We start from the raw sequence: 72,089 nt of genomic DNA, 5'->3' as shown, positions 1-72,089 counted from the left end.
AATAAGCTATCAAACCATGAAAAAATATGTAGGAAACTTATATGTATATTGCTAAATTAAACAAGTCAATCTGAAAAGACTACCTTCTATAGAATTTTTAGGGAAGTAAAATTATGTTTTCTGATACTATTATGGTGAATACATCTCATAATAAATTTGTCCAAACCCACAGATTATAATAAATCAAGAATGAACTTAAATGTAAACTATGTGCTTTAGGTGACAATATGTCAACGTCAATTGAAACAAGTGGAGCATCTTGGTGAGGGATGTTGAAACTGATAAAGGGCAGGCTGTGCATGTGTTGGGGCAGGAGGTTTACTGGAAATTCCTGTACCTTCAGCTCAATTTTGCTGAGAACACAAGTTGCTCTAAAAGTTAAAATTTGTTTTTTTAAAAATAAGTAAATAAACAAATAAATAAATAATGGAAATCTTTAAAAAAAAATCCAGTGGCAGAACAGGATGTGTGGCTTCTTCTTGATAAAAAATTTATTTATTTACATTTATAGATTAAAAACTATAAATGTTTATACAAATGAACTGATAATAGTGGTTATCTTTGGGGTGCAAGACACTTTCAATTTATACATTATGTATTGGAAAGCAAGGAATGAATATCAAACTCCTAAGGCCAAAAATAGGTTCTAAAAGAACTTACAAAAGTTACTGCAGAACCTTTATCTGCAGTCCTTTTGAATTACTGAGAATAGTAGAAGTATTGAAAGACTTAATTGGGCAAATGCCTTAATATTTGAATCATAAATTTTTAAAATATTTTTAATATTTGTAATAGGATAGGAAGATGCTGAAAAATCACAGATAAGAAAGATTACCTACTAGAAAGATCTGGAAAGATTTATTGATACAAAATGGTTTTTGATTTTTAAAAGATGATCACTAAGATGAGTATAGGAGCAGCAGCAGTGGCATCTAGTTTACCCACCACCATCTTCACAGAGCTGTGCACACAGGCAGATTTTTGTTTATGGACCAAAGGGCTCGGAATATGCCACCCCAAAAGATGCTACTTTGGCATAAGGAGAATTTTGATCTAGAGGCAACTAATAATCAACAGAACAGAAACAAGCACTCTACCCTCCTCCTATTTACCTAAAAGCCAGGCGCAGATTACCCTTTGTGAAGTTGCTCCCCACCACCACTACCAGAAAAGGCAGAATGAGAGAGGGCTCCAGATTCAGCCCAGAACTAGCACTAAGAGGAATTTGTATAACAAAGTTTATTTTAAAGTAAACTTGTTCTTCTATTAGTCCCCCCCCACACACACACATATTTACCCTCCTATGATTTACTGTACTTAGAAGCTAAAAGTGCTTTTTCTTTGTCTTGTCACTTTTGCACAAATGTATCACCCTTTGTTAAAATGGTATATAAGCCTCTGGGTCTAACTGGCTCATTGGGGTTTTCCTTTCACTTCTATGAGGACTCCATATGCATATCAAATAAACCTTATTCTCTTATTTTTTTAAAAAAAGATAATCAGTAAGAACCAGAATGAATACCTTAAGAACAAAGCTCAGAATCAAATTAAATTTCCTTTCCTTATATGATCATTAAATTGGCAGTTGGCATTGTGTATCTTGAGTTCATCTGACAAGATAAATCATTATTCCTACACAGTTCAAAAAACTTGAATTGGATGAGAGCATATTTACAAGGATCTTTAGCTGGTCTAACAACTATACATTCAAAGAAATTAACAGAATAACATTTCCTGAGGGATGTCTACTGGCATTCTTAGAGAGTCGGAAGTAGCTCCATTACCTGCAACATTTTGATCAATGACTTAGAGGCAATAAGAGAATTTATATTTGATGGATGTCTATTATATGTGAACATCTTTATAGGTTTATTAAGTAACAAATACATTGCACTCAAAAGATTTCTATCTAATTTAATTCTTCCAACAATTTTATGTGGTAGGTATTTTTATTCTGGTTTACCCGTTGAGCAACTGAGGTTCAGAAAAGTAAGGAAAATAGTCCTACATTCCATAATTTACAAAGAATAATGCTCTGTGTTCATATGGCAGAAACACCAACAGATACCCTCCTGCTCACTGGTGAGGTAGAAGACATAGATCATCTGGGGAGAAGATTCAACCAGAAGATATGTAAAATTTTATGATTTAATAAAAACAAAATGTACAAAAAAAGTAAAATAGTGTGACAATTCCTTTTACCTAAGGACACACCATAGGATTTCTTTAATTCGCAAGCTCTCCTAGTACCATGAAGTTCTGATCTTAGTGCAATATTTAAAACACAATTTTTTTAGGAACACTCCTATTCTATTAGATAAGTTTTTTCTGTGAATTCTCCCCTTTTAAGTGTTGCCATTGATATATATATATATATATATATATATATATATATATATATATATATATGTATATATATGGATTGAACCCAAGAGTGCTTTAGCACTGACCTACATCCTCAGCCTTTTTATTTATTTATTTATTTTTATTTTAAAACAAGTTCTCACTAAGTTGATCGGGGCCTCACTAAATTGCTAAGGCTGGCCTCAAAATTGCAATCTTCCTTCCTCAGCCTCCTGAGTCACTAGGATTACAGACGTATGCTGCTATGCCCAGCTACCATTCCTATTTAAAGGCCTTACTATGGAAAGACTGTGAGACATACAAAAAAAGAGTCAGGAAACTGGTCTTACGTAAAATGATTTTTCTCATATCTCCTAAAGTCTAAACTCTTCCTAATGATTCAATGTGTGTCTACTGTAAATACACCACATAAGGATGCTTCAGTCAAGGATGGTATACAAAATGATGGTGGTCCCCTAAGATTCTTATGTCTACTAACATAGCTGTCTTGGTTTATGTAAGTATACCCTGTGATGTTTGCATAATAACATTTACTAGAGACTTATTTCTCAGACACATCCCTGTTTGTTAAGTGGTACAATTAACGACTGTAATTGATTACACAGAGAGAATTCAACAGAAGAAAATGCTTAATTAGAATGACTCCAGAGAAAAATATGCTGCATCATCTCTACTTAGTAAGCCAATTTTGATTAATAAGTTATTAATTAAATCAATTTTAAAATGTTACAGAATTTTACATTAAGAGAGATAACCAAAGGGTTATACACTTCTGGTTAATGATTAGAGAGAGATTTACGAAAGGTTTTCTTTCTTGAGCAATATCTTAAGATTCCCAGATTTATGGGGTAACAATAAAAAGATTGTTTCTTTCTTCACATTTTTAAGTTAGGACTGAAATTTCATCTTATAGAAAAATGTAAAATGGTAACTATGAAATAATAAAATAATTACTCCCAAAATCCTCCATCAAAGATACTCTGAGCATTTTTGAACTTCTAAAACAAAACAAAAAAATCTTTTTAGAATATCCAGAGACCAAAAAGGATGTGTAAATAATTAAATTAACACTATTTTCATATTTTCTCTTATCACAAAACTATTCCCCTTTCAATGTTAAAACTTGAATTCTTCTGAAGAAATAAATTGCAAAGAACATATATAAGTAATGAATGAACTCATTGAATTAGACATAAAGTCTGCCCCCAAAAGTTAATTACTGCAAGTTTATGTCTTTTTTTTTTAAAGAGCACATACTTTAAAAAATAACATAAGTGCTGGGGATGTAGTTCAGTGGTAGAGCATACTTGCCTAGCATGCCTGAGGCCCTGGGTTCAATTCCCTATATTGCAGAAGTAAAAAATGAAAATTATTAATGGTACAGAATCATATTCCTAATATATTCAAAGCCTTTAACTTTTGACAAACTAGTGACATACTATTCATTTTGGTTTTTTTTGGACAGCAGAATATCAACATAGAAAATAATAATTTAGTTCTTTATTTTGCATCATCCCATAAAATATATTCTTTATAGTCCAAAACACAACAGAAGAGAAAACTAGCTTAAAAGGATATGTACTAAGGGGAAAAACACTGACTCTGGGGGCAGGGGGAGGAGGGTGATATCAGAAAACACATAAATATATTCATATAATTTTCCAAAAAAACCCCCAAAATTAATAATAATGTAGCCAAATAGAAAATATATCTGACATGGGGCAATATATAAGTAGCAAATTTTCACATGGAAAAACATGTACCATTATTAGCAATTAAGTACAAGTAAATTATTTAAAAATTCTACAAGAAAAAACAATTTTTTTTAGATGTGATCTGGCCCAGGTGCCCTGGAACTCCCAGGGCTCAAGAAATCCTCCTTCCTTGTAAGTTGTTGGGACTACAGACATGTGCCATTATGCCCAGCAAGAAATTGTTCATAGTGATTGCTTTCAGGAGATCTAGAGAACTGAAGAAAATAAGGTTTCATATAAGAATCAAATAGTGTAGAATATTAGTCCCCCAAAAGCATCACAAAAATAACCTGTTGGTCAAAACAGTTTGTTGCTATGACAGTCTGTTTACCTTGTGGTAAGAAAAAGCAAGGCAAAGGCAGGAGGATCGAGAATTCAAAGCCAACCTCAGCAATTCAGCGAGCCTCAAGATAACTTATGAAAGGTTAATAAAATAGATACTTGTCACTCTGGTTTTTCTGTATGCTTAATAAAACACTGTTGAAATCCTAAGAGCTGTCTGCTAATCTTGTTCCCAGAATGTGCTGTCCCCAACTGCCAGACTGTTTGCTAATCTTGTTCCCAGAATGTGCTGTGCAAAATGTAATTTCCCTCCCTGCTCTCTCCAAGGAAAGTATATAAGCTCTGCTTAAGCTGTTCTCAGGGCTTTTTGCTCTATTCAAGTGAGATCTGAGCCCCAGCATGCTGGAACCCAAATAAACCCTTTGCTGTTGCATGAGACAGTCTCTTGGTGGTCTCTTCCTCCAACGCTCGCCTGACCTTTACATCTGGAGGCCCCAGTGAGATCCGGCAGCGGCAAAAGAAAGATCCCAACGGTCTCCTCTCAGGGTAAGTAAGGCGCCTCTTTCTGGTTTCTGCTTTCTGGTTTTTGTTTTCAGTTTTCTGGTTTCAGGTTTCAGTTTTCTGGTTTCAGGTTTCAGATTTCTGATTTCAGGTTTCAGGTTAGGGCTGGCAAAGTGGCTGTCAATGAAGAGCGTAAGTTCTCTCCGACGGTGGCTGACAGACGTGTCACAGAGCCACAGGCCACGTCCCTGGGGGACGCCCCAGAGGACTTGGGAAATCGAGGAACAATAGTCTCCTCGACTCAGTGATATTTTGTTTCGGATTCTGTATTGCCAGCCCATCGGGTTTTTGCCAGCTACTCAGTCCTGGTCTCAGTGTTGGATGTCCATTGCCTGTCTTTATTGTCTTGTCTTATCTGTGTCATGTGTTGTTGCTATCACTGTTTGTGTATCTTTCTTTTTTTTAATTTTTTTTATTGTTGGTTGTTCAAAACATTACATAGTTCTTGATATATCATATTTCACACTTTGATTCAAGTGGGTTATGAACTCCCATTTTTACCCCGTATACAGATTGCAGAATCACATCAGTTACACTTCCATTGATTTATATATTGCCATACTAGTGTCTGTTGTATTCTGCTGCCTTTCCTATCCTTTACTATCTCCCCTCCCCTCCCCTCTTCTCTCTCTACCCCCTCTACTGTAGTTCATATCTCCCCCTTGTATTATTTTTCCCTTTCCCCTCGCTTCCTCTTGTATGTAATTTTGTATAACCCTGAGGGTCTCCTTCCATTTCCATGCAATTTCCCTTCTCTCTCCCTTTCCCTCCCACCTCTCATCCCTGTTTAATGTTAATCTTCTTCTCATGCTCTTCGTCCCTACTCTGTTCTTAGTTACTCTCCTTATATCAAAGAAGACATTTGGCATTTGTTTTTTAGGGATTGGCTGGCTTCACTTAGCATAATCTGCTCTAATGCCATCCATTTCCCTCCAAATTCTATGATTTTGTCATTTTTTAATGCAGAGTAATACTCCATTGTGTATAAATGCCACATTTTTTTTTATCCATTCATCTATTGAAGGGCATCTAGGTTGGTTCACAGTCTTGCTATTGTGAATTGTGCTGCTATGAACATCGATGTAGCAGTGTCCCTGTAGCATGCTCTTTTTAGGTCTTTAGGGAATAGACCAAGAAGGGGAATAGCTGGGTCAAATGGTGGTTCCATTCCCAGCTTTTCAAGAAATCTCCATACTGCTTTCCAGATTGGCTGCACCAATTTGCAGTCCCACCAACAATGAACAAGTGTGCCCTTTTCCCCACATCCTCGCCAGCACTTGTTGTTGTTTGACTTCATAATGGCTGCCAATCTTACTGGAGTGAGATGGTATCTTAGGGAGGTTTTGATTTGCATTTCTCTGACTGCTAGAGATGGTGAGCATTTTTTCATGTACTTGTTGATTGATTGTATGTCTTCCTCTGAGAAGTGTCTGTTCAGGTCCTTGGCCCATTTGTTGATTGGGTTATTTGTTATCTTATTGTCTAATTTTTTGAGTTCTTTGTATACTCTGGATATTAGGGCTCTATCTGAAGTGTAAGGAGTAAAGATTTGTTCTCAGGATGTAGGCTCCCTATTTACCTCTCTTATTGTTTCTTTTGCTGAGAAAAAACTTTTTAGTTTGAGTAAGTCTCATTTGTTGATTCTAGTTATTAACTCTTGTGCTATGGGTGTCCTATTGAGGAATTTGGAGCCCGACCCCACAGTATGTAAATTGTAGCCAACTTTTTCTTCTATCAGAAGCCGTCTCTCTGATTTGATATCAAGCTCCTTGATCCATTTTGAGTTAACTTTTGTGCATGGTGAGAGAAAGGGATTCAGTTTCATTTTGTTGCATATGGATTTCCAGTTTTCCCAGCACCATTTGTTGAAGATGCTATCCTTCCTCCATTGCATGCTTTTAGCCCCTTTATCAAATATAAGATAATTGTAGTTTTGTGGATTGGTTTCTGTGTCCTCTATTCTGTACCATTGGTCCACCCGCCTGTTTTGGTACCAGTACCATGCTGTTTTTGTTACTATTGCTCTGTAGTATAGTTTGAAGTCTGGTATCGCTATACCGCCTGATTCACACTTCCTGCTTAGCATTGTTTTTGCTATTCTGGGTCTTTTATTTTTCCATATGAATTTCATGATTGCTTTCTCTTTTCTACAAGAAATGCCATTGGTATTTTGATTGGCATTGCATAAACCTATAGAGAACTTTTGGTAATATCGCCATTTTGATGATGTTAGTTCTGCCTATCCATGAACAGGGTATATTTTTCCATCTTCTAAGATCTTCTTCTATTTCTCTCTTTAGGGTTCTGTAGTTTTCATTGTATAAGTCTTTCACCTCTTTTGTTAGGTTGATTCCCAAGTATTTTATATTTTTTGAGGATATTGTGAATGGAGTGGTTGTCCTCATTTCCATTTCAGAGGATTTGTTGCTGATATACAGGAATGCCTTTGATTTATATGTGTTGATTTTATATCCTGCCACTTTGCTGAATTCATTTATTAGCTCTAATAGTTTCTTTGTAGACCCTTTTGGGTCTGCTAGGTATAGAATCATGTCATCTGCAAATAGTGATAATTTAAGTTCTTCTTTTCCTATTTTTATGCCTTTAATTTCTTTCGTCTAATTGCTCTGGCCAGTGTTTCGAGAACTCTGTTGAACAGAAGTGGTGAGAGAGGGCATCCCTGTCTTGTTCCAGATTTTAGAGGGAATGCCTTCAATTTTTCTCCATTCAGAATGATGCTAGCCTGAGGCTTAGCATAGATTGCTTTTACAATGTTGAGGTAAGTTCCTGTTATCCCTAGTTTTTCTAGAGTTTTGAACATAAAGGGATGCTGTACTTTGTCGAATGCTTTTTCTGCATCTATCGAGATGATCATATGGTTCTTATTTTTAAGTCTATTGATGTGGTGAATAACATTTATTGATTTCCGTATATTGAACCAGCCTTGCATCCCAGAGATGAATCCTACTTGATCATGGTGCACAATTTTTTTGATATGTTTTTGAATCCAATTCGCCAGAATTTTATTGAGGATTTTTGCATCTAGGTTCATTAGAGATATTGGTCTGTAGTTTTCTTTCTTTGAAGTGTCTTTGTCTGTTTTAGGAATCAGGGTGATGTTGGCCTCGTAGAATGAATTTGGAAGTTCTCCCTCTTTTTCTATTTCCTGAAATAGCTTGAAAAGTATTGGTATTAGTTCCTCTTTAAAGGTTTTGTAAAACTCTGCTGTATACCCATCCAGTCCTGGGCTTTTCTTAGTTGGTAGTCTTTTGATGGTTTCTTCTATTTCCTCAATTGATATTGGTCTGTTTAGGTTGTCTATATCCTCCTGACTCAATCTGGGCAGATCATATGAGTTAAGAAATTTATCGATGCCTTCACTATCTTCTATTTTATTGGAGTATAAGGATTCAAATAGTTTCTGATTATCTTCTGTATTTCTGAAGTGTCTATTGTGATATTGCCTTTTTCATCCCGTATGCTAGTAATTTGAGTTCTCTCTCTTCTTCTCTTCGTTAGCATGGCTAAGGGTCTGTCAGTTTTATTTATTTTTTCAAAGAACCAACTTTTAGTTTTGTCAATTTTTTCAATTGTTTCTTTTGTTTCGATTTCATTAATTTCAGCTCTGATTTTAATTATTTCTTGCCTTCTACTTCTTTGCTGTTGTTTTGCTCTTCTTTTTCTAGGATTTTGAGATGAAGTATGAGATCATTTATTTGTTGGTTTTTTCTTTTTTTAAGGAATGAACTCCAAGCAATGAATTTTCCTCTTAGAACTGCTTTCAATGTGTCCCAATGTGTCCCATTTTCCTCTTAGAACTGCTTTCAATGTGTTTCGATATATTGTGTCTGTGTTTTCATTTATCTCTAAGAATTTTTTAATTTCCTCCTTGATGTCTTCTATAACCCATTGATCATTCAGTAACCTATTGTTCATTCTCCAAGTGATGCATGATTTTTCCTTCCTTCTTTTATCATTGATTTTCAGTTTCATTCCATTATGATCAGATAAGATGCATGGTATTATCTCTACTCCTTTATATTGTCTAAGAGTTGCCCTGTGACATAATATATGATCTATTTTTGAGAAGGATCCATGTGCTGCTGAGAAAAAAGTGTAACTGCTTGATGTTGGGTGGTATATTCTATATATATCAATTAAGTCTAGGTTATTAATTGTGTTATTGAGTTCTATAGTTTCCTTATTCAACTTTTGTTTGGAAGATCTGTCCAGTGGTGAGAGAGGTGTGTTGAAGTCTCCCATGATTATTGTATGGTGGTCTATTAGACTCTTAAACTTGAGAAGAGTTTGCTTGATGAACATAGCTGCACCATTGTTTGGGGCATATATATTTATGATTGTTATGTCTTATTGGTGTATGGTTCCCTTGAGCAGTATGTAGTGTCCCTCTTTATCCCTTTTGATTAACTTTGGCTTGAAATCTATTTTATTTGATATGAATATGGACACTCCTGCTTGTTTCCAAAGTCCATATGAGTGATATGATTTTTCTCAACCTTTCACCTTCAGTCTATGTATGTGTTTTCCTATCAAATGCATCTCCTGTAGGCAGCATATTGTTGGGTCTTGTTTTGTGATCCATTCTACTAGCCTGTGTCTCTTGATTGGTGAGTTTAAGCCATTAACATTTAGGGTTATTATTGAGATATGGGTTGTTCTTCCAGCCATATTTGTTTATTTATGTTACTAAACATGGTTTGTTTTCATTTTTGATTATTTTTCCCCCCTTTACTGTCCTACCTCCCACTGTTGGTTTTCATTGTTATTTTCCATTTCCTCTTCCTGTAATGTTTTGCCGAGGATGTTTTGAAGACATGGTTTTCTAGCTGCAAATTCTTTTAACTTTTGTTTATCGTGGAAGGTTTTAATTTCATCTTCCATCCTGAAGCTTAATTTCTCTGGATACACAATTTTTGGTTGGAACCCATTTTCTTTCAGTGTTTGAAATATGTTATTCCAGGATCTTCTAGCTTTCAGAGTCTGTGTTGAAAGATCAGCTGTTATCCTGATTGGTTTACTCCTAAATGTAATCTGCTTCCTTTCTCTTGTAGCTTTTAAAATTCTCTCCTTATTCTGTATGTTGGGCATCTTCATTATAATGTGTCTAGGTGTGGATCTCTTATGATTTTGCACATTCGGCGTCCTGTAGGCTTCTAGGATTTGGGATTCTGTCTCATTCTTCAAGTCTGGGAAGTTTTCTCGTATTATTTCATTGAATAGATTGCTCATTCCTTTGGTTTGGACCTCTATACCTTCCTGTATCCCAATGACTCTTAAGTTTAAATGGTCTCTTTATATTATCCCATATTTCTTGGATGTTCTGCTCATGGTTTCTTAACAGTCTTGCTGAGCTGACTATGTTCTTTTCAAGTTGAAATACTTTGTCTTCATTGTCTGATGTTCTATCTTCTAAGTGTTCTACTCTGCTGGTAGTATTCTCAATTGAGTTTTTAAGTTGGTTTATTGCTTCCTGCATTTCTAGGATTTCTGTTTGTTTGTTTTTTATTACCTCTATCTCCCTGTATAGTTGATCTTTTGCTTTTTGGATTTGTTTATGTAATTCATTGTCGAAGTGGTCAAAGTGATCTTTCATTGTCTGATTTTGCTGTCTAATGTCTTCCTTGAGACTCCAGATCATCTGAAGCATGTATATCCTGAATTCTTTATCTGACATTCCATCTGCTGCAGCTATTACCTCTTCTAAAGTTGAGTTGACCTGCATTGCTTGTGGTCCTTTCTTTCCTTGTTTTTTCATATTGCTCGTGTTTCTTTCTGCTTGGTGAAACTGTTGTGTTTTTGAAATTTTCCCCCTATATATTTATATTGCTCTTGTATACTTGAAAAGTCTCCCTTGCAGGGGCGGGCGGCGGCTCTGCTCCTCCTCCAATTGGGGTGATCTGTCTACCACGCTGGCGGGCCGCTGGGACTGTTCTGCCAGTTGGTCGCAGGTCTGCCTACCTTGGAGGCACGGGCGGCGGCTCTGCTCTGCCCCTACTCCAATTGGGGTGACGTGACTACCATGCCTGCGGGTCGCTGGGCTTGTTCTGGGCGTGGGTGGCGGCTCTGCTCTGCCCCTTCTCCAATTGGGGTGACGTAACTACCACGCCGGCGGGCCTCTGGGCCTGTTCCGGGCGCGGGCAGTGGCTCTGCTCTGCCCCTACTCCAATTGGGGTGACATGTCTACCATGCCAGCAGGCCGCTGGGCCTGTTCCTCCGGTCGGTTGCAGGTCTGCCTACCTTGCGGGCACGGGCGGCGGCTCTGCTCTGCCCCTATTCCAAATGTGGTGATGTGTCTGCCGCGCCGGCAGGCCGCTGGGCCTGTTCCTCCGGTCGGTCACAGGCCTGCCTATCTTGAGGGCACGGGTGGCGGCTCTGCTCTGCCCCTACTCCAATTGGGGTGACATGACTACCACGCCAGCAGGTCGTTGGGCCTGTTCCGGATGCGGGCGGCGGCTCTGCTCGGCCCCTACTCCAAATGGGGTGACGTGACTGCCACGCCGGCGGGCCGCTGGGCCTGTTCCGGGCTCGGGAGGCGGCTCTGCTCTGCCCCTCCCCCAATTGGTGTGACGTGTCTACCACGCCGGCAGACTGCTGGGCCTGTTCCGCCGGTCGGTCACAGGTCTGTCTACCTTGCGGGCTCGGGCGGCGGCTCTGCTCTGCCCCTACTCCAAATGGGGTGACGTGAATGCCACGCTGGCGGGTGTCTGGGCCTGTTCCAGGCGTGGGCGGCGGCTCTGTTCAGCCCCTACTCCAATTGGGGTGACATGATACCACACCGGCGGGTTGCTGGGCCTGTTCCGGGCGCGGGCGGCGGCTCTGCTCTGCCCCTCTGGCCTCCACAGTATTCAGCAGGACCCGGACCGAGAAGCAGTTTCCGCGGGTTCTTTATCCCTGGGCCAGAGCAGTTCCAGGAGCCAGAATTCGGCCTCTCTGGGCTCGGTGTATGTTCTGATAGGAGCAGGCTCCAAGAAGCAGTTTCTGCGGGTTCTTTAGCACTAAGTCTGAGTAATTTTTCTGCAAGACGCAGACAAATGTCAGCCTGAAATTACCTGTTCTATAGCTGAAAGAGCTGCGATCAGTCGAAAACAGGGATGGTGACGTCAGCTCTCCAAGATGGTGGCCGCTGGCTTCCTCTGTGGTCTGACCGGTGTGGAGAACCGAATTGGACCGCTTCCTTCCCCGTCTCAAACCCAGAATTCAGCTCTGAGTACAGTAAATGCACAGCTGGCAGGAGCCCGCAGAATCAGCAGTGCTGTATCTTTGCATTGCTAGCTCGTTGTTTCCCAGCGCGCGCCGCAGACTCTAGCCGCAGACTCTAGCCGCGGGCGATTTACTGAATAAGCAGCGTGACCCTCTGTGCGGACAAATCACTCGCGTTTGAGCCCCCATAGCTGATCCTTGTGCGATGAAAATCCTTCCACTAGGTTTTGGAGCACCCCAATTTTGCTGGAAATTCCTAACAAGATAGCTTTTAGCCGTTCTAACTCGTCATTTTCCCGCACAGTGACGTGGTACATGGAGGTGATGCACTCCCTTCGCCGCCATCTTCCCTCTCCATTTGTGTATCTTTCATTATGGGGTAGAGCACTTCAACGCCTCTGTCCCTGACCCTTGATCACTGGACTGAAGTCCGCTTAAGAGCTCAGAATCTTTCTTTTTCAGTAAAACGTCGGATCTGGCAGACTCTCTGTGCCTCAGAATGGCCCACCTATGGAATAGGATGGCCCCCAGGAGGATCTTTCTACCCCCCACTAATTCGAAAAGTCAGAGATATTGTCTTTCAGCCGGGGCCACATAGCCATCCAGATCAACAGCCGTATATCTTAACTTGGCAAGACCTCCGCGAATCTCCTCCTCCATGGGTGAAGCCTTTCCTTGTCCCTGCCCCCGCTCCTATTCCTTCCCCAACAATTCTATGTCTCAAACCCTCTGCTCCTTCTCCTCCTCAACCCCCTGTTCTCCCTGAGTCTCAAGATTTGACTCTACTGGATCCTCCTCCCCCTCCTTATCTTCTGCCCTCGTCCTCCAACCCCCAACACCCTCTAAATAATTCCCCTGTTGCGACTCAGCCTCTCCACCATTGGAGGAGGCTGAGCTGGCCCAGCGCCCTCCAGATTACTTCCCCGCGGCACACACAGCCCCTCCTCCCCTGGAGGAAGCTGACCCAGCTAAAGGGACTCGCCAACGGTGAATGATTAAAAACCCTGAAGCCCCCGTGATACTCCCCCTCCGTCCTTACGGGCCAATGATAGACGATGGCCATGGAGGAGAAATGCAAGCCTACCAGTATTGGCCTTTTTCCTCCTCAGACGTATATAACTGGAAAAATAACAATCCCCCTTTTTCTGAGGACCCCACCCGGCTCACAGGTCTAATTGAGTCATTGATGTTTTCACACCAGCCTACTTGGGATGACTGCCAACAACTCTTAGGCACTCTCTTCATGACAGAGGAACGAGAGAAAATCCTCCTGGAAGCTAGAAAAAATATCCTCGGACCAGATGGGCGACCGACACAACTTCCCAACATAATCAAAGCTGACTTCCCCTTGAACCGATCCAACTGGGACCCCACCACCTTTGAAGGTAGGGAGCATCTGTCCACTTATCGCCGGGCTCTAATAGTGGGTCTCTGAGCGGCCGCTAGGCAACCAACTAATTTGGCCAAGGTAAGAGAAATTATTCAAGGGTCTAATGAATCTCCCTCTATGTTTCTGGAGAGAATTATGGAGGCATATAGGAGATATACTCCTTTCGATCCTCAGGCAGAGGATCAAAAGACATCTATCATGATGGCCTTTATTGGGCAAGCTGCCCTAGATATTTAAAAAAAGTTACAACGCTTAGATGGATTACAAGATATGACTTTGAGAGATTTGGTCAGGGAAGCCGAGAAGGTATACTATAAGAGAGAAACTTAGGAAGAGAAGGAACAAAGGAGGGAGAAAGAAAAGGAACAAAGGGAGGATGAAAGAAGCAAAAGACAGACTAAGGCATTGACTAAGGTCCTGGTCGCAACAACAAATAGGCCAGAAATTAAGAAACAGGGAGATAGGAAAGGATACCTGGGCCCACACCAGAGGCCACCTCTGGCCTCAGATCAATGTGCCTACTGTAAAGAAAAAGGACACTGGACCAAAGAGTGCCCTAAAAGGAGACAGCCACGCCAGCCAGCCATTCTAACTCTGGAGGATGACTAGGAAAGTCGGGGCTTGGATCCCCTCCCCGAGCTCAGGGTAACTTTTGAAGTGGAGGGGACCCCAGTGAACTTTGAGGTGGATACAGGGGCAGTATACTCAGCCCTTAAGGCCCCATTGGGCCCTCTATCAAATAAAAAGTCTCTAGTTCAAGGGGCTAACGGCAGTAAATATCGGGGTTGGACAACTAAGAGGACCATGGACCTGGGGAAAGGAAAAGTCCATCACTCCTTCCTAGCAATCCCAGAATGCCCGGCCCCATTGATGGGCAGAGATCTGCTCACCAAGCTCCGGGCCAAAATAACTTTTAACCCTGAAGGCCCCCAAATGGAATTTCTAAATCCTTCAGTAAAAACTCCTATAGTCACGGCTTTAACTATGTCAGTAGAAGATGAACATCAACTCTTTACACCCCCCAAGGCTGATCAAACAGGCAAGCTACCCCAGAAATGGATAACAGATTACCCAGATGCCTGGGCAGAAACTGCTGGGTTAGGCCTAGCCGTGAAACAACCTCCAATAACATTAGAGTTAAAAACCTCAGCCTCCCCAATTAATGTCAAACAATATCCTATGAGCAAAGAAGCTAAAGATGGGATAAGGCCCCATATTCAGAATTATCTGGCCTTAGGGGTCCTAGGGCCCTGTCAATTGGCCTGGAACACTCCCCTGCTACCAGTAAAAAAACAGGAACTGGGGACTATCGCCCCGTACAAGTCCTAAGAGAGATCAACAACAGGGTGCAGGACATTCACCCCACAGTACCTAATCTGTACAATTTGCTCAGCACTCTGAACCCTGAGCAAAAATGGTATACTGTTCTGGACTTAAAAGATGGTTTCTTTTGCTTGCCTCTGCATAAAGATAGTCAGTTGCTGTTTGCTTTCGAGTGGGTAGACCCAGAAACTGGAACGTCTGGTCAACTAACTTGGACTAGACTCCCACAGGAGTTCAAAAACTCCCCCACTCTCTTTGATGAAGCCCTTCACAGAGATCTCAACAACTTCAGAACTACCCACCCCAAAGTCACCCTGCTTCAATATGTGGATGACCTGCTACTGGCAGCTGACACCAAGAAAAACTGTGAGTCTGGGACCCAAGCACTATTATCCGAGCTTGCTCAACTCGGGTATAGAGCTTCTGCCAAAAAGGCCCAAATTTGCCAGCAAGAAGTAATCTTCCTAGGCTATTCCCTTAAGGGCGGTAAACGATGGCTCACTGAGCCCAGAAAACAAACTGTTGTGCAAATACCATCCCCATCTAACAAGAGGCAACTCAGAGAGTTTCTTGGGACTGCTGGCTTTTGCAGGTTATGGATACCTGGGTTTGTGTCCTTAGCTGCTCCTTTGTACCCGCTGTTAAAGGGAGATGCTCAATTCCAATGGACCCCTGAGCATCAGCGAGCTTTTGATAACATCAAGAGGGCGCTGCTATCTGCTCCGGCCTTAGCACTCCCAAATGTAGAAAAACCCTTTACTCTCTACATTGAGGAAAAGAAAGGAATAGCACGAGGAGTGCTCACTCAGACTCTAGGACCCTGGAAAAGGCCTATAGCCTACTTGTCTAAAAAGCTGGACCCAGTGGCAGGTGGATGGCCCCATTGCCTAAAAGCTATAGCAGTGGCGGCCCTACTAATCAAAGATGCTGATAAATTAACGCTGGGGCAGAAGCTAACCATTATAGCCCCCCATGCCCTAGAGAGCATCATCCGCCAGTCACCAGACAGATGGCTATCAAACTCTAGAATAACACACTATCAGAGCCTGTTGCTTGACAAGGACAGAATAAGACTGGGACCCCCCGCCCCGCTTAACCCAGCTACACTACTACCTGAACAATCATCAGAACCCGTCACTCATGACTGTCAACATATACTGGCAGAAGAAACCAGTATACGATGGGATTTAAAGGATCAGCCACTGTCCCACCCTGAGGTCATATGGTTTACTGATGGCAGTAGCTTCCTCCAGGATGGTAAGCGATGAGCTGGGGCAACAATAGTTAGCAGAACTAAAGTCATCTGGTCCTCTAGCCTCCCAGAGGGAACATCAGCTCAAAAGGCAGAGCTGATCGCCCTCACGAAGGCATTAGAGCCAACGGCAGGCAAAAAGGCCACTATATACACAGATAGCCGCTATGCCTTCGCTACCGTTCATATACACCGGGCTATCTACCAGCAAAGGGGACTATTAACCTCGGTGGGAAAAGAAATAAAAAACAGAAATGAGATCCTCCGCCTCCTCTCAGCAGTGCAAAGCCCTAGGGAACTAGCTATAGTACACTGTCCAGGACACCAGAAAGGAAACGATCCCATAGTGTTCGGGAACAGGAGGGCAGATGAAGAGGCTAAATTGGCAGCCCTAAACAGAGTAACCATGTTAACACTTTCCACACCTGGGGAACATAAGATAGGAGATTTAACTATGTCAGAACACCCCGACAACTTAACATCTAAGGACACTGACACTGAACTCCTCGATCTCACTGAGCCCAGCCTGCAATTTCAAAAAGCCCTACACTACGTTAAAATTGTACATCAACTCACTCACCTTGGTTCAAAGAAACTGCAGGCATTCCTGAAAGATCAAGAACAGAGTTTTCTACTAACCGACTCACAGCGAAAAGAAATAGCCGAACAGGTAACAAAAGCCTGTCGGGTCTGTCAATTGGTTAATGCTTACCCTTCCAAGCTTCCTGCAGAAAAGCACCTACGAGGAACCAGACCAGGACAATTCTGGGAATTAGACTTTACTGAAATTAAGCCAGCAAGATATGGACTTAAATATCTCCTAATCTTTGCAGATACATTTTCAGGATGGATTGAAGCCTTCCCCACAAAAAAAGAAATGGCGCAAATGGTGGTCAAAAAGATCCTAGAAGATATTTTTCCAAGATACGGCCTGCCTAAGGTAATAGGGTCTGATAATGGACCGGCGTTCATGGCCCAGGTAAGTCAAGGGTTAGCCAGGACCCTGGGGATTAATTGGAAGTTACATTGTGCTTATAGACCCCAGAGCTCAGGACAGGTAGAAAGAATGAATAGAACCATTAAAGAGACCTTAACAAAATTAAGCTTAGAGACCGGCATAAAAGATTGGACTATGCTCCTGCCTTATGCACTGTTTCGTGCAAGAAATACTCCCTCTGTTTCTTTGTGTAACTTCACCCCCTATGAAATTCTCTATGGTGCTCCTCCAGTAAAGGACCTCACCCCAACTCTAAGACCTAATGATTCCTTTCATATCCCCTTGCTTGACAGACTTAAAGCTCTTGAAAGAACCCAGCGATACCTGTGGAAACAGCTAGCCACTGCCTACCAACCTGGTGACGAAGGGACTCCACACCTATATCAAGTGGGAGACTTCGTCTACGTAAGACGACATCAGGTGTAATCCCTGGAACCCCGCTGGAAAGGACCATACCAGGTGCTACTTATAACACCTACAGTGGTAAAGGTAGACGGAATCACTTCCTGGATCCATGCCTCTCATCTCAAGCCTGCGCCCTGTCCTGGAAATTGGAAAAGACTGGTAACCCTGTCAAATTGCGTATTCGCCGTGTGGATAGGGCTATGGACTCTCCCCTTGACCACCAGTAGTCCTAACCCACATCAGCCCGTTTAGCAGCGATGGCTGATCACAAATCCTACTGGACAGGAAGTATGGTCTATCTCACATACAGCCCCCTTAGGGACTGGTGACCATCTCTCCACCCAGACATTTGTCAGTTAGCCATGGGTCTTTCCTATTGGGATATCCCTGATGAGGAGGATCCCACTAAAATTTCATTAAATCCCTTCCGTACCATAGATAATGGAAACAAACATTATGGATGTAGAGACACACAAGCCAGATGTAGGTTGGCTAGCCTAGATTACTATGTTTGCCCGGCGGACTATCGAAGCCACAAACAGTCACGGCTGTGTGGGGGAAAAACCGACTTCTTCTGTAAGTGATGGGGATGTGAGCATACAGGGGCTGCCTGGTGGAACCCAAACTCCCCTGACAGTCTGATTCAGGTAGGAAGAAATAATACTAAGTTAAGTCCCAAACAATGTCTCCCATTTAAATGGCATCCCCAAACGGGGACTTCTGGATCAGCTGACCCTACTCCATGTGACACAAGTAGCCTATGTAACCCCCTAAATATAACTTTCACCTCCAAAGGAAGAAACCGAAACATCTGGACATGGCTTTCCGGAAAAACCTATGGGATGTGATTTTACACCACAGGATATGATTTTGGCCTTTGGTTCACTATCCGGCTTGAAAGAAAAGAAATTCCCTTAGCCATAGGGCCTTAAGCCAGAAACTGGGCCTCATAGACCTCCCAAACCTAAATCTACTGGGGTCCCTTCACTTTCCCATACTTCTCAAGTTTCGCCTTCGTTTACTTCCCCAATCCAGAGTAAAGTCAACCCCTTCCCCTGGGGGCTAATTGAAGGAGCCTTTGCGGTGCTGAATTCCACACAACCAGACCTCACTCAGTCTTGTTGGCTCTGTCTCTCCGCTGCTCCTCCTTACTATGAAGGGATAGCAATTGATGGGACTTATGCAGTAAAAGCACAGAGTTCCTCCTGTAATTGGGGTAAAAATCCTAAGTTAACCCTCCCAGAAGTAACCGGGGCAAGCTTATGTATAGGGTCCCCACCTAAAAGTAAACAACACTTATGTACCCAGATAAAAAAAAATAGCACCACACGGGGTTTCCTTACCCCTGAAAATGGAACCTGGTGGGCATGTGACACAGGGTTAACTCCTTGCATTTCAGCCCAGGTATTTAACAGTTCTGTGAATTATTGTGTAATGGTGCAGATGTTTCCCAGAGTACTCTATCAGGTTCATTTGAAGATCAAATAGGGGGGCATACAACCCGGTTCCGCCGGGAGCCTGTATCCCTCACTTTAACCATCCTATTAGGAATGGGAGTTGCTGCAGGGGTGGGCACAGGAACCACTGCCCTGGTCCGTGGGACACAACAAAAGACCCAATTAGAAGCAGCAATGGATCAAAACTTAAAGATATTAGAAACCTCCATCACAGCTTTGCAGGAATCTTTAACCTCTCTCTCTGAAGTTGTTTTACAGAACAGGCGAGGGTTGGATCTCCTCTTCATGAGAGAGGAGGGCCTGTGTGCTGCATTGAGGGAAGAATGTTGTTTTTATGCCGACCATACTGGAGTTGTAAAAGAATCTATAAGTAAATTAAGAAGACGCCTTGAAGAGCGTCAGAGAGAGAGAAAAACCCAAAAAGGGTGGTATAAGTCTTGGTTCACACAGTCCCCCTGGTTAACCACGCTTTTATCAGCCCTGGCCGGTCCATTAATAATCCTCGTATTATTGCTAACTATAGGACCTTGTTTGCTCAATCGTGTAGTTTCCTTTCTCCGAGCTCAAATTGGACAAGTTAAACTTATGGTAATCAGACAACAATATACCCCACTAACAGACATAAAATGTGACACCCCCCAATGATCACTTTTATGATTAAAAGTAGCCAGAAGAAGAAGTGGGAAATGAAAGGTTAATAAAATAGATACTTGTTACTCTGTTTTTTCTGTATGCTTAACAAAACACTGTTGAAATCCTAAGAGCTGTCTGCTAATCTTGTTCCCAGAATGTGCTGTGCAAAATGTAATTTCCCTCCCTGCTCTCTCCAAGGAAAGTATAAAAGCTCTGCTTAAGCTGTTCTCAGGACTTTTTGCTCTATTCAAGTAAGCTCTGAGCCCCAGCATGCTGGAACCCCAATAAACCCTTTGCTGTTGCATGAGACAGTCTCTTGGTGGTCTCTTCCTCCGATGCTCGCCTGACCTTTACACTTAGTGAAACCCTGTCTCAAAATAAAAAATAGAAAGGGCTGGGGATGTGGTTAAGTGCCTCTGGGTTCAATCAATGATACAAAAAAAAAAAATCTTTAATTTCAATCTTTTTTTTTTTTTAATATGGAGGTTGTGTTCAAAGGCCATCATATGAATTTGGGCTAAATAAGTAAAATGTGCTATTTTCATAATCATGACTTTTGTCTTCAGAGATAATTGTGTCATTTATTTAAATGATACAAATAATTGTATCATTTATCATTATTCCCCCTTGGCCTACAAAAGAAGGGAAGGGCCCTCACTTCAGTATCTTGTGAGTGGACCCTCCAGAATGACTTGAAAGATAGTCAAGCAGGATGACTTATTTATACATGCCCTATCTTCACAGAAACAATAATTGACTTCTGAATGATCTCAGGGTATAAAGTACATTCTCTAGAAAGCTGACTGCACTCTGAGTGTCAATCAGGAGATTTAGAGGCCTTTGAACTCAGTCAAACCAACAGACTTACTAGTTAAGATTGTTTTCCTAAAGATTATATATCTATGTTATCAGTGGACTGTCATACTATACAGAGCTTTGGAATTTCTTAAAACTAATAAGGTAGGTTGTTATAGCAACTGCTAGAACAGAAACTGACTCATCCTCCAGGTATATCAGGATCCCAGTAGAGGGTATACCCAAATCAAAGTGGCTTGAATGAAAATATTTGTTGATTTATATAACCGAAACTCAGAGATAGAGCAATTCTCAGAATTTATTCTAGTAGCTCTGCTCCATTTTCCTGATTCTTTTGAATTTGGGTGGGTGAGATGGCTAAAATAGTTTCAGAACCATATCTACACACTATAACATACAGTAAAAGAGGGGAAGCATCATTTTCAGAAGGTTTTCCAGAAGTAAAAGCCATCAGCACACCTGTTTTGACATTTCAATGGAACAAGTCACTGAGTCAATTCCTCCTCAGGAGGAGGAAGTTACCCTTAATTAGGTCCATCCCTGAAGCTGTCACTGAGGACAGACTAAAGCAGGTAGGCTATATAGAAGAATATTGATTTCTACAAAAAAAAAATCAGGATTGGGAAAAGAAGAAGGGAGAGTGAAGTTTGAGTAAGAAATCAACTATATGTCCTTTAGGAATAAACCCGTAATTCTGTTCTAGTCCAGACTCAGGGTAATAGAGGAAACAATCACTACTATCTACTATCATGTTATAAAGGGATTTGAAGAGGCTTACAAAAGTACATAAGCTATAACAAGATAAAATATGAGTGAAGAAAAAAAGATGAAGCAAGTAACAATGTAATATACACAATTCATTCAACTTGATCCTGTCCACATGTGGACTGCAAATTTGACTCTGACTTTCTGTCAATGAAAAGAAGAAAACTTGGGGCTGGGGTTGTGGCTCAGCAGTAGAGTCCTTGCCTAGTATGTGTGAGGACCTGGGTTCGACCCTCAGCACCATATAAAAATAAATAAGTAAAATAAAGGTATTGTGTCCAACTACAACTAAAAAGTAAATATTAAAAAAAAAAAGAGGAAAACTTAATAAGTAACTACATCACTCAGGCTTCTTTTTGTTGCCAGTGACAGAGGTTCTAATCAAACTGGCATAATTTTTTAAAAATCCAAAAAGGAAGTATATTGGTTTATTTAACAGAAAAGTATATGAATAGTCCTAGTTTGAGGAACAGATGAGTCCAGAGACTCAAAGTCCTCAGGACATTTGCCTCTGTTGGTTTCATTCTCAAAGAGGCTTCCCTCTTGATAGTAAAGATGGTGACAAAAGCACTAATCTTACATAGTCCTTTGGCCAGTAATCCTACGCACTATGGGGACTTGTGGGTAGCTGACAGTTCCAGAAAAAATCTTTGGTAGGATTCTGAATGACTTTGTTTGTGTTGTGTTTCCTCCTCCAGACCAACAAGTGTGGACAAAGGAATGAGGCATCCTGTCTGGAGAGCTTAGTCATGGGCCCTCTCTGTGGGCAAGGGAAATAAAAGTATATGATTGACAATACATCCAGGAAAGCACCATTATACAGGAACAGCTTCAGAAAGAATTAGGAAGGCAAAAGAAAATTAAAAATTCTTTTTATGACACAATTCCATATACATAAATTATAAATAAACCAAATGTTTAGAAGCCCAGCTACTCCTCAGACTAATACCCAAGGAAAAACAAATGTCTCCTCAGGACCTCAATAACACACATATATGGCTGTTTTCTAATACATTTCCAATATATACTAGTGGCATAATGCCAGTGTGGCTTGCTTTAAAAAAAAAGTCTGTGAAGGACCAGAGCAGTGATATAAATATATAGAGCATATAGACAACTAGTCATGATTTTATCCATGGTTAAGATTTAGCATCTGCATGAGAATGAATGGATTGAATATTCTTTGGATGTTTTTAGTCAAAACTCTCTCAGCCAGGCATGTTGTTACACACCTCAAATTCTAGCAATTTGAGAGGCTGAGGCAGGAGGATCAAAAATTCAAGGCCAGCCTCCATAATTTAGCAAGACTCTATCTCAAAAAATAAAAAGGCTTGGGGATATGGCTTGTGGTAAAGTGCCCCTGGGTTCAATTCCCTATACTCCTCCAAAAAAACAAACAAAAACCCCCAAAACCTCTTGATTACAGGGAACAAAAATCCATTCAAATGAGTGTAGCCAGTTTATTGACAGAACAAATTTTAAAATTTATTATGTTTCCACTGGTGTCAACCCTTTTCTTTTGTTATGTTGATCACATCTCAGGGAAATGATATAGTTTTTTAGTCTCTTTCAGATATAAAAAGTTCCAGACCAATCTAATAAAAACTTCTTTCTCACACTTTCAAAACAGCTTAAGATATAAATTATAAACAATTCAATCACTTATACTATACAATTCAATGGTTTTTAGCATAGTCACAGAATTGCACAAACATCACCACCATCAATTTGGAAATATTTTTATCATCCACCAAAAAATCTCACATCCAATTTAAATCTCCCCTTGGTTCAGAAACCAACTACTAATGGGGAACGAAGTGCCATACCTTTTATCATTTTTCATTATTATTCAATTCCTCCTCCCATAACTCTAGGATTGGGGCAAGGAGGTGAGGACCAGGGGAAAAAATATAAAGGTAGTTTTACTGAGTTGACTGGGTGACCAACCTTCCAGCTTTGTATTAGGAATTCCTCCCCCTCCCCCTCCCCCTCCCCCTCCCCTCCCCTCCCCCTCCTCCTCCCCTCCCCCTCCCCCTCCCCCTCCTCCTCCTCCTCTTTTAAACCATGGATTAAACCCAGGAGCACTTAGTCACTGAGCCACATCCCCAGCCCTTTCTTTTTTTAAAAAAATTTTTATTTTGGGACAGGATCTCACTAAGTTGCTGAGACTGGCTTTGAACTTGTGATCATCCTGCCTCAACCTCCCAAGCCTCCAGGAATATAGGCATTTCAATACTAAACTTGGAAAAGTTCTAAGCAATCTGGCAAGGGTGCCCATTCTATGGGCTGGTCCTCTAATCTACTCCTTCCTGCTTGATCAAGGGCTAACCACCAAATTCTTTGTTAAGCTGCTTTCCAGGTTTTCAACCACTTTCCAGGTGTCAATCCTGAAGGACAAGATTGAAGGAGAGGATTGGAGGATGAGCTCTTCCACTGGTAGTAGTGTTAAGTTTGATTATTGGGTAAGGTGGCAACAAGCAGATATTCAAATATAATGCCAAGTTTCTACTTTTTTATTAGTAAATAATTTATAGGGTGATATTTTTGTACCATGTGGCTGTTTAACTCCCAATCAACCTTTTATCTAAGAGTTTTAGCATTGATGATCTTTAACTGATTAGGTGTTGTAAAATGATTATTCTCTAAAAGATAATGCTGTGGACATTTAGGTACCAAGTTTTTGTGTGCACATAATAGGGGTATATACTTAAGAGTGGGATGAGTTGATACAACAACTATATGTTTTACATTTTGAGGAATTCTCAGGTTTCACCATTTAAATTCCCAGTATATGAAAGTTTTAGTTGCACCATATCTTTTGCAACACAGTTTTTAGATTATATCACCCTATTGGGTAGAAAGTGGTATCTTGTTTTGATTCGTATTTCCCTAATGATTAGTGATATCGAATGTCATTTCATGAGTTTCTTGGCCATTTATGTCTTTGGAGAATTGTCCATTCAAATCCTTGCCTATTTTTTAAATGTTTTTTTTTCCCCCTTATGGTTGAGTTTTAAGCATTTGTTTACTTGGGGGTACTGAAGATTGAATCCAGGCCTTGAGTATGCTAGGCAAATGCTCTTCCATTGAGCTCATATATCCATATATCCTCAGCCTATGTAAGTGTTCTTCACAATTCTAGATACAAGATCCCCATCAGATATATGACTGAAAGATTTTCTACCATTTTTCAGGATGTCCTTTCATTTTATTGTTATCCTCTGAAGAATAAGTTTTTTAGTTTTGATAAAGTTCAATTTATCCATTTTTTTTTCTTTTTGTGTTATATCTAAGAAGGCTTTGCCTAACCCAGGGTCACAAAGATTTATTCCTATTTTCTTCTAAAATATTTGTTAAAATTCTTATATTTAGTTTTCTTTTTTTGACATTTTTTCTTATTAATTTATTTATGTTTTGAAAATATTAATTGAGCACCACTTATTAGAAGTATTGAATATAAAGTACATGGCAAATAAAATAACAAAAGACAATTATGACTACAGTATAAATGACAGCAATATGCACAATCATATTATAAATCATGATGTGATACTTTAAAAGAAAGAAGTACTGACAAAGAACTTTTTTTGCCAAACTTCTCCCAGAGAAAAGTAGGTGCTGACTTTTGATTCCTTTTTTGTATGTGACATAAGGGTCCATCTTCAATCTTTTTGCATGTAGATAGCCACTTGTTCCAGCACCATTTGTTTAAAAAGGCTTTAAAAACTAGCAAATTCTTTCTAGTGAAATAGAACCCTTATCAAAAATCAATTGACTATAACATTTTATTTCCAGACTCTCAGTTTTATTCAACTTTATGCCAGTATTTTTATACCTTTCTACCAGTACCACATCCTCTTAATTATAATGGCTTTATAGTAAGTTTTGAAATCATGAAGTGTGAGTTCTAATTTTGTTCTTTTGTTCAAGATTGTTTTGACTATCCCAGGTTCTTTATATTTCCAGATGAGATTTGTCAATTTGTGTAAAAAGAAAAAAAAGGCAGCTGGGGTTACTATAGGATTACATTAAACCTGTAGGTCAGCTGGAGACTGTTGTAATCTTGAAAATATTTTCTAACCTATGAATATGGGATGTCTATTTATTTATTTGTTGTTAGGGCCTTTCAAGATTTTTCAACAATGCTTTGCATTCTCCATATACAGTCTTACACATGGATGATTAAATTTATTCCTGAATTTGTGTGTGTGTGTGTGGGGGGGGTGACCAGCTCACATTTAATTGTGACATTTTAAAATTGTACAAGTATTTGATGTCTACCCTCCTAGACGATATTTAGTCTCTTAAAATGACAGGTAAACATCACCAATAACAGGTTTAATAAGTTTACCCCTTTAGTTCCTATTTGCAGCACCTAATATACCTTTGAAATACCAACCAGACCTCTCTGTCAGTGACCAACAATAAATTTTCACCCTCTGGATTTGAAAAGTTCAGTTTCTCTGAACATTCTGTGTTATAGTGGCACTTGTCCAGAATTGGAACCTCCACATAGGTGGGGAGTTTAAATGTACCAGTGAAAAAACCTTTTTCCCCTTCAAGGGGAAAAGCTCAGTGGAAGAGCATTTGCCTAGCATGCTCAAGGCCTGGGTTCAATCCTCAGTACCCCCAAGTAAAGGCCAAAGGGAAGAAAATTACTCCTCAAAATCCAGTCTGGCTATGAGGTCTTTCATTCTGACCCACCTCTTCAGGAACTTTTTTTTTTCCCTTTTTCTTATTTTTCTTTTACTTTTTTTTTTTTTGGCAGCAGAACAAGAGAGACCAAAACCTAACCTGAGTTGTATGAAAGAAGATAGAGATGGCTGTAAAGGGAGTAAAGAAGGAACAGCTGAGATACTCCTTCACCTCCCACATCCAATTTATGTACTTCACAGAAAAACAACAAAAATAACAAATCCACAAAATACAACAGCTATAATTACAAAATCCATTCATCTAAGGGTGCTAGAAGGCAAGAAGGAGAGGTGGGAGGATAAATGGGACAGGTCGAAAACCAAAGTATTCTTTTTTGGGGGGGAGGGATGCTGGGGATTGAACCCACGGCCTTGTGCATGCAAGGCAAGCATGAAGACAGGAATTGGTGTAAATATACTTTATATACAACCAGATATATGGAAAATTATGTGTAATATGAATTGTAATGCATTCCACTGCCATCTATTAAAAAAAAAAAAAAAGTATACAAATCAGTCCAGGCTGGCAAATGCTAGAAAGTACCCGCAGAAAAAACTGTTGTCCTTTCAAGACCCAGGGTGTATTAAAAATCCACATACTGGTGCCAGGAAGATTCTGCCTTGCGTGCACCAGAGACAAAAATTCTAATTCCTCAAATAGAAGGGCATATGCAGGGAACCCTTGGCAGAGGACATAGAAAAAGAGCTGCCACAGCCTCCTTCCAACCCACTCATCCCCTTGGGATGGCAGGCAACTCGGTGGCCTTCAGCAGCCTTCCTTTTGGCAGGAAATGAATGTGGTGAAGAGAACTTGTTTGCAGAGGATAAACTGCTCAAGGCAGACTGCAGGTAGACTGTCTTGTGGAAGAGTCTGGTGCTTAAGAAGACCACCAAGAAAAATACATGCAACTGGAAAAGTGTCGGGAGCCATTCTCACACGTGACTGGGTGACTCCCGGTTAGGGTCTGAGGCGCTCTGGCTGTGTCGGAGCTTTCCCGGCCCTCTCCTGTTGAGAGAACCCGTCGGTGTGGGGGTGTGACTGACCACTGACCCAGGAGGCCCAATCACTGACCCTGACCTTGGAGTGCGGCCCCCCCTTCAACCTTCATTGGATGGAATTATCCCCTGAATTTCTTGCTCCCCAATAAAAGGCTGCTCCCTGGCGTGCTCTCTCTCTCTCCTGCTAGCCCTGAGTAATCCTTGCTGCCCTGCTGGGCGGTTAGAGGAGGGAACCAGAGAGGGGAGCCGTCTCGGACCTGGTCATAGAAAAAGGTAACTGAGTCTGTGTGTTTATTTCGATCTCGCTAGCTAATTTTTATGCCAAGAACCTCATTAATGAAACCATTGCGCTGGCCGCATGGTAGAGAAAAGGTATGATTTCCCAGGGGTCTTTGCTTCATTGGTGCTGATGATGAATAAAGAAAAGAGGATAGAGAAGAGGCAGCCTCTGAAAATATATGAGGACTGCATTGCTGTGAGGAAAGCCAAGGGCAAACCACATTTAAAGTAGTAAGGCCAATTGCTTTCTATGTTTGACAATAGCTGGTGCATTTCAATCCCTTTATTGAACCAACAATATTCAAAGCAGTATGGTGAGAAGGGACATATGCAACAAACTGACTAGCAAACCAACAAGATGGATGAGAAAGAGACTCACAAAGGTCCCCTGGATAAGGAAAAGCACCTGCAGCGAAAGTTTGAAGAGCATGTCGGCAGTTATCTTGCTGACACTAGGGAAAGGATGAGGCTTCCTCCCTGATACCTCAAATGCTAGGTCAGCAATATCTTGAAACCAAATGACATCTCACAACTTTGCTAAGCACAAACAGGGAAAGCACCCAAAGAGCACTGAAAATTGATGCGGTGAAGAAGTCCAGCTATGACCAAACATTTCCATGTAGTTCAGGATCATCAATAATTCAGGCTGTTACTGACTGAAGCACAAGAATAAACACACGATAAAAACAAGTGGAGACTGAACCAGAATACTCCAGTATTTCAAGCACAGCAATGAAAAATTCTACTAAAAATATGTGGCTCACTCTCTTGCTTCTGCTCTATACTCTGAACTCTCCTCTGTGCCAAGACACTATTTGCCTTCTTGAAGTTTGCTCCTTTCTCTTTTGCTGGATTAGAGCATCTAACTTTTGAGATGATACAAATACCCAACATGGAGTCTTTGATCCCCCTGCCAAGATCCTGGAGAAACATTTTGACACTGTCATCCATTTCCATTCATACTGTCAACTACACAGAAGAGCAAGAAGCATCCCCAAATCTCTCATCGTGAAGGATCTTTCCAACAATCCCCATATGGGCCAACAAGATGAAACCAGAGTTTTGAGACAAGACTAGATTACCCACTTTGCCAATTTCTTTCTTGGTTCTTGTCTTGCAAATTTGATGAATAAAATCCATGGACAAGGGCTAGGATTGTAGTAGGACTGTAGTAGAGCCCTTGCCTGATATGTGTGAGGCACTGGGTTTATTAGGTCTATTAACAACTAATAAAGGTCTATTAACAACTAAAAAGTATTTTTTTAAAAAATCCACAGATAATCAGAAAGGAAGAGCAAACAGAGGAGGATTTATTTAAGTGAGAAGAGATAGAACTCCCACCATGTGTATGTGGGGGGGTCTGGATAGCAGAAAAACTCCTCCATTTATTTTTAAAAAATCATTTTTGTTTGCTATATAAATTGAATTATTTTATTATTGCCTTTTAGGATTGTTCATTGCTAGTGTACAGCAATACAACTGCTTTTGTATATTGTTCTTATATCCTGCAAACTTGTTGATATATTAGTTTTAGTGTGTATGATGTGTGTATTCCTTAGAATTTTATGTATACAAAATCATGTCATTTGCAATTAGCATTTACTTTTTCCTTTCCAATCTGGATGCTTTTTCTTTCCCTTGCCTAACTGTCCTGAGTGAACAATGTCAACTAGAAGTGATGAGAACAGACATCTTGTTTTGTTCTTGATAAAATATTTAGGGGGAGAGAATACTAAGTATGATAGGTGGAGAATTTGTTGTTTTTTGTAGATGCTCTTCATCAGGTTGAAGAAGTTTCCTTCTATTCCAAATTTTTTTTTTTTAAAGAGAGAGGTGAGAGAGAGAGACAGACAGAGTTTTTAATATTTATTTTTCAGTTTTTGGCGGACACAACATCTTTGTTTTTTTTTTTTTTTTTTTGTATGTGGTGCTGAGGATCGAACCCGGGCCGCACGCATGCCAGGCGAGCGTGCTACCGCTTGAGCCACATCCCCAGCCCCTATTCCAAATTTTTTGAGCATTTTTACCATGAAAAGAATTTTATCAAATGCTTTTTCTGTGATCAAGATAGCCATGCAGTTTTTGTCCTTTAGTCTGTTACTATGACTTATTACATTGTTTGATTTGGGGATGTTAAACCAGCCTTGTATTCCAGATTGCAAATAAGCAATTATAACATCTGCCACTTAATACCTAAAGCAAGCACAAATCTTGCTTCAAATATCCTTACATTCTCTGAGTTATCATATCACCTAATGTTTCCCAAAAGTTCCCCCAAATTTTAAAATTTCTAAAAAATAATAACTGTCCCCCAGTAAATCTAATATCTCACCAAAACTGGAGTTCAGGAATATAAGAAAGCAAGGTCTCTTTCTGATAAATTTTCCTATGGTAGAGAAAAATAGTATGCAGCATACTTTAATCAGCATTCAATGGATTGAATGAGGGATGATTGGATTGAGGAATCTCAGGCACCAAGAGAATCAAATCATAAATTGTATTGTTATCGAATAAACCATTAACAGATTTTTAAGCACTTACTAGTATGAAATACTATTAGAAAGATACAAATATTAGGTCCCTGTTCTCATGGAAACATACTACCCTAGATTAAAATATAATATAGTGAATGAAATGTAACTCAGGGATTTAATTGTTCCATAGTGTTACAGATTAACTATTCTGAAATGTTAATGCTGATAAAAAATACTGTGTTCTGCAGAAGCTGAGTTTATTATTCAGGGGCAGGGGAGGTGGAGAGAGAAAGCACATATGGCAAATTAGCAGCTGTGGGATCTAGATATGTATTAAAATCTTCATAACAAAAAATGAAAAAAAAGAAATTTTTAAAAATTTTAAACTTTCTCTTACATTTTATTCCTAGGCATCTGATAGAAAAATGATGCCAATATACATTTATACATGGTTTGCTTTTAAAAAAACAGCTTGAGTTATCGTTAATATATAATAAACTGAATGTTTAAAATGTACAATTTGTTTTTACATTTGTACAGATCATTATAAAATTTTCATTTTCTAACTTTTTGCTAGATAATGGAACCCAATTTTTGTACAATGACTTTGTATCCAGCAACCTTGTTGGTCACTTATTAATTCTAAAAGAGTTTTTAGATTTTCTTCATATAATCATGTTGTCTATCTTCCTTTTCCAATCCTTAAAATTTTCATTCTGCCTTACTGTACTTGCTAAGACTGCCAGTAAAATGAACAGAATGGTGATACTGGGCATCCTTGTCTCAATTTTAGTCTACGGAGAAAACTGTTTACTATTTCATCATTAAATCTGATATTTGCTCCAACCAGGCAATAAAATCCTACATGAAAACTTCTTTGTCTAAACTTGTCAAAAATTCTGGACCAGCCAGGTGCAGTGGCACATACCTGTAACCCCAGTGACTTAGGAGGCTAAGGCAGGAGAATTGCAAGTTTGAGACCAGCCTTGGCAACTTTTTCAAGTACTTCTGAGTTTAATCCCCACTACTCATCCCCACCCCCCACCCCCACACACAAAATGCTGGACTGACTCAATATCAGGTAGAAGTAACTGTTGGGGTTAGCTGAAGGATGAGTCTAAGATGTCTAAGTTGGAAGAACTGGCATAGTGACCAAAAACAAGTACTTGATATACTAGTGTGTAAGGGATGGGAAAAATAAATTCACACCAGAAAGTGATATCATGTTATTACTTTGGGGATAGAATTTAAGATAACCTACAGAATTACAGAAATGATAAAAATGTCCCAAAGATACAGCTATTTTAAGATATTGCTTTTTTTTTTTCTTTTTGGTACTGGAGATTGAACCCAGGGGCATTGAGCCATACCCCAGCACGTTTTTGTATTTTATTTAGAAATGTGGTTTTGCTGAGTTGCTTAGCCCCTCAAATTGCTAAACCTTACTTTGATCTTGCAATCCTCCTGCCTCAGCCTCCAGACCTGCTGAGTGTACCACCATGCCCAGCTTAAGCTATTATTTAATAGAATTTTTTTTTGTTAGAATGTATAGTGTTGTATTGCATTCATGGAGAAGATAAAAAATTGAAAAGCAACAGTGGACTGTCTGCCTTTTCTTGAGGTATTGCATAAAGGATATAGAAAAGTTAAAAATGAAACATGACTGTTATTACAAATTTGTCTCTATTTTAAAAACATATAATGGTTAAAACACGTGGTGTTAAAGCTGAAAGCAATTTACAAATGCAGAAACTGAATTAGTCAGGATCCTGACAGGAAAATTTCAAAGACCTTTAATAAAGAACTATATACAAAGGAATGAGCATGGTTTAAGAAAACCAACAAGGAATAAATAATGTAGTATGCCACCTAGCCTAGTCTGGAGCTATTCCTAACCATAAACCCAAAGAGGTCAGGGAGAGGGTCTAGTTATTAGAACCCAGAAAGGGTTTAAAGAGGAACAACTGATAGGATCTATGAACTTTAAAGGGATGCAGCCAATTCACAACAATATGGTAGAGAAACACCGTCCCATCTCCTGCTGATACTTTCTATTGACCAAGCCCTACAAAAACATGAAGGTCAAAGGAGCCATGGATGCTGATCATTTGGGTATGCCTTCTAGGATACAGAACAGACAAAGGTAGAGATGGATTTAGAGGGGAAAAGAGAAGAAATCTAGCAGTTACTAAAAAGTCAGGACTAAAACCTAGAGAGAGAGAAAGAGAGAAAGTGAGAGAGAGAGAATTTTTAATGTTTATTTTTTAGTTTTCGGCAGACACAACATCTTTGTTTTGTATGTGGTGCTGAGGATCGAACCCAGGCTGCACGCATGCCAGGTGAGCGCACTACCACTTGAGCCACATCCCCAGCCCAAAAACCTAGATCTTGAGTTCCAATTCAGTACTTTTTCCACCAGGCAAAGTAAATGTCACTATGAATACACAATGTGGTAGGTGTGATAGGGGATACAAAAAAGTAAGAAGACTTTTGGTATTTTGGCCTCTATCTTCAAAAGAGTAATAATATTGTTGAGAAGAAACTTACACTTATGAAATCACCAGTAAATATTTTAAAACACAAATAAATTATAGAAAAATCATGGTAGGGCAGGGCGTGATAGCGCATATCTGTAATTCTAGCAACTTCAGAGGTTGAAGTAGGAGGATCTCGAATTTAAGTCCAACTTCAGCAACTTAGTGAGACCCTAAATAAAAAATAAAAAGGACTGGGGTGGAAAAGCATCCCTTGGCTTATTCCCCAGTACTGGGGGAAAAAAAAGAAAGACATGAAAAATATAGGTAGAGATTACCTTATTCTACTTCTTGTTTTATATTCATAGTTAAGGGCACAAAGTTAGTGCTGGTTTCAATACTGGGTAACTGGTTTTAAGCTCTCAAAGTCTATTCCTAGAAAGCTACTTTAGGAGAAAAATAATTAATATTTAACAAGTCCTTTCTATGTGCCTCAAACTTTAGCATGTCATTTAATGAGAAAATATGTTTTAATTATTAATCCTAAATTTTAAAGTGAAGCAAAGTTCAAAAATTAAGTAACTTTCTCATGGTTAAACTAGGAGCTAGGATATGATCCCAGGAGTATTGCCTAGAAGTATTGCTCTTTGTACCATATTCACATACCAGAAGCAGCTTAAAGCCGAAATCTTGGAAAGTTAGGAGCCTAATGTTCATGCCTCCCAAGGAACATTAATTCATTGTTAAACTTGAGCAACTCACATCACCTTCACTAATCTGTATAAATAAAATAAAGATGACAAGGCCTGCTTTTGTCTCTGGGGAATCACACAATGAAGTTCAACTATATATTTGTATGTATATGTAATACTGAGTCCAGTATCTTTTATACCTATTTCCCAAGTCTTGGAATTTTTATACTGTCCATTTCACTTTGCACCCTTATCTTCTTGCTCCAAGGCAACATCTCCAGTGAGCACAAAATAAAAAGAGAGAAAGACAGAAAAAGTAAAATGAAACACTATCTTCCCTTTCACATTTGGTACAGATTGTATTCAATTTAAGAATAAGAGACTGATATCATAATAGAATGAAATTTTTTATTTTATAAATGAAAAGGTAAAATACTACAACTATCGAATTAACCCTGAAGCCACGCTGAATTTATATCTTGCAGATGAATTTTCTCAGTTCATCAACTAGTTCCATTGAGGATAGACTAAGCCTCTCTGTAGATGTAGTACAGAACAGATTTAATCATAATGATGGCAAAGGCTGGAAAGACTAAGCAAAAGAAGTGACTGTATCTGTTTAAATTTCTTTTTCTTCTGGAAACATACTTCATGGCAATGTGAAACTTGACTAACTGTCCTAGCCAAAGAAGGTTAAAACTTTGTCTCAGAGAATTGTAGATTATACTTCTTTCTTCATACTGCAATATCCATGTCTCATGGAGAGGTATGGCTAAACTAGGATATTCTTTGCAATAGCATTCAAAGTCCTTACTTTGGTCACATCTGTTACCTTTAGAGAATATTCTGAATTAGAAAGTGAGGCTCCCATGGCAACAGAGGAATTTCTGCAATAGAAATAATAATGGAACAGATAAGTTGTTCAGTCAGTACTCCTACTGGCACTTCACTTTATGGTTATTTCATGATTCAGAAACATGGGAAGGTAAGGACTCTGAACTACCATATTCCATAATAATAATTTTAATTAATTAATTACTTAAAACACCTAGTAGCTGAATCTAAAAAACAGTATACTTGATTTTATATCTGGAAATGTAAGTTTTAAGCTTCTTCCTTCTCTTACATGCATTTTCCCAAATTATAAATAGAAAGATTCCCCTAGTAAGTTATAGGAATCCTATGTATTAAAAAAAATCACATAATAGCTTCAATTTCTTAATGGTAATATACTTTCAAAATAACTGAAAGAAGAGAGCAAAGATGAGGGAAGAATGACTAAATGGCAATGGCTGGCAAGACTACCAAAGACTATAAAAAGGTTTAATATGTTCAAAAGATCCTGCTCATTTAAGACAGAACAAGAACCATTTTAGAAATGTTTTTAAACTGCAAAAATGATGACAGTACTTATGTATTAATCACAACATGACATTCATTCATTGATCATGGCATCAACAAACGTTTTTCTATTTGGGAAGTAAAGATTAATCTCATCCCTTCTTGTATGAGTCCAAGAACATTTTTACCGAAACCTCATTCCTGAGTCTCTGGAAGTCCGAGCAGAACAGTGGAATTCTGTAGCACCAGAACCCTCAAGGATCCTTTGTAGATTTCTGTCTGTTATGCCACCTCCTATTGAAAGAACAAGTAACAGATTAAGAGAATAGAATCTTGTATAAAATTTAAAGAATAACGATGACTGCTTATTCTATTTGAAAATCCCATTCTGAAATTTCTCGTTGATTCAAGAATTACTCTCTCCCTAAGCTAGAATGAAATTAAAAAGTAATGAAAGATGTATACTAGACTCTGGAGAATTGTTAGAGTTAGAGCCTATATGATGAAATTACATATATCAGTTGGTTTATATGAAAAAGCTAGACATTATTGATTAAAAAGACTACTCTGAGTCAAGGAAAAAAATCATTCATTCCAGCCCTGCTCTTCCCTCAAACAAAATCAAATTAAAATGAAAGGTAAGGATAGCTTTGAGAAAAAAATACAAAAGCACAACCGAAGAGATGCGTCTAAAGAGAGAACCCGTAAGATTTTCTCTCTGGACAAGACTGAAAGCGTATACCATAACTTCATGGGAAATGTCAATAAGGCAAAGTTTTATACAGTTTACTCATCACAATATTAACTTTCTGTTTCACTTCACAGAAGAATCTGACTCCATTTTATTATGATTACATGTTTTGATAAACAATCTTTAAAATATTTATTTATAAAAGTCATACTCTGAATTGGTACCAATAATTGCAAATATGAAGTTAGCTTATTCATCTTTATATTCATATCTTCTGATATAGTGAATGTATTCAATAAACATTTCAAAATGACATTAAAACTTGTACTTTGTACCTCAAGCTATTCAAGTTGCTGAAATAACCTGTTTTTATATTTATATACTCTTTCAAACTTGTTAACTCGGCTTTCTTGTTTGTTTTTGGTTAATGGTCTATTCACATTGCTGAACCCTAGGAATTAGCAAAAACACAGACTAAGAAGTCAGTTGTAAAGGAATACTGGCTTCATTTCTGTAGCTATTTGGAGTTGGGTGATCTTAAATAAATTATTTAAATCCACTTAGCCTTAACTTTTTCACCAATAAAAAAGGATAATACAGGGCTGGGAATATAGCTCAGCTGGTAAAGTGCTTGCCTCAAAAGCACAAGGCCCCGGGTTCGATCCCCAGTACCACCAAAAAAAAAAAAAAAAAAAAAAATCACAAGGAAGGGTAATACTGCCTACCTCATGCGCTTGTAAGGATTAAAAGACAAATTATTTCCCTCTAACAAATAAATCTGAAACACAACACTCAATACATTCTCCAACACATAGGCTAACAGAGCTTTACAGTTAAAAGAGACCTCAAAGAATAATTAGTTCAATATTCCCTTCCTTATAAATGAGAAAACCAGACCCTAAATATGTTGTAAGTTTCATTATATATGTCTTACTTATCTTTATATTTCCCAAGGATGAAAACTCATTAGGCTTTCGGATTGATTTATCTAAGAAGTTTTTACATGCTGGTACTTATTTACATGAAATTCTGTGGGCTCCCCAAATAGAAGGATTACTTCATATTCATTCTATTTTCACATCTAATAATACATGTATAATTATTACTGACATAATTAATACTTCCTTAGTAAGGTTTGTTAATCTAGTCACAAATATTTCTGTACCTAAGACTATCAATTTCTAGAATAAATAGTTCATTTAACTCTATATCCCACATAATTCCTTGTACAAAGCAGATAACTTAATAATTACATATTCATCAAGCACTTGTGTAGAGAATTGTCTAAATCTGGTTATTAGTTGTCAAGGCTAAATACATTTAGCCTTAAACAAAAAAGCATCAGACAGACTCAGTAAGTTTCTTTAGCATTCCCTGATTAGTCTATAAAGGGTCTCAATTTGACAGATCATATATGCTTTCTATCTGCTTGTTTCAGGGACTTACTGCAAGTGAAAAACTTCCTACTAACTGTTAATATCTTTACCTGGTCTATTTTAAAACTTGCCCTTTATCTGGTTATCACCATTTTGAACCCTGGTCAGTCTTGGCATTACTGCTAGTGAGAGTCTAGAGACTGAATGCTTTCTGATGTGATCAACTGTGAAGTACACAGAATCACCCATTATTCTTACCCAAATATTTAACCAGAATCTAATCAAGTCTTATGATTTAACTACCAGTTTATAGGGAAGTTAGAAGCTACAAGAGCAAGCTTTAGCTTTGATATTGTTTACAGTATCAAAAATAAACAATTCAATAAATATAGAAAGTAGAACACTCTACAGGGTAAGTATCTACTTTTTAAAATTCATTTTTTTAAGCTGGGCCTGGTAGTGCATGCCTGTAATCCCAGTGGCTCAGGAGACTGAGACAGGATGATTATGAGTTTAAAGCCAGCCTCAGCAATGACAAGATACTAAGCAACTCTGTGAGATCCTGTCTCTAAATAAATACAAACAAATAGGGATGTGGCTCAGTGGTTGAGTCCCGCCTGAGTTCAATTCCAGTATCCTGCCCCTGACAAAGTCATATTTTTAAATAAGAAGAAGAAAAGGAAAAACTTCTATATTAAAAGATACTAAAGAAAACAACTAAATGTAATGCTTGTTCCTTGACCAGATCCCGGTTTGCACATTTCAGTTATAAAAACCATTTTGGGGAAAACTGGAGAAAGGCAAGTATGGACTGGGTATTAAATGTTATTAAAGAATTAGTGTTCATTTTGATAGATGTATTATGTAATAATGAAATTGTGGTTATAGTAAAATGGGTCTTTTATAGAGATGCATAAAGAAAAAAATGTCATGATGCCTTTAAAATATCTCAGTGGACAGGAGATATGGTTCAATGGTAGCACTCTTGCCCAGAATAAGGCAGGCCCTGGGTTTGAGCTCCTGCACTAAGGGTAGTGGTGATGGTGTTGGGATTAGTTCAGGATTAAAAAAAAAAAAAAAGATGAGACAAATGTGGCAGAATAGTAAAATCTAGGAAATGACGGTGACTATTTATTATTTTCTGTTGTTTTTATTTTGAGAAAATAATAAAAGAAAAATTAAGAGCCTTTATATTTGTTTCATGCTGATTTCGGGTTGCTTATTCTAATTCTTTCAAAACTGCCTCATCTGTTCATTTCTAATGAGTCATTATGCACTTAATGATTTTATGGTTATCATCAGGAGCAGATGCTCCAATTATTTTGTTTAAAACAAAATATTTTGATGATCAGAGACTTTTCAGGAATTGAGGAAGTGTAGTATTAGTCCAACTTGGTATACCTCACCAGGGATGAACATACACATTCATAAAATTCTATATACTATAGGAAAGCAAACATGGGAGAAACCAGTCCTAATCTACTTTCTTATTTGCTCCTCAATGAGGTCATCCCTATTAGAATGTTCTCCTCCTCCTATAGTTTTATTCCAGCACATATCTCCTAATCTTGAACATTTTAATCAAACTATTTATTCTTCTCTCTGAACATACTTTCAGATTTTCATGCCCTTTTTGCTCTTCCTCCACTATAGTTTGGTGTTAGGCTAATAGACAAAGAGATAAATAAATACCTGGCATTACCACAATCCTGCCTTTTGCCTGAAAAAAAGAAAAAAATAGATAAGTAAATTGTAATATCTTTCTCTTTTTTTGGAGGGGGTACTGGGAATTGAACTCAGGGGCACTCAACCACTATGCCATATTCCCAGTCCTATTTTGTATTTTATTTAGAGACAGGGTCTCACTCTCAATTGCTTTGTGCCTCCCTGTTTCTGAAGCTGGCTTTGAACTCATGATCCTCCTGCCTCAGCCTCTCGAGCCACTGGGATCACAGTTGTGTGCCACCATGCCCACCTCTATCTTTTTCTTTTTTTAAAAAAGAGAGAGAGAGAGAGAGAGAGAGAGAGAGAGAGAGAGAGAGAGAGAGTTTTAATATTTATTGTTTAGTTTTTTTTTCCGGCGGACACAACATCTTTGTTTGTATGTGGTGCTGAGGGTTGAACCCGGGCAGCACGCATGCCAGGTGAGCGAGCTACCGCTTGAGCCACATCCCCAGCCCCTATCTTTTTCTTAATCGTGATAATAAGGCAGTAAGAAGAGAAAATGAGTCAAGTATATTATTTTTTGGGGGGTGCCGCAGTCTGGCTGGGCACAATTCAGGAGCCACTTGTCAAAAGAAACTAACTTTATTTTTAGAACTACACACGATAAACAAAACAGCTCCTCAGGAAAAAACCCTCAGAGCCCAACTGCCACCACCGGCTTCCCACAAGCCACACCCCCAACAACCTCTTTCTCCCACAATCCTCCTGCTCTAGAGGCCGATTGGCTGGGTCGCATGGGTGGAGCCAAAAAAGTCCCCCAATGAGCAGCTCCGTGGTCTGAAAGGGCAGGGAAACAGCCCAATGAGCATCACCGCAGAGGAGCCAATCAGCTAGATGTTGCTGGGGCCGCTATGAGCCAATCATCAGCTGGCAGTCTGAAAGTTTGCTGGGGCCCCTTCGGCTGTGGCTCTCAACAGGGGGGGGGAGGAATTTTATTTATTCTTATTTTTTATTTGTTGTTTTTAGATATACATGAAAGTTGAGTGTACTTTGACATACTATACATACATGAGATACAACCCATTACAATTTGATCCCATTCTTGTGGTTGAACATGGTATGAAGTATTTTCATACTGGTATTATATTCATATATGAACATAGGAAAGTTATGTCCAACTGATTCTACTGTCTTTCCTATTCCCATCCCCCACTCCCTTCCCTTCATTCCCCTTTGTTTAATCCAATGAACTTCTATACTTCCCTCCCTACCCGCCCTTGTTATGGGTTAGCATTCACATATCAGAGAGAATATTCAATCTTTGGTTTTTTGGGACTGGCTTATTTCACCTAGCATATTCTCTAGTTCCAGCCATTTACAGGCAAATGCCATAATTCCATTTTTCTTCATGGCTGAGTAATATTTCATTGTGTATATATACCACTTTTTTTTTCTATCCATTCATCTGTTGAAGGGCACCCAGGTTGGTGCCATACGTTTGTTATTGTGAACTGAGTTGCTATAAACATTGATGTGGCAGCATCACTGTTGTATGCTGATTTTAAGTCCTTTGGGTTTAAGCTATCAAGTATATTATTTTTAAAAATTACTGTTAATGTCTAATTGTCAATAGATCTTCTCTTGGGGGAAGAATCTTGGAAAAGTAAGATGTCCAGCAAAATAAGTTCTATCAAGAAAGATTATTTTATTGTATTACTTTATTAAACTCATACTATTATGAACACAAAAAATAAGAGGTTCCAAAACAAATACTGAATAATCATACCACCTGAAGAAAAGCCTTACTAAAAAAAAAAAAAAATACCACTAATTTTGCATTCTTGGTATGCAATGGGATGAAAATAGTTGAATTTAAACAAGATTTTATTAGAAAAGAAAACATAATTTTAAGCTACTGGGGGAAAATCCACTTAAATCCTGTATCAACTAAATTCTCTAGGTCCATTTAATTGAGACTACAGGAATTAATTTAATTGCTGATCATTCTGGAAAATAGGACCAAAATTATTATAAAACAATCATATCTCCCATCCTTTCTCCTAAGGGCCTATTTATCCTGCCATATAGTCACTTTTTCCACCATAAGAACCTTCTCTTCCTACTTTGTCACCTATAAGATGGTTTATAATATAACCTCCAAATTCTAACCATCACTTTGAGTTATATTTCTTTGTTAACTTCCACATACACATAAGAATATATACACTTAGGTATGGAATCCAGATTCATTATTTCTCCTGCTAATCTTTCTTTAATCAGTTTAATTTGCAAGCCCCTGGGAACTAAACACAAAAGAGTACAAGAATTTTTGCCTTCCTGACATGGAATAAAGTTCCTACTTTCATCTTGCACATTTAAGGAAGACGGAAAACAGATAAATACATTTATGTACTAAAGTTTCAGGTAGCAGTAAGTACAATAAAGGAAAAATAAAGCAAACTAATAAAATGGAGAGTAAACAGAAGGGGCTATTGCACAGAATTTAATAACTGTTAGAAAAAAATCAAGTGGAAAAAAGATGTTTCATACTCTCAAATGTGCTAAAAGCAAATCATTCATAAAACATTTACTCTTTAGAAAGCAAAAATAATTTGAAGAGGGAAAAAGTCACATTTACCTGTTTTTCCAAATGAAGACTTTCTAAAATAATGACAAATGATATTTTAAAGACATAAATTCTCTAACTTTTTTTTGCCTTCCATAAAAGATTATATGCCTAAGGCTATCACTATGATTTAACAATGTAACATACTTACTAAGGGTCAGACATCAGCTATTATCTGAAGCAATCTCTCATAACTATTCTGGGAGATGGGTGCTATTATCATCCTAATTTTGCAGATGAGGAAACAAATGTTTAGTATGGTTAGTTAATTTGACTCATATCATTGTTAATAAGTGACAAAACCAGGATGTAAAGCTGTAAACCAGGATTCTAATCTTAAATCCTATGGCTTAACTAGTATATTATACTGCTAGGTAGTAACTTCAAGAAGGAAAGGTAGTAATATGAAATATCTAACCCAGCTCCCTACCAACCAATGATTATCTCACACACACACACACACACACACACACACTTTTAAATGTAATATAGGACCATGACAATTATATCTTATTATCTATTCCTAGTGAGTAACCTTTTAAAACTATTTTAAAATGCTTCACCCTTCCCCAGTGCACCAAGGATTAAATATAAACACAATTTAATAAGGTTTTCAGAACTCTGGATATCATTCTTCTCTTCATCTTCAACGATTTGATCACTCTTCAGTATCTTGAGTTACGCTTGCTTTTGTTTCCAGGACTTTGCATATATAATTTTTCCTGCATGAAACAATTCCTCCACTCCACCTACTTTAAAATGTCCTTCAAATGAGTAAGACATTGCAGTTTGGATACCTTTTCTTCTAGGAAGTTTCCCCTAATCACTGCCAACCTCCCTGCTGCAAAAAATCTGGAATTAATTTATTTTCTCCAATGTGCTCACATAACACCTTTTGTTATAGGTCTCTATTAAAAAGTATCTGTGATCACTAGATTGTAAGAGCAGTGACTATAACACACACACACACACACACACACACACCTCGTGGTCACCACCACAGTACAAATAACCTGCATCTAATATATACTTAATAAATATCTGTAAAATCAGTAAGTTCCAGAGTAGCAGAATCACACCAAATCCATAGATGAAATTTCTTAAAGTTATTTTTATGGCTATAGATAAGTAAAAATAATCAGATGTCTACACAGAAATGCTAAATAATATTATTAATAAAACTAGTAATAATAATGGAAACTAACATGTACTAAGAATTACTTACTGTATGTTTTACTGTGCTAAGGATATTACATATATCTTTCTATCGTAACAGTTACCCTATAAAGAAAAAATTAGCCATGTATGGTGGTGCATGCCTGTAATCCCAGTGGCTTGGGAGGCTGAGGCAGGAGGATTATGAGTTCAAAGCCAGCCTCAGCAACTTAGTGAGGCCCTAAGCAACTAGCAAGACCCTATTTCAAAATAAAAATAAAAAGGGCTGGGCATGTTGTTGAGTGGTTAAGCACCCTTGGGTTCAACCCCTCGTACAAAAAAAATTAATTTTTTTCAATTTCACACAAGGAAATGAGGATTTTAGGCTAGTAATCTATTCAACGTCATGCAGCAAACAAGTGTCAAACCTGAGTCTCAAATATAGAATTTTCTCATCTCAAAGTCTGCACTCATTAACTTAGAATGCCTCTGGAATGGTGTCAGAAAAACAGAGACATACTTCAGTTACAAAGGCATATCTGACTACTCTAAAAATGATGGCAGTTCATCAGGAAAACTGGGACAAGAGAAAAATATATTTCTTCCTATATTGATAGATGGAGAAAAGTGAAAGAAGAACATAATTTTAGTTTTAGAATTTACTACAGATAATAATTATTTCATAAATTTATGGGATCCTCTGGTATACATGGGCTGGCAATGAAAAGATGTGGCTTAAAACTAGACAATGCTGATGGCACAGAAAAGGTAAAATTTGCTACGGTTATCCAAGTTAAATCAGATTTATAGGTACTGTCTACAATTTGATCTGAAAAAATTTGGTTATTAAGTCCACTTGTGAAAGAAATACGAATTACATAAATATATCACTGTCTGTTTGCTTTTTCCTGTAGAGTAATCATAAAGTGGGAATATTTAATTTCACATCCTGACAGAACGTTAGAAGTAACCACAATGGTCTTAGGAAGAAAGAAAAGAAATTGTTTGTACCTGATCTATGAGTCGCTTTATTAGAGGTAACCCTTCTAATGCTGAACTGTCACATCCACTGGTCAGTACTCGTTCAAATCCCAAGGATAAGAGAGTCTCTAGAGCTGCCATTGGATCATGAACCATGTCAAAGGCTGAAAGAAATAAAATTAATTTTAATTTTAAACACGTATTTTCAAATGCAGTGTTATTTAAAACACGGTACACATATGGTGGTATGCTGGACCTAACTAATACAGGCTTTCAAGAGCCAACTGTCAAATATTCAGGAATTTTGCATATCAGATTGTTAGTCCACTGGCATCTTGAAATTACTCAAGTACTCAAACCACAGAAATCAGAAAATACAAATTGGAGCTTTTTTCCCCAAAGAGCCAATTTACCAACATACAGGCAGTGTGCATGACCATTTTACTAGGATACATTTTAATAGGTATATTTACTTAACTGCAGAAGTGAAAAGTTTCAATTTTCAATAATTATAAACTTTTTCCTTAACAAATTTATTTAAGATTTTAGTTAAGAAAGTTATTAAATGAATTTGCACAGGTAAGCATTCAGATATGGTAAAATTGTTAAGTGCAATAGATAAGTGACCAAATTTAGGAAATTGCTCTCAGGCTTTAGACAAACAGGACTAAATAAAATAAAACACTATACTCACCAGCAGTTTTAGGAAAAGCTTGGCTCACATTCTTCTTACTGACTAATATCTTTTATCAATCCATTTACCTGGCATATTCAAGGCTCATAAGGACAGTTGCTTTCAACAGATTATATGAAGTTTCAATTTCTTTCTTTCTTTTTTCTCTTCTCTTCTCCCTCCTCCTCCTCCTCCTCCTCCTCCTCCTGTCTGTACTAGAGATTGAATCTAGAGGCACTTAACTACTAAGTCATATCCCCAGCCATTTTTATGTTTTATTTTGAAACCGGGTCTAGCTAAGTTGCTTAGGGCCTCACTAAATTGCTGAGGCTGGCCTCGAACTTGTGATCCTCCTGCCTTAGCTTCCCCACTTGCTGGAATTATAAGTTTATGTCATCTTGCCTGCCCAATTCCATTCTGCTTTCTAAGAAACCTCTCTCCTCAGAACCCTCTGAGAGGAAAATGACCTAGAAACCTCAAAACAGAAAAGCTACTTCAGCAAAATCTAACTAGAAAAATTTTCTTCTTTTGGTGGCAGCACTTTCTCACCTATGATTATACTCTCATAGTCTTATTGAATAAACGAATGAAAAAATGTAGAATGAGTGGGAAAGAATGTGGAATAGAGGAAAATGTAAAATTTACATAAATTTTTGAAAATATGACAATATTTTTGTTAAACTTACTGGATAAAAGAAAATGTCATTGTCTTAGTTTAAGAGCAGAAAAATATATGTGACTAGTTTACTTTCTAAATTATTTGGCATGTCAAAATTTTAAATATATAGTTTTTCAGATGAATGTCCACTAATTTAAAATGCTTTTCATGTATTAATAACTTTTTTTTTATGTGTGTTAGCCTCAAGGTGAAGATTTTTAAACACCCTAAAGCATCTTTAAGTTATTGTTAGTTTAGAAGAAGAATTGCTATAACATCAAGTCAAAGAAAACAGTTTTCTCATATGTTATACATTTCAAAAAGAAACAAGAATAACAAATACACTTTATACTTAATTTCTCATAAATGGATACAGATCCTTATATTCACTTTAAGCCTAATCCCTGAAAGTTTACTTAAAAGGAAAAAAAGCACTGAAAAACTTCTCAAATATATCAAGTAAAAATATAAAAATACATTACAGATTTTTTTCTTTGATTAAAGGCTTTTTTTTTTTTTTCATGTGCAAGGGCAGTGCCCTCTAAAGCAAAAGTGACCCTAATATCTCCATTTCACCAACATTTAGCCAAAGTACACTGGAATTATAATCACCTGAATTTTAAATAGAAAACATTTTTTTAAATGATGCAGACAAGATATTCAACATGAAAAGTAATTTCATATATCTTACTGGACATCTGTTTGTTGACCATTTAGCACCTATTTCTTCTTTCCTCTTTCTAAAAAATATCTAATTCTTCTTCATATATTTACCCTCTTTCCCCACATGAATTCTCTAGAAAGTTGACCTCACCCCAGCTTCATTTTTTCTGGTTTAAGCCAGACGGTACATTTTATTTCACTGGCTAACAGTGATTTATTCTTTTTAGGATTGCACATAACCTAAAATAATCTAATTAAAATGAATCTCAGAATTGTTACCCAGATGGATACATGTCCTTGTAGGTAATAATTACTATCTCCCTCTTTTCTATTATATTCTACAACCACCTACTTTGTTTTTTTAGTTGTCAATAGACCTTTATTTTATGTATTTATATATGGTGCTGAGAATTGAACCCAGTGCCTCACAAATGCTAGGCAAGTGCTCTACCACTGAGCTACATACCTACTTTTAACAACTTTTATAATTGAGCCTTGAAATTATGTAGACATTGTATATCTATAAATTTACAACTTTTCATTCTAAGATCTGAGTAACACTGTAGAACTGTGATCCATAAAAAGGTTGTAGCTTCTGGTGAAGTTAGAAAACTGACACTATTCAACAGAGCTTATAAAATGGAAACTACTCACCTCGGTGGAAAGTAACTGGCAGAGGACGGCAAATAGCTATAAAAAGAAAGTCACATAACAAGATGAATAGAAAAGGTCATCATTGATTACTATAGGATTCTCCATGTAAGGTTTTAAGGTGAAAATTTTTTATACTTTCTTCCCCTAAGAAATAAGAGATAGTGAACTAAATGATAATAAGATGGTAGTATTCAAATTAAAAATCCTAATTTTCTAATAAATTCTTGTTTTATATAAAATATAATCATCTACAATTCAAAGGCACCAAATAAAACTGCATGATTTGGCAACTATAAGAACAGCATTATATCTATTATTTGCCCCTCTAAAGATTCTTCAAGAAATAATGTTGGCCAAGCAGCATAGTAGTTTGCTTCTATTCTCTCCAACTTTCTCTATCCTCATTGAATGCAATAACTTCTGAAGATTTTGGTGTGGGTTAAGAAACTAACAGTAAATATCACTTAAACCTTATGAGAACAAGACCAGAACCAGATCTACAGCAACTGAGGAGAATTAGCTGGGTTTTATCACAGATACTCTCCACTATCTCTACCATAAACATCTAAATAAGTACTGTTAAATTAGGTGGGTTAGTATAAGTGCCCGCAAGTATGACTGAAAAGTCAGTGTTGTGATATTTTTCTGCATCAGGAACATAAATACAACCATCAGTAGAGATTTATTCCTCTCATTATACAAATTCTTACCCACAAGGGACATGCACAACTCTTTGTCAACGTGTCCATCTTCAGTCAATGCCCCAAATACCAAACCATCAGCACCATAAAGCTTGGCAAGTCGAATGTCAGCCTTCATCACCTCAATCTCACGATCTGAATATAAAAAATCACCTCCTCGTGGCCGAATCATCACAAAAACTGGGATCTGGACACTCTGTTTCACTACTTGAAGGACACCTATAAAAACAGAAAGCAGACTAAAATTCAAACATGAGCTTAAAAGCTCTAGGTAGAGCCAGGCACTGTAGTGCATGCCTGTTAATCCTAGCAACTCAGAAGGCTGAGGCAGAAAGATTCCATGTCTGAGGTCAGCCTCATCAATTTAATGAGGTCCTAAGCCACTTGGTGAGATTCGGTCTTAAAATAAAAAGTTAAAAGGACTGGGAATATAGCTCAGTGGTAAAGCGCCTCTGGGTTCAACTCCCTATACAGAGGGTCAGAGACAGAGAAGAAAAAAAGCTCTAGGTAGTCAATAAAATAGTATTGGTCAAGTACATCTGTTCTTGTGTATTATTTCTGAAAGAAAAGGAAGAGTTGACTGAGTATATAGAAAGGTCTTGCCTCAGTAGTACAGTGGGCCATAATAAACTCTAGAGTGATCACTGCTCTAGAATTGCCTAACAGACCTTAACAAGACCTAGAAGTTCCAAACTGTTTCCAAATAAACTATCTGTTCAAAAATATTTATAGGAACATACAAATTCCCAATAACAAACAAAGTAAAATTCATAACGTATTTCATGCAATAAAAAATGACCAGGCAAGAAAATAAGACAGATCACTAAGTGATAAATTAATCAAATGAAACCAATCTGATACAGATGTTAAAATCTGCAGCCTTATTACAGGTCTTATAACTGTATTCCCATATGTTCAAAAAAGTTAAGAGGAGACATGGGAGATACAAAAACAGACTAGATTTATCCTCCTTCCTTTAATAATAAAAAACAGACAAAATATTTAAAACAACAGTTTGTAAGACACTAAACATCAAACAACAAAAGATGATGATCCCTGAAAGAAAACAAGTGAGGTGAGCTCTATGCTTGACCCAGTTTAATGCCTCAGTTTCAAGGCCTCAGCTCAGGGAGGAGGAGCCTAGGTGGAGCCTAGAACATTAAATTTCTAGAGATGAAAAAACTACAGTGCATGAGATGAACAATATACTAGGCAAGATTAACAGCAGATTAAATATTGCAAAAGATAAGTAAACTCAAAAAACAAAACTACAGGAACTGTGTAAAATGAAATACAGAAAGGAGATAGATGGATAGCTCATCAGAGAGTTATGGGACAACTTCAAAGTACATACTTACATAAGTATAACTGAAGTCTATGAAGAAGGGAGTGGAGGATTAAAAGTACAAATGTACAGGTCCAAGAAACATGAAAAAAAAAATACAATCTAGTACATCATAATCAAACTGTTCAAAACTAGGAATAAAGAAAACATTTTAAAAGCAATTTAAGAGATACATTATATAGAGAAAAATGAAGATATGGATATAGATTTCTTATCAGAAACAACACAAGCAGCCAGGCCTGGTGGTGTACACCTATAATCCCAGTGGCATGGGAGGCTGAGACAGGAGGATTGCAAGTTCAAAGCCAGCTTCAGCAAAGTCAAGGCACTTAACAATTCAGTGAGACCTTATCTCTAAATAAAAAATACAAAAATAGGGCTGGGGATGTGGATCAATGGTTAAGTGCCCGTGAGTTCTCTCTCCAGTACCAAAAAGAAAAGAAATAACACAAGCAAGAAGACAAAGAAAAAATAATCTTCAAAGAACAGAAAGAAAGAAAGACCCTGTCGGGCTGAGGATGTGGCTCAAGCGGTAGCGCGCTCGCCTGGCATGCGTGCGGCCCGGGTTCGATCCTCAGCACCACATACAAACAAAGATGTTGTGCCCGCCGATAACTAAAAAAAATAAATATTAAAATTCTCTCTGTCTCTCTCTCTCCTCTCTCACTCTCTCTTTAAAAAAAAAAAAAAAAAAAAAAAAAAAAAAGAAAGACCCTGTCAACCTAGAATTCTACACCCAGCAAAAATATCTTTCAAAAATAAAGTAAAGCTGTGTGCAGTGGCACTTGCCTATAATCTCAGTGATTTGGGAGTCTAAGGCAGGAGGATCTTAAGTTCAAGGCAGCTTCTGCACTGAGATCCTGTTTCAAAATGAAAAATAAAAAGGGCTATGGATGTAGCTCAGAAATAAAGTGTCCCTGGCTTCAATCACTAGTACAAAGAATAAACAAACAATCGAGAAAGAATTCTTTGTAATTCCAACAACTCAGGAGTTAGATGCAGGAGGATTGCTTTATTACTCTTATATCTTTAAAAGATAATTTTTTCAAATTTTTTCAAACAAAAAAATACAGCATGAGGTTTTTGATAAATATAAGTAAAATGTATGAAAACAACAGGACAAAAGACAGGAAGGAAGAAACAAAGACAATAGTCAATTTATTCAGGGTGCCAATATAGAAAGATTTTTTTTAAAGTCTGATCTTTTTTTTTTTTAAGAGAGAGAGAGAGAGAGAGAGAGAGAGAGAGAGAGAGAGAATTTTTTTTTTTAATATTTTTTAGTTTTCAGCGGACACAACATCTGAGGATCGAACCTGGGCCGCATGCATGCCAGGTGAGTACGCTACCGCTTGAGCCACATCCCCAGCCCCTAAAGGTCTGATCTTTGATGCTACTTAAGAATAGCTGAATTGGTATTAACAGCAACTACCAACCTTCCAACTTTCTGATGTTGAGAAAAAAATTTTTAATCAAATCTTTTGTTTGTTTTAGTTATAGATGGACACAATATCTATTTAATTTCATGTGATGCTGAAGATTGAACTCAGTGCCTCACATGTGCTAAGCAAGTCTCTATCACTGAGCTCCAACTCCAGCCCCTGATCAAATCTTTGACAGTGTTATTTACAATCATAAACATTTCTAACTAGTACAATATTCACAGCATAGTTAACATGACATTAGTAAAAGACCCCAGTGAAACTGATAAATAGTTGCCTCTAGGCTTTATAAATTCCTGTGTGAAAGAATTGGGTTATGAAGTTGACAAAATTACTCTATATGCACAAATGAGTATATCACAATGCATTCCAATTTCATTCATAACTATAATATACCAATTAAAAATAAGTGAATAGAAGGAAAACTAACAGCTAGGTGTGATGGTGCATGCCTATAATCTCAATGATTTGGGAGGCCGAGGAAGGAGTATTGCAAGTTAGAGGCCAGCCTCTACAACTTAGTAAGACCCTAAGGAACTTAGCAAGACCCTGTCTCAAAATAAAACATTAAAAAGAGCTGGAGATGTGGCAATGGTTAACTGACCCTGAGTTCAATCCCCAGTCCCAAAAATAGGAAGGAAGACCAACAAAGTAGAGGAAAGGAATCAGAAGGAGACAGGAGGAGAGGGGAGGTGGAAGTCCTGGACACTGAAATGGAACAAACTATGCATATGTGCTTATGAATGTCGAAATGAACTCCACTATTACGCATTTTTTTAAAAAAGCCTCCTACAAAAAGTTTGGTGAAAAACAAGACATTTACCCATGCTGGGTGTGGTTCCGCCCTCCAATAAACCAGAACATAATTCAATCCGACCAGCACCTGTGATAAAAAAGCATTGCTCAATAAAGTTTTCTTAAAGCTCTTATTAAATAGCAAACTGTTTACAACATTTATTCCCAAATATACAAGAGTCTTAGAAACTGTCTATGAGGAATCAAATTAAAGACTAAAACTCTATTTTTAATCTCAACTGTATTCTGCAACCCAGCTGTGTTATGATGGTAAAATTTAAGAGTTATTCAAGCAAGTTCTCTTAAAATTTTAAATTTTAGGGCTGCCATGCCCAGGGAAATGACTTAGAATAAAGATATTACTAGACCATAGTAAAGTGTTGGCTCTTTGTTGATAATACCATAATCTTTTCCAAAATAATCTATTATTCTAAGCTTTAAAAAACAGTTTTGCTACCCCAATGATTCAAATGTATGAATTGCCAAGATCATTGTAATGTCATGTGTAGATAATTAAAAAAAAGAAAGTTATGCTGGGTATGGTGAAAACTATAATAAAGAACTGAAACAAAAACAAAAAGAGTCCTTCTCAGGAGGCTAAGGCAGGAGGATAGCAAGTTTGAAGTCAGCCTCAGCAACTTTGTGAGACCTTCAACAACTTAGCAAGACCCTGTCTCAAAAAAAAAAAAAAAAAAAAAAAAAAAAAAAAAAATTTAGAAGGGGATGTTGCTCGGTAGCAGAGACTTCCTGGGTTTATTACCAGTCTCCACCTCCCCCCCACCAAAGAGTCCTTATCTTCTAGAGATATATTCTTAAATATTCAAGGATGAAATTACATGATGTATAGGGTTTTCTTCAAAATAATCTGCGGTTGGGAGAAGTTCAGCAGGTATACAGATCAAGGGTCAACAAATGATGACTTGCAGGCCAAAGGCCAATAGCTTATTTTTGTTATTCTTAGCCTGAAGAGCAAAGAATGTTTTATGGGTTTTAAAAATAATACCTTTATTAACATGTAATCTACATGCCATATAATCAACACACCTAAGGTGTACAATTCAGTGCTCTTTAGTATATTCCAAGTTTTGCAACCATCACAATGAATTTTAAGACACTTTCAACATCCTCCTAAATAACCCCCACCCTTTAACAGTCATCTCACCTTCTCCCCATGCCTTTCAGCACTAGGCAATCATTCATCTATTATCTGTCTCCATAAATTGCCTATTCTAGACATTTCATACAATTGGAAATTGTACAATGTGGTATTTTGTGATTGGTTTCTTTCACTCAAAATGTTTCAAGATTCATCTGTTATAGCATATATCGGTACTTTATTGCTTTTTATTGCCAAGCCAAGAAGTTTTTACATTTTCAAAGAATTATCATTATTTTTTAGAATTTAACCTTTATTTGTTTTTATGTGGTGCTGAGAATCAAACTCAGGGCCTCACTGATACTAGGCAAGCACTCTATCACTAAGCAACAACCCCCCACGCCCCGCAAAGGATTTTTTTTTTTTTTTTAAAGAGCAAGTGATAAAGACCAAATGTGGCCAGCAGAGCTGAAAATATGTACTATGTGGCTCTTTACCAAAAAAGTTTGCTGATCCCCGATATATTGAAAGAAGAGTGGCCATGTGTTAAAAATGATTGAAGTTAAGTAATGGATACACAGGATTCATTATTCTACTCTACTTTTGTAATATATGTTTGAAATTTTTCCATAATAAAAAATTTAAAAATTGTTCTGATTCTGAGATAATGGAAATATCTGTGCTTCCTATTTAAACAAGTTCAGAGTACAAAAGAAACCTTGGATAAAAATAAATAATGTTTCTCAAACCATCTTAATTTTTTCCCCCCAGTGTTAGGTTTGAACCCAGGGCCTATATATGCTAAGCAAATGATCTACCATTGAGCTACTCCCCAGACCCTTGTGAAAGCATCTTTAAACCAAAAGTTTGAAGTTTTAGATAAGTTCAATAAAATGTCAATGAATAAGCATTACTGTGGACATCTGTCTCAAAATGTGACCTGCTTGAAAAGGAGCGAAACTAGATTATAATTTTCCAGTAGGTTTTCTAGTTTGTTGTTTTCAAGAGGATTATCGGCCCTTGGAGATCACAAGGGCTTCTGAGATCAGTTTACAGGATTTATTTTCAGACTCTTAAAAGGGTTGCCAACTGTTATTCATACTCTAATTTTTCTTACCTCCTCTTTCTGCATTCACAGCTGACTCTACTGAATCAACACACACTTCCATGAGAAATCCATTTGTTGCTCCTAAAATTCATGGAGAACAACAGAAATTCATGAGGATACTGTCCATGTGGACCAATTCCCCACAAAGATCTCATTTATTTTTTAAAACTTTCCTTGATTTTATTTATTTTATGTGGTGCCGAGGAGCAAACCCAGTCCCTCACACATGCAAGGCCAGTCAGTGTTCTACCACTGAGCCACAACCCCAGCCTAAAACTTTTAATATTTTTAAAAGTATTTTATTTTTCTGACAATGGTAGGGAAATAGATAAATACACTAGGGCCTATGAATACAGTAAAATTCCATGTTTGTTATTAAATTTATATCTCTGGACTGTGAAATACATTCAGAGTCATACGCATTAGAAATCATACAAGGAAAATATATGTTGAATCTAAATTAACTTCCTAAGACAGATTTCATCATTATACCCCAGCTCAGATTCTTACAATGCTCTCAATGTCTATAAAATGTTTAAACATCTTTATAAGGAAAATATGTTTAAAAGTGGGAATGGACTTCAAACCCTGATCCCACCATTTATTTATTGTGTGATCCCTGACAAGTTAACCAAGTTTCCCATAAAACAGAGTAGGCTTTAGTACCTACCTCATAGTATTCAACATCAGGAAACAATTTACATAAAAGGGCATTCAAAAAATATTCACCACCACAAATAAACTACACATTATTTCCTCTTTATGCCTGGTATCTCCACGCCTGGTATTGCTTATGCCATCTCCTTAGCCCACAAAATCCTTCTAGCTTCATCTTTAAATGACACAAGTTTCCAAGGCATTTATCACATTTGTCACATTTCCATGACTTTTTTTTCTCTCTCCCAAAGTAAGGAATTACATCTTTTAACTCACATAACTTTTTGTGTTACACATTCCTCTTATTTATCTATTTTTGGTACTAGGGTTTAAACCCAGGGTTGCTCTACCACTGAGCTACATCTCAAGTCCTTTTTTTTTTTTTGAGACTTGCTGAGGTGCTGAGGCTAGCCTTGAACTTGGGTTCCTCCTGCCTCAGACTCTAGAGTTGCTAGGATTACAGGTATACACCTACATTCCTCTTTAAAAGACTAATTACAATTATATTCTACCTCTTCTTTATGCAGATAAGTGTCTGATCACTCTTAGTTGACCTAAAGTTCCTAAGGTTTTTATGTAAGAAATCTTTATCATCACTGACAGCAAATATATGCTACACAACAATCCCTCAAATATTTATTAAAATAATAACACATTCATAGAAAGTCATATATTGATACTAAAAATGATATAAACAGAGTTTTGAGTTTTTCCTGTAGGTTAAGCATATAATTTATTTTTAAATTAAAATATTGAATGCATACTTCATACAAAGATGTCTGGAATAATGTTCACTACATACTGGTAATGGTTACCACTGGGTGGTGAGATTTGAAGTTCTTTTTACTTTTCTATGATGCTTAAATTTTTCTACCCAATGTTTTTATAATAAAAAATAAAACAATTTTACTTTGAAAAGCAAACAAAACAAAAATCTATCATCAGCTAACATCACATTTCAACCGTATCATTTATTTAAAAGACTATGAGTCCCTAACTGTGAAAGAGTTAAGTGTTGATCTATTCTCTTAATCAACAACATTGTTTCAACTCCCTAAGTCCCCTAATGGCTACCACATTATTGTCACACAGATGGAACTGGACAATGCTGCAGTATTACCATTAGCCTCACACCAGAAATGACTCTGCCAGGGAGGGTAGAGATGCACACAAAAGGCTATGACAGCAGGTAGAGTAAGGGAGGTGTACTAAGCAACAGTTATTTGTACAGATCAAAGGAAAAGATACTTGTTTGAAGCAGTAGTGCTCAAAATGAGGTAGTTCGGGACCTCTGAAATTCTTTTAATTTGTGGAATTAAAATCATTTTTTATAATATTAAGACTTTAGTTGCCTTTTTCACTCAATCTTACAAGTGAAGTTTTCAGGGGGATACTTGACACATCAGATTGAATGCAAAAATAGGTATGAGAATCCAATTGTCTTCCATGAAGTCGAGTTAACATTTGTAAAAGAGTTTTGAAAAATCTGTAACATAGTCACTTTCTATACGTTAAGAATATTTATTTTTCATAAAAGTTACGTTTCCACGTAACGGGTTTATTATAGTTATTTTCTAATTAGTCTGTCGTTTTTAAAATGTTTTAATTTCCAGTATGATCGAAATCGATAGCTATAACCCATATAGAGCTCCTTGGAGGTTTCTAATAATTTTTAGGATAAGGGAATCCTGAGACAAAAAAAACGGAGATAAAACCAAGAATTCACGGAGTAGGAGGAGAAGGCACCTGGAAAATCCTGCAGAGCCCGCTCGGTTAGCCAGCCCTGGCGCGGAGGGAGAACTAGGGACTTGGGGCCACTGCCACCTGGCAGCAGTGACTCTGGGAACAAACGGCACGGTCGCTGTGGCAGCTACAAGCTGCTGAGCGGCCACCACAAATGAGGCCTGGTCCACTCTCCATGGGCTCTCACGGCGATGGTGAGGGGGAACTGGGTGACGAACGGCTGGGACGAGCTAACCAACTCGCATTACTGTCGCACGACGGAGCGTGGTGGCGCCGAGATTCGAACCCACATGGGCGGCTCCAGCACCAGCTCATGTTTCCACACCCTGAAAGCCGTAAGGCTAGGACACGCCGCGCCAGGGATTGGGGAAACGCCTCCGGGAGAAATCGTGACAGGCCAGACCACAAACCGGCCGACCGCCCCCGGCCCCGCCACCTTCCGCACCCGCCTTCCCCGACGCTATCCACGCTGGTTTCCGCTCGGAGGACGCCCCCTGCCTCTTCATGTTCTACACGTTTCTCCCCCGGGTGCCTTCGGTTTCCACTCCAAACCAGGGTTGTCGCGCGCGCGACCGGATAAGCGCGTCCTCCCCGGCGGCGCGCGGCGCGCGCGCCCCCGAGACCCGAGCCCCAGCAGCCTCTACGGAAGCAGAATCGCCAGCACACGTGCCAGTCTCGCGCAAAGGAGGAGCTCGCGCTGCCTGACCCGGAAGTGTTTCTGCTTTCTGTGGCGGAGAAAGGAGACCGTGGCGTGCTGGCTTGTGCTGCTGGCTGTTGTGCGCTGGTGTAACTATGCAGCGGTTGCTCTTTCCGCCCTTGAAAACCTTGCTGGGGAGCCAGAGTGTCCGGCTTTTGGTTCCTAGGGCGGCGCCTAGAACACAGGTACCTCACCTCCTCGACTCCGGAAGCGGGGATGGGGTGAAAAGGCCAGAACAAAGATAATAGAGCCCCAAGTCATGTTACTTTACTTTAGCTCCTTCCATTTCACTCTGGCATTTTATGTATTCAGAGCACCCGAGTTCGGATCCGGACATGCTGCTTGCTGCTGTGTGTTATCGGCCAAGTTACTTAAGTTTTCTGTACCACGATGTCTTAGTAAACAATACCTACATCTTAAGCTTGTTGTGAGGATTAAATGGTTTAATTACACATCAAACATTTAGCACATGGTAACAACGCAACAGTTTTTACATGCACGCTTAATTTTTGCCAAAAAAACCCAAAACAGTAATCATAACTCCAATCTTCACAGAGGGAAATTGAGGCTTAATTCAAATTACTCGTCTAATGTTGTTTAATTAGAAGTAGGAAACTGAACATGGATCTTTTTACTCATAAGGACACAGCCAGAAGAGGGCATGAATTCTCTTAACTGATCATCACGGGGTAATTATTATGTGTTAGGAACAGGGAAGAGAAAGATAAATACTGCAAGATTCCTGCCCTGGAGGAAGTCACAGTTCATTCGTTAATTTGTTTGGTAAATCTTTAGTAAGGCCTTGTTATGTAAGGAAACGGTGTTAGATATAAAGGTAGCAGGAGGGAAAGAGCAAGCCTGACCAGATTCTGCCTTCCAGAGCTCATTGTAATGAAGATATATTAAGATGTTTTAAGGGCTGTGATAAGAGAGGTACAGTATGCTATGGGAATGACCCATTGCAGAAAGTCTGGGAGCCCTTCCCAGAGGAAATGACATAAGCTGACATCTGCAGTAGTTAAGCAGTCAGAGGACAGGGTGTGTTGCAGAAGAGAAAGAAAATAATCCTTATCTAGGTGTAGAGTGAAGTCCGAGGCAGGGGCATATGCAGAGAACTATTAGAATGAGGCAGAAAAACCAGTGTTCCACTTAAGAGATGATGATTTACCAGGGCTGTAGCTATGGAGATGTATGTGGTCTTACCGCTTAGTTTGGCCCAGTCAAATTGGGGTTGAGTGTGGCTAGCATCTGTTCCTCATTTCTTTAGTTATAATCTATCTATCTTGGTCCTTAGTGTGGTTGCAGCTGTGGCATCAGACGCCCTCTGAGGTCAGGGCATTACAGCACAGTCTCTGAAGTGGCTTTGCAATCTGGAAGGGAAACAGCGTCCCTTCCCTCAAAGGCTGCTGATCGGGTGGTGGGCCGATGGCTCCTGGTCTGCAGTGGAACGGTGGCTGGAGCAGTTATTCTTGGTGGAGTAACTAGGTGAGTAGTTTGCTCATAGTGAGTCAGGTATTTGGGTTTTTAGTAGACACACAAGATGACTGAGGGGAAAGGGACCTTAGGGATCATATAGTCGAGCTCTCTAATTTTACAGATGCAGAAACTGAGGTCTTAAAGAAGGAACATGTCTGATGGTTTTCCCTGCCATAAAACAGGTCAGTGTTTTATTCGCATGAGCCTATCACCAAGTCTAATTTAGGTCTTAACTGGTAGGTGTGCATTGTTTGTATATATTTTCATCTCTCGTCCACATACAAATTTATCTCAAAACTTTTCACTGTTTTCTTGTGTGAATTAAACCCTTAGGAGTTCCATACATCACAATTGGTTCATATGCCTTAGTAGGTTCTCTTTAAATCTATGAACAAACATTGTAGATTTAGACTTTCTGTTCCTGATTTGCAGGGGGTTTTTGTTCTCAAAGAAGCCCACATCATTTGTCCTATGGTTATCTATAGTCTGGATTTTGCTGACTGTTTGTGGTGATGTTTAACATGTCCCTTCATTCCCTATATGTCCCGTGAATAACTAGTTGCTTGATCAGATTCAGATTGAGGATGAAGGGACAAAATACCAAAATACTTTATAGGCGATTAGAACATTCATGAATAATAAAGCGTTTGTGTAAGTATATAATAAGTATAATTATTTGCTCATAGATTGCATTTGATATGTTTTAGTCCCCTGTGATGATGGTGTTGATGATTTGCTTAAACTGTCCTATAATGATAGCAGGTGGGACTCTCTTAAAAGTGTCTTTTTGATAGTCTTAGTTACCTTTGATAGACTCCTTGCTTTCTGATAAGAGAAAATATTCCAGCCCATTTTGTATAGTTCTTGCTCCTGGTCTAAAATCAGACATCGAAGAACCCTGCCTGACTCCTTTTGGTAAAAATATTTTCTGGTTTTAATAAAGTGTGTATTCCTCAAATTCTGTCCATACTCCCAGTGCCCTTATATCACAATGCCTGATATGTTAATAAGCTATTATGGGAAACTACAACAAATTTGAATATTATTGTCTTTAAATTCACAGAAGAACCTAGACCTGTATGCCTATAATAAATTTCTTTTTCCTGTGTAAATAATGTTCGTTATGACTGAGGATGTAGCTCAGTAGTAGTGTGTGTGCTTAGCATGTGTGAGACTCTCGGTTCAATCTCTGGCACTAAAAGAAAAAGGAAAAAAGTGTGTTATGCATTTAAGATATATTTCTTTGGTCTAAAGGTTGATTTGGGCTGTCAAAGAATGCTAGTGAAAGAATTAAGGGCCGAGAGTTCAATAAAAAGATTGAGAGAATAAGAGAGTAAAGAAATGGGTACCTGATGGGAGCTGTTTCTTACAAATTCTAAGCAGTAGAAGAGAAAGGTGTCAAAAGAGGAAACAATGAAACTATGGGTTTACTTTTAGTGGGGTTAATGTTAGATCTGCTTATTGCTATAAACTCTTTATGAATAATCTAGCACCATACCCACACTCAAAATTTTATTTCCTATCCTAAGGCTGACAGAGTCTGGCCTCTCAATGGTAGACTGGCATTTAATAAAGGAGATGAAGCCACCTACAAACCAAGAGGAATGGGAAACTGAATTCCAAAAATACCAGCAATTTCCAGAATTTAAAATGTAAGTATTAGAATCAGGTAAACATCCCACTAACCCCATTCTTTTTTTTTTCCCCCCGGTACTGAGGTTTGAACCCAGGGTCACTTAACCACTGAGCCATATCCTTAGTCCTTTTTATATTTTATTTAGAGACAGGTCTTGCCAAATTTCTTAGAGCCTTGCTAAGTTGCTGAGTCTAGCTTTGAACTTAGGATTCTCCTGCCTCAGCCTCCCAAGTCACTAGGATTACAGACATGTGCCACCATGCCTGGCAGCCATTCGGTTTTTTGCTGACTTTAATTCAGTAGATTCCTTGATCTTTGGTTCAGTTACATTTAGTGAGTTACCTAATCTAAACTTTTAAGTCCAAACTTATCCTGAGGTTGCTGATGAGGAAGCAGGCTCAAGTTTGAGAATCTTTCTGCATTCCATAGGTAAATAAAATCGGAGGGATGTTTCCTCTTTCTTCATTTTTGACTTCCCATTTCCCTCAGCTTGAATCACAACATGACGCTGGCAGAATTCAAGTTCATCTGGTACATGGAATACTCACACCGGATGTGGGGTCGCATTGTAGGCCTTGCATACATCTTACCTGCTGCTTACTTTTGGAGAAAGGGCTGGCTTAACCGTGGCATGAAAGGACGTGTTCTTGCTCTCTGTGCCTTAGTCTGCTTTCAGGTAAGATGAATTTAAGATTGGGACATCAGAGAGGCTCCAAGGACCTTCCTAGTTGGTATTATTTTTAAAGAAGTAATCCTTGAAACACCGCAACAGTATGGTTAAGAGTATGCATTTTGTATCACAGGCATTAAACCCTGGCCCTGCTACATAGTAGGGCACATTGTCTGACCTTTGTAAGCTATGATTTCCTTATATGTAAATGGGGATAATAATGAGGCCTGTCATTTAGGTTTGCATGGATGGTGTACATAAAACACTTAATTGAGTGTCTAAAATTGCCTCAGTAAATACCTTTTCATGTGCCACAAAAAGTAGAATTTATTTCCCATTGTGGTTCTCCTACTGAGTTCTCTTCTCTTCCCTTTGTCTTGCTTGCTTGCTATATTGGAAAGTGGGATCCCCATGTTAGAATGGCTATAGAAGCAAATAGGAAAACATTTTATGGGATGAAGGATCTTAGAATACAGATGTAGCTGAGCTATATTTAAGTATAAATGGTGTTTAAAATCATGTAAGTGGAACTCCTAAGGAAGAGAGTGTTGAAAGACCCCCACAGTTAAGAGGTTAGGTAAAGCTGAGAACCAAGAAAATGAATCATGAGAGAAGACAAAATTAGAAGTATTTGGGTAGAAGTATAGAAGTCCTAAGGGATGGTATGAGAGAATCAAAGAAACATCATCAAAATTTGTTCAGGAGAAAGCTATTGGTTAATTTAACTCAGAAGTGGTAAAAATATAATCCAGTTACAAGGGATTAAGGAGGTAATAGAAACAGAGGTAGACACTTATAAAAGTTTACTAGTTAACTCTTAAAGTCAAGTGGAATAAAATGAAAGTAAGTATTTTAGAATTAAATAGACACTAAAAACAGACTCCCGGGGAGGGAGAAATTTAAGATGTTAGGTAGGGTTATGGGAAGAAGAAAGTAGAGGCTGGTGAATCACAGTGTGTGTACCTTCATCTTCTAAATGTCACACAGATGAAATCAAGGTAATTAGAATAGCCAGGTAGCCTTGAAAGGGGAAAGAAATGCCCAAAAACATTTCCTGAAGAGTATTTATTTAAAAGGAGTAGTAGAATCCCCCTTCTTTGATCTGGATTCTACTGGCTTGAGAGTGTGGGGCTGAAAGGGCTGTGTCTTACCAGATATGATTGAAACTGACAGTTGTTTTGTTAATTGAAAAAACCAGTTAGATTAGAAAGTTATAAAATATGATGTGTACTGTAGATTTAAACATGTACTTTCATTACCAACTTTTTTTTTTTTTTTAATCAAGGGCCAATGCCTTTTGACTGGAATTCAATTTCAGATCTCATAAACTGGGATCTTCCGTTTCATTTTACTTAGAGTGGGAACTTACATATTTACAAAGCAGTTAGATTTGTATGACTTACTCCAAAACTTTTATAATTGTCTTATTATCACTTAACTTGACAGTAATTGTTTTTGGCTGTTGCTTTTTTTTTTTTTTTTTTTGGTGAAGGGGTACCAGGGATTGAACTCAGGGGCACTTGACCACTGAACCACAGCCCTATTTTGTATTTTATTTAGAGAAAGGATCTCATTGAGTTACTCAGTGCTTTGCTTTTGCTGAGGCTGGCTTTGAACTTGCAGTCTGCTTGCCTCAGCCTCCCAAACTGCTGGGATTATAGGCATATGCCACCACGCCTGGCTACCTGTTGCCTTTATAAAGTTCTTCCAAGGAATGTAATCTGGTTTTTATGAATCCTTTTTGTTCTGTTTCACTGATTTATATAATGTTAAACTCCATCAAGTATTTGTAAGGTTTTTCATACAGATAAAATTTTGTGTACTTTGCTAGATTTGGACGATACTTCATTAAAACATTAAATGATGGTTAAGCACTAATGGTGGTATTTGTGATCTTGGGATGCTGGGTATGTAGCAAGGTATGGAAAGGAAGGGTCAGGTAGGGAGTACTTCTGATGCTGCACTTAGTAAAACTGCACAGTTTCAACCTTCTTAGATTTGCCTCTTCTTTTTGGGGTTCTAGGGTCTGTTGGGATGGTACATGGTGAAAAGTGGATTAGAAGAAAAACCGGATTCTCATGATATCCCTCGGGTCAGTCAGTACCGCCTTGCCGCCCACCTAGGATCAGCCCTTGTTCTTTATTGTGCCAGTCTGTGGACCTCACTCTCACTGCTGCTCCCTCAGCACAAGGTCAGTATATGGATTATTACCACATCTGCGTGGATGCTGACAGGGTCAGGAAAATGGAAATTTTGGTTCTAATAGGAAATTGTAAATCAAAATTTGGATTCCCTTAAAATGACATCCATCAATTTACCAAAAACTAGATTGTTTTTTTTTGTTTGTTTGTTTTGTGATGCCAGGGGTCAAATACCACTGAGCTATGTCCCTGGCCCCATTTATCCATTTTTAAATGTACAATCCAGTAATGTTAAATATATTTATAGTATTGTGCTACCAGTCTCCAGAACTTTTTTATACCCCTTAAATAACAACTCCCCTCTTTTACCTCCTTCTAGTTCCTGACAACTATTTTCTATTGCTATTAATTTGACTGTTCTGTATACCTTATATAAGTGGAATAATACATGTCTTTTGTGAATGGCTTATTTCATGTATGACTGTCCTCCATGATATAACATGTGTAAGAATTTCCTTTTTAAGTCCTAGTCATATTCCATTGTATGTATACATTGCATTTTGTTTATCTGTCGAAAGACACTTGAGTTGATTCTACTTTTTAATTATTGTAAATAATGCCACTTTGAATGTGGGTATGCAAACATCTCTTTGAGATCCTATCAGTTCTTTAGGATGTATATCCAGAAATGGAATTGCTAGATCATATAGGAGCTGAGTAGTGTTTCAACACTATCTGTTGGAAAGATAAAAGAATGAATTTTGGGGAAGAAAATGAGTACCAACATTAAGATATATCCCAGCCACTTTGACTTTAAGAGCTATAGATATAGGCAATTTATTTTAGAAGTCTGACTTTCTAAGTCAGGAATTATTCAGATGTGGAATGCCCACTATGACAGTGTTTCAACCATCTGACACCCCTGTGGGGATAACTGCCAAGTTAACATCTCCAGTCCTTACCTGGGATCCAGGTCACTAGTTTCAAATACCTATTGGATGATTCTACGTAAGAATCTTATGTCACCTCAAATTTGACTCCAGAAGGGATAGAGCGTGGAAAAGCAAGGGAGACCAGAACGAGAACTACATCAGAACTTTGGTGGTATACAAGAGCCATATTTTGCGTGTTAAATGGGGACCTATTATTCAAGTTTAACACTATATTAAACCTTAGTGATTTTGGCCAAAAGGATTTTTCTTTTTACTGGTTTTCTTTAGGGAAGTATGTCACAACACACAACTAAGTCATTCAGAGTCACTCCAGATGAACTGGGCTGGCACGAAAGAGGAGTAGGACATTCTGAAGCCCCTTTTTATTGAAGGGAAGACACTCTGAGAAAGTTCCACCCCAGTAAGGGGGTCAGGTTTTAGGATGTTGAGTCTAGCTTGGCTATGTCTTATGGTCAGCAGATTGACTGACATCATGGAAGGCCACACCCATCTTGTGCTTTATGGGGATCATAGGCAGAGCAAGCCCAGAGAGGTATCATCAGTTCAGTCTACTCATGTACTCTTACTCATAGTTCACACACAAACAGCCCATGGCTGGCTCGTTACAGAAATACAAATTTTTACGTTTTACACTTTGATTTTAAAACAAGGTAGGACTCTTTGGGAGACCCTCATTTATGATAGAGGTCTTCAGATAGCACATTCCTAGAGGATTTTTTTTCTAGTATTTAAAAACAGTGATTATTATATTAGGTTTTGAAATCCCAGATTCACCTGGATAAACTGTTCATGAAGAGAAGTTTGAGGTAACATAGGATTATAAAGTAGAATCATCCAGTAGGTATTTGAAACTAGTGACCTGGATCACAGTTAAGGACTGGAGATGTTAACTTGGCAGTTATCCCCACAGGGGAGTCAGATGGTTGAAACACTGTCAGAGTAGGCATTCCATATCTGAATAATTCCTGACTTAGAAAGTCAGACTTCTAAAACAAATTGCCTACATCTGTAACTCTTATTTCCTGCTAACCCATTTTTTCTTTTCAGTCCCTATAATCTGGCTTCCACACTCACCATTACACGTACACCCACTTAGACATATACCCACACACCATCTACTGAAATTGAACTCTTACAGGTTACTGATGATTTTCTAACTCTCAAGTATTTTTCCCTTTTTATTTCTTTGTATTCCTCTAATTATAGAAATGATTTGAGATTGTGGTCAATTAATTTTATAGTGCTATGCTGGAGAGCTCTATGGGGCTATTTCAATTTTTAGTTAACTAATTTAATTAAAATTAACATTATTTAAATAAACTTTTCACTTAAACTTTATAGTTAAATAAAAATTAACTTTATTTAATACTAGTCATGTTTCAAGTCTTCATTAATCACAGATTATAAGACATAGTCATCATCATATTAAGTTCTACTGGACAGTGTTGATATACTGTCCTACCATACCTTACTACTAACATATAATTTTTTATATTCTACATTGTAAAGCATTTGATGGCAGCACTTTGACTTCTTTTTTGTATCTTTATATTTACCCATTCATAAAGTTCTTTTTTTCCTCCTGTTTTTCTTTTTGTTGTTGTTGTTTTCTTTTTGATTTTTTGGTACTGGGGATTTAACCTACAGGTTAAACTTTTTGTTTTAAGACAGGGTCTTAAAAGTTGTTGAGGCTGGTCTCAAACTTGTGATGCTTCTCCCTCAGCCTTCTCAGTAACTAGGATTACAGGCATGCACCACTGTGCCTGGCTCATGAATTTCTTAATAAATATTTGTTTATTTGTATCAGGATTTGGCTATAGTAAAACTAAAAAGCAAATTTTGACTTTACTATAAACACTGAATGTGAGAACTTCCACTCTAGGCATTTTATATAATTTTGGTCCTGACCTTATTTGTAAAATATTAAGTATCACACAAAACATGAAAAGCCATGTCATTTGAACCATGGTAAAGCATTTTCCCCTGATGAATGTAAGTCATTCAGTTCTCAACAGATATGTAGTTGAGTACCTTCATGCCAAGCACTAGGCTAGGGTTACTCTATTCAGACAGACAGCAGTTCCTGCTCTCACAAAACTTTCAGGATAGCAGGGAAGACACATGGCAAATACATAATTAAAATTAAATATGATGCTTGTAAGAACAGGATATCTGCTTCGAGTATTTAGCCTAGTAGAGGGTCAGAAAAAATCTGACCTTAAATTGTCACTTGGGTTTGATCTTGGAAAGCTTTGCTGTCTTTCATAGTTCCTGCAGTACAGTTTATCTGAATGATTTTCTTTCTTTAGTTGCCTGAAACCCGCCAGCTCCTGAGGTTGAGACGTTTTGCTCATGGAACAGCAGGTCTCGTGTTCCTTACAGCTCTCTCAGGTAGGATTCTCTCATCAGAGATGGCCTGTTTTCATTACACTTTCAAGTAGAATCTCTTGCCTGATGCTTTGCCCCTTCTTCCTGCATCATCTTACTTCCTTTTCACACCTATCTATCATACCCACCATCTTTATCCTCTATTTTCTGTTCCTTCCTTCCTCCTTTTCAAAAATCCTGCTATCCAGTCAGTTAAATAAAAATATTGTTTATCTGCCTAGATCCAGACTTTCCAGGTTCAAATTCTGGCTTTACCATCTATGACCTTCCTAAACTTGGCAAGCTGTGGAACCTTTCTGGTCTTCAGTGACCTCATCTATAAAATGGATGATAGCTCTAATATGAATAATATATTTGAAGTACATACAGTAGAACCTGGCATATAGCAAAGTCTACAGAAGTGTTAGCTGTTAATATTATGGAAGCATCATTGTTGTTATTGTTACAGTACACCAAGTCTGATGGCTCAGACAAAAGGCCTGTTCTCCAAGACAGTCAAAGATGGAGAGTGCTCTGGGGCAGAGAGACCAGTACAGTTTTTAATTCTTTAAATCACACCTCCACCTCTACCTCTCTCACTTTAGAACTGTACTATTTTAACAGAGGAATCAGTAGCCATCTATGGTTATGAAAACTTAAATTAATTAATATTAGATAAATTTTAGAATTTAATTCTTTTTTTAAAAAATATTTTCTTAGTTGTTGATAGACCTTTTATTTATTTATTTATTTGTGATTCAAACCCAGTGCCTCTCACATGCCAGGCAAATGTGCTACTGCTGAGCTCCAGCTCCAGCCCCAGAATTTAATTCTATAGTCACATTAGCCACATTTTGTTGGTTGATTTATTTTAGAGATGGGGTTTTGGTATGTTGCCACACTGGCCTTGAACTTCAGATCCTCCTGCTTCAGCCTCCCAATAGCTGGAAGTATAGTTGTATGCTACCATACCCAGCCATTCACTGGCCATTCTCAGTAGACATGTGGCTCACATCAATTGCATTGGATATTGTAGATATAGGTTACTTTCCCTTATCACAGAAAGTTCTATTGGAAAGCCCTGCTCTAAAATGAAAATAATATTGATTGAATATTTTTTTCCAACATGAGAGAATAAATTTTAACTTTATGAAATTGTATTCACAAAAATGAGGACTGTGATCCATATTTCCCTAAATCATCTTTTGATCATGAATAATGGATCAGCCATCCACTAATTAAGATGCTCTCTTTATATGTTTATTCAAGATTTAGTTTATAAATTTTGGGGGTTTTCTGATCTCTATGTTTATCCAACAAACATTTATCAAGCACTTGGGGAAGACAGATAATGCAGAATAAAAACCATGTGTCAGATAGTCTTCAATGCTGTGAATAAGGAAAAAAAAAGGCAGAATGAGGAGATAGGTGAGGTAGGAAAGCACAATTTTGTATAGGATCATCAAAGGAGATCTCTTTGGTAAGGTGATATTTGAGCAGAGACCTGAGGAAGTTAGGGAGATTATTGGGAAGAGCATCTCCAAAAAGATCAGCATACTCAGGTGGGGACAGGGAAAGTATCAGAATCACTAAAGGAATCCTTCCAAGTTGATATGCCTCTCCAGCCAGAACTTGTAGTTCATTTCTGTAGAGGAGACATGCAAGAATCTTGGGGCAGAAGCAGGCAAAGTGTACAGAGCTGCTGTTTAGTTCCTGTGGTGATTATAATATATTCCCTGTTTGAGCCCCTATTATAGGTCTTTCTGTTGTTCTATGACTTGACCCTTTATTTGACTCTGGGATAATAGGCTTTTTTCTGTATCAGAATTAATGTTTGGTTGCTTCTTCCTCTCATTTTAATAAATCTCATTTACCTTGGAACACAGGGGCTTTCGTGGCAGGACTAGATGCTGGACTTGTTTATAACTCCTTCCCCAAAATGGGAGAGTCCTGGATCCCGCAGGACCTCTTTACCTTTTCCCCCATCCTGAGGAATGTTTTCGAGAATCCTACCATGGTGCAGTTTGATCACCGGGTTCTGGTAAGTGTAGAGATGGGCTGCAGAGCACAGGGAGTCTTGGGAAGGCTTTGGAATGTCTGTGAAGCAGTGATGACAACAGTCAGAAGACAGGGCAGAAACTGTATTTCCTATTCTTTTTGGAAGAAATTCTGGAACCAGTTTTCTGATTTTTTATCATAATTACTCACACCCCTTCCAGGTAAATTCTAGCTTTCCAGATATTGCAAGCTTCTTAAAGTTCAAATATGTTTTTTACCACCTGGAAAATGATAACCTCCCTCAACCCTGAATATATCTACAGACGTTTCAGCAGTCATAAGATTGAGTAGAGAGGGCAGAGACTGTGATTGCTGAGTGCATAGCTGTCAAAGAGCCCCAAAGAACAGAAGCTTCATCAGCACGTTTAGGCTTAAGTTATGATAGATATTGAAGGCCTGCCGTGGACCATATTAAGATTGGCTTGGCAGCCTGGGCATGATGACTTGATGCATTAAGGAGACCTGAGAAGCAGTTACTGTGGCATTTATGCAGGCCTGAGTGCCAGGGAACAAAGCTGTATGGTGGGAGATGGATTTAAAAAGAATAGTGAATCTGATCTGAGGGAGGTTTTAAAGGAACAGAGTTAAGATTGGCTTTTAGGGATAAAGGTGAAGAAAGATCAAAGGCAATTCCAAAGTTTCTTCTACAGCATGCTTAAAACAGGACCCACAGAAATGAAACCATTGGAATGAGCATGGAGCTAGAGATAGGAGATATCATTAGAGCCATGTTGATTGTGAGGTGATGGTAGTACATCCAGAAAGAGGTCTAGAGGACTCAGATATCCAAGAACTCTGGAGCTAGAGCATGGTACCTCGTGTGGGTTCAGTCCCCACCTCCACACAATATTTTGGCATAAGTATAAATCTGGTTGTAATTATCATTGTGGACAGCTCTGAAAAGGAAAAGGAAAAGGAAAATAGATATAGAAATAGAAACATCTTGGATGTAGGAGGACGACCTTATTCAGTGTTGGACCTTTGTTCTGAAGGGTAGGAATGAAAATGAGACTTTTGATCTTGTTTAATGCCAGCTGGCAATACTACTACCTCTTCTACTCACAGCCCTTGAAAACAATAACCCTCATGTGTTGGGGTCAGCCTACTTTAAACAAATATATAGGATTAGTGATAAGATTAGGAATAGGTTGCAAAGATTATTTAAAAAGTGAGGGCCACACCTGGGGACAGCCACATGGGAAAGTGCATAAGATTGCTGAGAGTGGGTGTATGAAATGATACACCCAGAAACTTGGGTGTAATCCTAGGTAACACTGACATTTAAGTTGTAAGCAGAAAAGGACCATGGAGGAAACCTAAGGAGGAATGATGAGGGTGGAAGTAGAGTATGGTTCTCTGTGACTCACACAGGAAGTATTTCATGGTTGCTTAGTGGTCGAGGAGAGACACATAATGTGAGTGAGACTCTAGCACTTGTGATAAGAGTCTTTTGTCCCCACAGGGAATCACTTCAGTTACTGCCATTACAGCACTCTACTTCCTCTCCCGAAGGATCCCCCTTCCTCAGAGGACCAAGATGGCAGCAGTGACTCTGCTGGCTTTGGCATATATGCAGGTATAAACTACTTTTTGGTCTGGGTATCCTCAAAACAGTTATAAAGGAAGGTGATAGACTAGAAGAAAATATTTTAATATTTCTAGCAGATTTAAAAAGATTAATGACAAGAAAATAAGTAAAAGATATCTATACCCTGTTCCCACAAGAGGAATGATGAATGGCTAATAAACATGAAAAGCTTTTTAGCCTAACTCAATGATTGGAGAGGAGCAAATTAAAACAATGAGTACTATTTTGTGCCTGTCAATTTAGAAAGAAATGAAGTTTTTTGTTGTTGTTTTAAAAGGGAAGATTATTGGTTTTTGGCATGGGTGTAGGAAAATGGATACCTTCAAATATTCTTAGTGAGCACCTGAATTTGTAGTTTTTTTGGTTTTGGTACAGATTGAACGCAGGGGCACTTAACCATTGAACCGTAACCTCAGCCCTCTTTTGTATTTTTATTAAGACACACCGTCTCACTGAGTTGCTTAGGGCCTCCCTAAATTGCTAAGGCTGGCTTTGAACTCGTGATCCTCCTGCCTCATGCCTCAGCCTTCCAGTCCACTGGGATTATAGGTGTGCACCACTGCCACTCAGCTTGCACAGTTTTTTCCAGAGGCATCTTGGCAATATCATTTAAAATGTTAGGCATATAATCCTTTGGACCAGAAAACTGACTTCTTAGTGTCTGCCATAGAAAAACCCCATTGCACAAGCGTCTTTGTATAAGGAAGGAAATTCCTTATAGAATTGTAATGATGGAAAAACTGGAAACAACCTGGAAAACCATGGTACTTCTGTACCATGGAATACTGTACAGCAGTTTAAAATATCTCAAGACAGATTGTTAAGTGGGAAAAAAGTGACAGAACAACATATTAACAGCACAAAACTGTATCTCTATAAAGATATAAAAGAAAATACAACTGTGTAGAAACTGATAACTACTTTTTAGGAACTACGAAGGAGTAGAGAAATAGCTAAGGGAAATTCTAGGTTTATTCTCTTTGAATTTCTTTCATTTTAAGTATGCTTGCTTGTGAAATTTAAAAATACGTATATTTTTTAATGTTGTGATGGGAGAATGTGGAGGTTTATGTATCTGGTTATCCAAGCCCAGTCATTTTCAGTCTTTGTAGTTACTACTTTTCCTGTATTTTTATAACAGGCAGGCTTGGGCATTAGCACTCTGCTGATGTACGTTCCAACTCCTTTGGCTGCCACTCACCAGTCAGGCTCCTTGGCTCTGCTCAGTGGTGCTCTTTGGCTCATGAATGAACTCCGAAGAGTCCCAAAATAATTCTCAGAAGATCAACTTCCTAGGCTTGAAACTACTTGTGAGAGATCATCAGAGAGCACAGAACTTGGCTTTTCTGTAAGGATGACTTTGGATGCCAACTGGTTTCCAAATTGGTCATTTAAAACCCTGCCTGTTTTGAGACAGTCACTGGATCAAGAATGTCGTTAAGTATGATTGCACCAAATGTTCCTTTTTAAATTTTACTTTTCATATTGAAAAGTAGGATAATCGTGTAGAGAGAAATGTCTTGCCATTTGTGGCTTCTTAACAGACTATGTTTCAATTTTTCTTGGTTTTGGTAGTCTTCTGGTTATAGGTGCATGATTTCTGTGTCCTTGTGTTCCTATGTCCTGCCCTCTGGTAGAGGTCAGGCTGGTGGAGATGATAGTCATAGACTCTAGACTCCAGCTAAGGGGTGAAACTGCTACTGAGTGCTGGCCTATTGCTAAGGCCCAGCATTGTCAGATGTGTTTTTAAAAGAAGCCATATACCTGGATTTTTATGTGAAACTTTTTAGTTAAGTGTTGAAAAGTCATTTTAGGTTTTCAAAAATGTTTTGCAGGCTTAACAAGTTTGGGATCCATCCATGACCTGAGGTTGCCATTTGCAGTTTCTGAACTAGATGATCTCGGTTCCCTTTCAACTCAAATTTTCTATGAGTTTCAGTGTGACCTGTATTGTACCATTTTCAAACGTTCTTAGCAGAACAGAGGTAGGCAGACTTTGCGAAACTCCTGGACCCTTGTGGGCTTAAGCTATTGCTTAGACTTGGTCCTGAACTTCTCTTGCATTAGAATCTTTTAAAAACCTCAAAGCCCAAGACTAATCTAAGACCAATTAAATCACATCTTCTGAGAGTTTTTAACTTCCTCAGGTGATTCCAATGTGCATATAAGCTTGGGAACCACTGACTTAGGTCCTCATAGCCTAGTTACCTTAGGAAGTTCTGACTAGCTTATTCCCATTCCTTCTGAATTTCCACCCTGCCCCCATCTCATTTAATCTGCTGTGTTGATCCTATTAGTGTGTGGGTGTGTGTTTTTTGGCTACTGGGGATTGAATTCAGGGGCACTCAGCCACTGAGCCACATCCCCAGCTGTTTTGGGTCTCACTGAGTTGCTTAGAGCCTCACTTTTGTTGAGGCTGGCCTTGAACTTGAGATCCTCCTGCCTTAGCCTCCTGATCCTTCTAGATAGAATTCTTTAATGGGAACTGCGGTTACTGGCCCAGGTTCCCATACAATTATCTCCTTGTCGGCAAACCCAGCTTGTCCTTAGTTAATAACTGAGACAACCAGAAGACAGAATGATCCAACTCAAAGAACCATATGCTAATCTTTTACACTTTACTACAAGAAAGTGACAACCCAGGAGTAGTTCAAATCTCAGATGTTTTACTTCATTTTTCTTTTATTACAGATGATGAGTAAATTTGGAAAAACATATCTGATATTTAGCTATATAACTGCATTGTGCTATTTATAAACAGAGATTACCTTGTTTTTTGTATTTGTGATTCTCAGCGCCATCAGACAATGAACTGAATATTGAATGAATGAATGCATGCATGAATTAATGGGAAACAAATGATTACTGATTGATGTCCCAAATGCCTCTTTGGAAATAGTCAACACATATGTATAGGATTAAATGAATTTCCCTAAATATTTTAAAGATCCCAATAATTGTTTTTAAACCTGAAGAAAATTAAAGGACATATGTTCATCAGTCAATCAGAGTATTGTGTCTTTAACCCATATTGACATATGCTGTCCTTTGTGGTAGGGATGATTAGCAGCTGCCTAAAGTGATTTGGTTGCAAAGAACAATGCTGATGATCATGGTTTTAGGATAATCAGTTTGCCTGCAGCTATCCTGTGGACCTGGGACAAATGATGAATCATTTGGGCGTATATAACACATATGCCCGTGTCCCTGCATGGGGTGACTGCATCACCTCTCTAACACACATTGTATATTTTCCTCAAACACTGACTGACTTAATGAGAAATTTAAGAATTATTCAGCAAAACTTTCTTAGTTAATGTGAAGCATTAGAAAAACATAGTTTTCACAGCCCCCCAAATCAATGCAATATAAGCAGCCTTTGTTTTATTCATGTGGAATGTCTAATTGTGGATCATAATAAAAAGATGCTTTGGGGCACACTCTACAGAGGCCATTCCTCCAGGTAATTAATGGAGGTAATATAGTATTTACCTCAGAGCTTCAACTAAACGGGAATTGTGCAATGAGAATTTTAAATACAATGAAACAACAGAAATCTAAGTATTTGGGGTCCCTGCTGACAGAGAAAGGCTTATAAAACTAATGAGGGGCAGAGTTCATAGGCAGGGCTGCTTAGGAAAGTACCGTGACTACCTAAGAGAGTTACCAGATTTGAATCTGGAATGTCCCTCAGAGCCCATGATTAAAGGCTTGGTCCCTATGGTGGCACTCCTGGCAAGTGGTAGGCTCTTGGAGAAGTGGGGCCTCATTCAAGGTCCTTAGGTCTTTGTGGGTGTGCCCATGAAAGGAACCATGGGACTTGAGCTCCCTTGACTGCTTGCTGGCAACGAGGTCAGCAGTTCTGTTCTACCACATACTCTTGCCATGATGTGCTCAAAAGAAAAAGGGGCTACTCCAACGTGGACTGGAATATCTGAAACTGTGATCCAAAACAACCCCTTTATAAGCTAATTACCTCAGGTATTTACTTATAGTAACAAAGCTGATTAACACAAGTGGTGGGGGAAGAATGGTGAGCCACTGGAGGGACTAGTAGTGGCTGCTCTACTTACAAAGGACAGGCTCAGGAGCAGACATGTCTTCAGGTTGCCTGAGGTCACATGTGCATGGCTATAAACATCCTGTGATTGAGAACATTTTTTAGCTTTGGTATTTATGAAAATGGGAAACAATGATTGATTATATTTTTAAAATGAAAGCCCTTATACTATGAGCAATAATTCAGTTTTACAGATAAAAAGACCCTCTTATTGCTCAGATTTCTAAGAAGCAAAATGGTCAGC

General features: G+C 38.3%; 2 protein-coding genes and 1 pseudogene across 3 annotated transcripts; 1 reads left to right on the top strand and 2 right to left on the bottom strand.

Annotated features, from left to right (window-relative positions):
• Positions 1-26,559: 26,559 nt before the first annotated feature.
• On the bottom strand, positions 26,560-28,143 carry LOC143381077 (etoposide-induced protein 2.4 homolog; annotated as a pseudogene).
• A 5,077-nt stretch (positions 28,144-33,220) lies between these two features.
• Cutc (cutC copper transporter) lies at positions 33,221-54,865 on the bottom strand. 2 transcript variants are annotated; one of them, XM_076834532.1, is made up of 9 exons: positions 54,645-54,865; positions 51,809-51,880; positions 49,624-49,683; positions 46,026-46,235; positions 45,316-45,351; positions 42,698-42,831; positions 37,933-37,960; positions 34,362-34,467; positions 33,221-33,719 (listed from the first exon to the last, which is right to left on the bottom strand). In XM_076834532.1, the coding sequence occupies exons 1-9, from the start codon at positions 54,703-54,705 to the stop codon at positions 33,605-33,607; spliced, it is 822 nt and encodes a 273-aa protein (XP_076690647.1). In that variant the 5' UTR covers positions 54,706-54,865; the 3' UTR covers positions 33,221-33,604. The 2 variants fall into 2 exon arrangements, with proteins under 2 accessions (XP_076690647.1, XP_076690648.1); XM_076834533.1 differs by having other exon boundaries at positions 34,368-34,467.
• Positions 54,866-54,925: 60 nt separating this feature from the next.
• Positions 54,926-70,790, top strand: Cox15 (cytochrome c oxidase assembly factor COX15). The gene is made up of 9 exons (XM_076834362.1): positions 54,926-55,081; positions 56,191-56,381; positions 57,902-58,024; positions 58,498-58,684; positions 60,702-60,869; positions 64,082-64,163; positions 66,026-66,180; positions 67,660-67,773; positions 68,927-70,790. The coding sequence occupies exons 1-9, from the start codon at positions 54,992-54,994 to the stop codon at positions 69,056-69,058; spliced, it is 1,242 nt and encodes a 413-aa protein (XP_076690477.1). The 5' UTR covers positions 54,926-54,991; the 3' UTR covers positions 69,059-70,790.
• The last annotated feature ends 1,299 nt before the right edge of the window (positions 70,791-72,089 follow it).

This window comes from Callospermophilus lateralis, chromosome 15, assembly GCF_048772815.1.
Source record: "Callospermophilus lateralis isolate mCalLat2 chromosome 15, mCalLat2.hap1, whole genome shotgun sequence".
NCBI classification, from domain to species: Eukaryota; Metazoa; Chordata; class Mammalia; order Rodentia; family Sciuridae; genus Callospermophilus; species Callospermophilus lateralis.
The sequence above is the reverse complement of the archived record's forward strand: the minus strand, read 5'-3'. Positions and strand labels throughout refer to the sequence as shown.

Excerpts from the sequence above, each read along its gene's own strand:
- Cox15 (XM_076834362.1), top strand. The coding sequence starts at position 54,992 with ATGCAGCGGTTGCTCTTTCCGCCCTTGAAAACCTTGCTGGGGAGCCAG. Across the intron at positions 55,082-56,190 it reads GGGCGGCGCCTAGAACACAG|TGTGGTTGCAGCTGTGGCAT; the intron begins GTACCTCACCTC and ends CTTGGTCCTTAG. Across the intron at positions 64,164-66,025 it reads GTTCCTTACAGCTCTCTCAG|GGGCTTTCGTGGCAGGACTA; the intron begins GTAGGATTCTCT and ends CTTGGAACACAG.
- Cutc (XM_076834532.1), bottom strand. The coding sequence starts at position 54,705 with ATGAAGAGGCAGGGGGCGTCCTCCGAGCGGAAACCAGCGTGGATAGCG. Across the intron at positions 49,684-51,808 it reads TGTGAATGCAGAAAGAGGAG|GTGCTGGTCGGATTGAATTA; the intron begins GTAAGAAAAATT and ends TTTTTATCACAG. Across the intron at positions 37,961-42,697 it reads TAAAGCGACTCATAGATCAG|GCAAAAGGCAGGATTGTGGT; the intron begins GTACAAACAATT and ends TCTTTTTTTCAG.